Source organism: Daphnia carinata, chromosome 5 (assembly GCF_022539665.2).
Source record: "Daphnia carinata strain CSIRO-1 chromosome 5, CSIRO_AGI_Dcar_HiC_V3, whole genome shotgun sequence".
Lineage (NCBI taxonomy): Eukaryota > Metazoa > Arthropoda > Branchiopoda > Diplostraca > Daphniidae > Daphnia > Daphnia carinata.
This window is the reverse complement of record NC_081335.1, coordinates 6995302-7066028: the sequence shown is the minus strand read 5'-3', so window position 1 is coordinate 7066028 and position 70727 is coordinate 6995302. Positions and strand designations below refer to the sequence as shown.

The following is a 70727-nucleotide window of genomic DNA, read 5'->3' as shown; positions in this document are numbered from 1 at the left end:
TAGGAGTTCCCCTTTCTTGCCCGCCGACCCACTCCCTGTTTCTTCCCGTCCATCACCTCACTTTTCTGCCGGCCAAGAACCCATCTGAAGTTACCCGTCGACCCCCTCTTTGCCCGTCAAACCACTCTTTGCCCGTCGACCCCCTCTCTACCCGTCAACGCACACTCTGCCCGTCAACTCACATTGTGCCCGCAAAAATGCCTGCTGGGGGACATCTACCTTTTTTTTTGCATTTGCCCACCCTTTCGTCACAGTCTCCGCCCGTCAAAACCCCCGCTATAGTGATCCGTTCACCCACTTTTTGCTACTGCCCGCTATGAAGCCCGCTGTTATTGCCCGTCGCCCCCCCCTCTGCCCGTCGCCCCACTCGCTGTCCGACGACCCCCTCCCTGTCCGTCGACCCCCTCCCTACCGGTCGGCCCACTCGCAGCCCGCCAAAACGACCAATATAGTTGCCCATTCACCTTTTCATTTGCTTTTGCCCATCTTTCCCTCACAGTCTCAGCCCAGAAAACGCCCGCTGTAGCTACCCGTCCACCCACTTTTTCCCTCTGCCCGTCAACCCCCTTTGCCCACCAAAAAAAAGCTGTGGTTGCCCGTCTTCCACCGTACAGTCTCTTCTTTAAGCCAAGCCCGTAGACTGAAAAATTGCCTAAATCCGCATTTCCACCCGCAGTTTAGTTTTCCTAATCCCCATCCCACCAATTCACTGTAGCAGACGGCAGTTTTGGCGCCAGCCAATCACATCCCGCAAATTCACTACAGCCGGCGGCGGTTTCCAGCCAATCACAACAAATGCACAGCGTGACAGACACAGGCTCTCCTCTTTTCTTTGTTTTTTTTATAGAGTATAGACTAGTAACGTTGGGCCCGTCCAGGGCCGTGGGATAGGTGGCGCTAGCGTATTTTAACGCTATTTTTAAGAAAATCGATTCATGGCATTTTTTCGCCTGTCTACTTTAAAATCTTTTCGTAATCAAGAGTTCCCCTGTCTTGCCCGCCGACCCACTCATTGTTTTTGTCCGTCAAAATAGGCCAGTTGAAGGCCTTGCTATCACTGCACCATTGCCAGTTGAAGTTGCCCGTCGACCTCCTCTCTGCACGTCAAGCCATTCTTTGCCCGTCAAATCATTTTCTGCCCGTCAACCCACATTCCTTTTGCCCAGTCGCTGCCCGTTAAAACACCCGCCATAATTGCCCGTCCACCCAAATTTTGCCTCTATCCGTCTTCCCTCGCAAAGTTGCTGCCCGTCAACCCACTTTGCTCGCCAAGAAATCGGCTGTTGCTGCCCGTCGTCCCCTTCTCTGCCCGTCGGCACCCTCTTTGACCGTCGGCCCACTCTCTTCCCACCGACCCACTTTGCCCACCAAGAAACCCGTCATTGTTGCCTGTCGACCTCCTGTCTGTCCGCCGGCGCACTCTCTGCCCGTCGGCCCGCCAAACAGCATCGACATTTTGTTCGCATTTGCCCGTCCCTTCAATTCCCCCCCCCGTCATTAATGCCGGCTTCATTTAGCCGCTTATCCACTCTTTGCCCGTCCACCCACTCGTTGCCTCTGCCCGTCTTCCATCCCACAGCTTTTGCCCGTCACGCTACTCCTATTTAACGTACCCGCTATCCCAGGCCGTCAGCTTACCTACTGGAGCGCCCACCCTCCCGTAGACTGGAAAATTACCAAAATTCACATTTCCACCCACATTCTAGTCTTCCAAATCCCCATCCCGCCGATTCACTGCAGCCGGCGGCGGTCTGAACCCTTTTTCAGGTAGTCCCCCCGCCAGCCAATCACAGGAAGAGCACAGTGTGACAGACACAGGCTCCTCCTCTTTTCCTTGTTGTTTTATATAGTATAGATTTTTTTCTAAAACCTAATTACATTTTTTTTTTCCTAGCTCCTTTTATACCGTATAAACCATAACATTCTGTGAAGAGCCATGCTAGGGGCAAATGAGAAATTTTGTAACAATTGCAACTTTAGGCATGCATGTCGCCTTTCCTGCAATCTGGCAACAGTGTTCTAGCCGTTGTAGCGAAACAACCAAATACTGCTTTTTGCTTTAAAAATTTCATATTTCGAGAAATATCGTCTATTTTTACAACGTTGGTTAAACTAGTTAATTAGTAAAATTCAATTATTGTCATTAATACCATTATGATGTATGGTTGAACATGCAAGATATGCTCTTATAAAAATTTAGTCTTCATATTAGCAACCGCATTCCCTTGTTAGCACTGTATTCGAAAGCTAATTTAGAAAATTACCAAATTTCATTAAGTAATATTTAGCTACTACATAAAATTCTACAATATCTTTAAAAACGAAAAAGAAAATTTTTTATATTCTAGTAAAAATTTCTCAAAATATGTATTCAGGTTCTGTGATATCGTCATATTTTTTTCTTCTTAAAAACGAGGCTACCTAACAGGAAAACCCACATTTCAACTATCCGAATGCCCTCATTTAATTGTTCCGAAGGATTGGAAATCATTTGAAGTGCCTCCAGATTTTTACCCATAACAGCTATTCGCGTGTGCCACATCCCCACAAAAAAAAACTATTTTTTTTAGCTTAGATAAGTAGCACAAAGAGATATATATTTCTAGCTTAGTTTGACGACTTTTTTACTCTGGGGGAACAAAAATAATTTTGTGTTCGAACCACCACCTCTCTTGCCTACCGATATTTGGGAAAAACTACTTATTTTAGGCAATATGACATCAAATGGGCAAATGCTATAAAATATAGAGTTGTTCCATTAAAATTGGAAATGAATATCACCTAAAATCAGTAGACATACACTGCCAGTTTTTGTAAGCGGTTTTCGTAACCAAAGTTGTCTAAAAGCGGTGTAAAATGAGACGTGCAATTGTACCGACGAAAAATGACAGAACGTTTTCGAAAGCAAAAATCGTTTTTTTTTTCTACTCGCCATGACGAGTCTCAAACCCGAAACTGCCGAATCACAGTCTGATGCTATACCCATTGGTTATTAAATCAATATAATAAAGAATACTTATTAGCTCGTATGTAGAGAAGGTTGGGCGCAATTGAAACGCTTGGCCATTGAAACAAAAATTCTACCATTCTACCAACTATGGCCGGGATTTAGTTCAAAAAAATTTGAGATGGTAGGAATTAGGGTTATTTATTTTTAGAAAAAATTAGATGCTTTAGATAGTAAAATTTTTTCAGTCATCGCAAAAAATGTTTTTTAACAGTCCATATCTCGTTTTTGCCCAGGGAACTTTTTCATTTTAACCCCTTAAACGATGGAAGAAATTATAGGAAAAATATTAAGTCATTCCTAGCCCATTTGTCTATAAGTTGATCGTATTATTTTTTTTCCCAAGCTTTTTTTATACCTTATAAACAATTAATTTCCGCGAAGACTCATTTCCAATTAGTTAGATTAACTGGGGTTACAAAATAATAAAAAAACTAACTAAAAGCTGCCATAATGGCGAATAAATTTTGAATTTTTACTCAAAAAGCCTCTCGTTCGGCTATTTATCGTAATTAGAAAGCATAACTTTCCGAAATAATGTAGATCTCTTATGTAGCTATGTTTTTATAAAATCGGAATTAATTTATATTAGTATTTTTATATGCAAATTCAAAGCTTAATGGCTAAAGTAGCGTTTCAAATTTACGACCTTGAAGGCGTCCATTACTGCCGCCAGTCGATATTGCCTGGGGCTACTTGACCAAAATTGGCCAATAGGAAAAAAGTGTAGTCACCCCAGCAGACGAAATTTAAATGTCAAAGCCGGTGTGTAAGCGATTTAGCACAAGAAAAAAAAGCGCTTTGGTTAGAAGGGGCTTCGTAAAACCATTGGCTTAAGCCAACTGTTTGGCTCAATGAAAGAGCCAAACGGTTGGCCTAGGAGACGGAGACCAAGTTGAGATAAACTGCCAAATACAGCCCTTAAAAATTCCAACTTTAATAAATTTCGTCTGCTGGTAGGCTTATATTTATCGGTTGCATTTTTAAAAAATTGTTTTACAACGTTGTCAACGTTACGTTGCTTAAACTAATCAATTTTAAAAAATGCAATTAATTTCATTAATAACAATTAGAATTTATGTTTTTACATGCCATATTATAAAAATTTAGTCTTCATATTAGCAACCGTTTTCCTATTTTACTGACTTATTATGAAGCTAATATAGAAAAATGACAAAAATTTATTTAATAATATTTAGTTGCATCAGGAAGTTCTAAAATACCTCAAAAAATGTAAAATATATTTTTTTAAATTCTAGTAAAAATTTCGTTGATTTAGTTTCTTTATAAAAGCGGGAGCTTCCTTATGGGAAAACCCACTTTCCAATTGCCCAGACGTCTCTGTTTCAATTCCCCAGAAGGATTGGCAATTGAAACATTTTGAAGTACTTCCAGTTTTTCACCCATAACAGATGTTCACCTGTGCCGACCCCCCCCCCCTCCGACTAAAGGCCTAGGAAACCTGCCGCCATAGTAAGCTAGGCACATTTTAATATTAAGTGAGCGCCTCTAACAGAACGCTTTGTAAGCAAAATTATATTTAAAAATCAATGAAAATCGTTATCGTCAACTGATTATCACACACAAAAATCCACAAAAACTAAGTTATCGATGATTCCGACGATTTTCGAGGGCTTTTTACGATCTAGAATTGTTAACCAGAGATTACCTTTGCCAATATCACAAACTTCGCTCGATGTTACTTGCCCCTCCCCCCTAACCGACAAAAGCCGTAACGCAAAATTAACAATGTATTTTGAATAGTATATTTTCCAAAGCTTAATTACACTTTTTGAAAAAGACCTAATGGTTATTTTGAAAAAATCTTCAGCTGTAACAATGCTAAAAAGGTATGTACAGTAGGTAACATGATTTGCATTTGTGCATCATATGGGTGAACTTTTTCTTTTAAAAGATGCGGGATTATGATACAACTCATAATTTTTGGATGGCTCCAATTTTTTTGGTATTCCTTGAAAGCGACATTTACCAACATGGCCCCGAGCCAACTATAGTCCGCTCTCCCTTCGTTCTTACCTGTAAATTCACCACCCTAATACCACTATGCGTAACGTAAAAGTGTGTGGGGCAAATGGGAGCATTGAATTGTAATTACAATTGAAACAAAGGATCTAACTCTCAACTAACAAGAAAGAATACTTTTAGAATATTTGGGGTAACAATAATAAACATTTTAAATCAAGAAAATAATTTCAGGTTAGAAATCCCCAAAAACTTCGGAGATTTATCAGAAAAATCAAATCTAAATTAGTAAAAACCCCGAGAGCATTTTTATTTTTTTTAATTTTAAGAGATAAAAGAGTGGTCGAATTTTTATATTAATTGATTCAAATTCTTTACGTTTCTATATATTTGAAAATGGTATTAAACATAAAGATTAGAATTTGCAATACTGCCATGCATTTCTGTGTGTAATGTTATAAATAGAAAAAGTGATTTTAAAAGCTAAGAATCATCAAATGTACTTACCTCTTTATTGGGCAAATTATTACTGCTGTTGAATTTCCTGCGAGCCAACTTTTTCTTTAATCCATAATATTCAACTTGTGGCACTATTTACCTTAGGTTATTCAACCTCTATTTTATGTAGGTTCTCTACGATGCAACCAATGCGCTGTTGAGTTCCATTATCGACAACAAGAAGCAGACCAAAAACGAAAAAAATAATGTTAACCAAAAACCATCCTACAATGAAACAGACAACGTGTACAGCGTGCAATGTTTTCCATTGTATTCTATTTTGGTTGCAATCGGCAAAACTGAAATTGATTATTTCAGTTTAGACGTTGAAGGTTCCGAATTTAAAATTCTAAAGACAATACCTTGGCACAAAGTTGATATTAAGGTAACCCAATAATTATAAATCAATCTGTAGCATATTAAAATTATATGTAAATTATTATTAACATGTTAAACTTTACCTAGTCTATGAGATAAATCTTCATTCTTTCATTCCTACACACAATATGTAACAATATCCAGTGCTAACGCCAAAGAGCGAGTTTTAGAACATTAATAGTCTTAGAACATTTTTAAGTAGTGGTAGTAGTAGTAGGTTTGTAATCTTTTTTTAAATCCGACTTTGATTAAACAATCGAGTGCTAATTAACACTTATTGAACCATTATTTTTTAAACTGTCAATTTGTCTCAGTTGCAAGAAACAGAAAACGCTGTAAAAAAATGTCTCGAAAATAACCAGGAAAACATTTTAAATTTATTCCCGCTGAGTAAGTAGTTACAAATTGTCTAGTTAAATTTCAGGGAATGGCTACCAAAAACTATCGGAGAAGTTTTAGTGGTTCTAGGTCATTACTATTACTAATTTCAGGCTGCTTTTCATTAAAAGAACTCTGCCTGCGATATTTATAGGCGTAACATAATTCAAATTTAGTTACTAAAACATGATTGTGATAGTCTGGAAGTCACGAAGTAGAAATAAGAGAATGAGGGAGTGACAAAATATTTTTAAAAGTAAAACTTAGTTGCAAGGTGAAGTTGCCTGGGGTTTGAGGGAATTTGAGATGAGAGCAGTGTATTGGATTTTGGCAAACGAAATCGCCAAAACTAGTTAAATCCAAATAAAATCCAATTATTTGCGAATTTGGATTGGATTTTTGGATCATTCAAAACAGCACGAGTCCTCGAGTAACCTAACCGAACCTAACCTAACCTAACCTAACCTAACCTAACCTAACCTAATCCAAGCTAACCTCACCAATCGAATCCAAATTCAATCGACATCCGCAAATGATTTGATTTGGATTTGATTTGCGGATTCGATTTGCCCAAATCCAATACACTGGATGAGAGCACGAATGGCTTTTGTTGTTCGTAGGGGAGCAATAACGGTAAATTTGGCGCTGTTATTACTTTAATGCGGTTTTTATGGCAAGTCTCAAAATCGACCTTAAGTTTGTAAACATAGTTTTAACTTCTAGTTGCGATAATAAACAGGTAAGTATTTTATTGCTGAAAAAGAAGAAATCTTTTTTTCGAATTTTCATTTTTTATTTCAAATGCTTCAGCTTATTATAATTTCATTACAGACGTTGACTGTCGAATGGGACCACACACCTGAAGGGGAAGCTGCCATCAGTCGTCTCATGAAGAACAACAAATTTGTCAAGTTTGGTCATATTGAAATGGCTTTTTCACGTGAAGTTGTTTATGTTAAGGATTTCCTGCAGAATCTTCGACTATATGAATAATTATTAATGGTATTCATTACAGAACTGATACCTTTTACGCATTCAATAAAAATATTTGTCTAAATAGAAACTTCATTCAACACCTTTGAGAGTTTGTATTTCGTTTTATGTTGAATGATCTCAGAATCACACTTTAGAAAACTCTACGTTGATAAACTTCTACTTAAACGGAAGAGAAAAACTTACCGTGACTTAGCACTATTAAGGGCCAAAAAGATTCGACCTTATTAATGGATCTGAAATCGTCTATTGCTAAAACCTGGCCCATTCTGAGGCAATTGTGTAAAATGTGATGCAAAGAAATAGACATAATTTGTTGCGCGTTTTCCTTACATATCATGCATAAAATAGCAGAAGATTTGTGGAAAAGAAATAGAAGTTGGTAATTGCACTCGAAGCGGACTCGCTTCGACTCTAACTGTGGTGTTGACCCATGTATTCAGTTCTTCAAAGTAAAAAAACAGTCTGGCACCCAGGCAGCGCCTCTGGCGGGAGACTTGGGTGTCGTACCACATCAGACATTCTTTTCTCGCGAAATGAGAACCTGATGTCGATTGCTCTGGTTGCCTTGCTATGGTAAGCAGCAATAAATTTATTGATAGACGTTTAGTATATGTGGTGTGGCACGAAGAAACAATAGATTCGAAAACGATTGTAAGCTTTAAGTTTGACAGATCGAAAGACGAACGCTGTACTGTTAGCAGGCGATTGGCATTGGTATAACAGAACTTGAGAGCGGTTGGGAATAACATACGGCGCGAATGGTACTCAGGCTGTTGCCAAATTAGGTTTTGACCTATTTTGCCGATCCACATTCTTCAGCTCTTCACCCGACTGGTCACCATCACGGCGCATTCAAATGGAAAACCACGCAACCGTGGCCGTATTTGTTGATAGCGAGACTACCCACGCTCCATGGCCATATCTTTTGATTCTAGAATTTAGGACAATCTTTCCCTAGCTGGTCGAAGCACGCCTACCGGATCGTTCTAAGAAACTCCCCGGATCGGTCGCAGTCGTTCTAACGTATCCCGCAGCCTTTCCAAGGAGATCATCCAACCGTCGCCCATTGGATGTCTAGCAGATACCTCTTCCCGAGTCTAATCTTAAAAAAGTACCCCCGCCCATCTCGGCAGCTACTGATCCGTGGTGACACAACATGAGCCATTAGAAAATGGATGACTAAAGCGTTTTCGGCTTCCGAAGCAAAAACCATACGTGAGATCTTTACCCCTTCGTTCGTGGTCACCTTTTCGCCTGAATGTCCGCTACTTCATGATTCGGTTACCCGCTCGCTACATCGCACTAAAAATACAATGGCTGAAATCCCCGATTTTCAAGAAAATCTGGCAGTCTACGCAATACAAGGTGCTGGACATCACCGGTGTTATGATTTCCTCTGGCTTGCCTTTGGAGCCACATGGCTCTTACCGACTCGGTGGCAAAAGCTGTCAAATCCGCCCTACATATCCGCGTCACGGTTTCCCACGATTTCACCAAGTGTCGGTACCGAAATATTGTACACCAAACAGCTCCTGATTTTATGCCCCTTTTGACCATACCAAGCCTTTTTTTCGAATCGCGAGAAAACTCGGTCCTTCAGCGCTTACTTTTTGAAGGCGCTCACGAAGAGTCGCCGACGAGAAGCGAAAATTAGTCAAAACACGTCGCAGCGGATACTCCAACTTCCGTAGAACGGGTAAAGGGGGAGATCACATCGCTCTTCACAGCAGCAGCTGTGCCATTCGAGAAATCCACACAAGACGCAACCGCATTCACCGTCTTGTGATCACATCATGAGTCGCTGCAACAAGAATAAGCTTACTTTCTTGCCACCAATACACAAACCAAGGAAGTTTAACGACACCCACATTGGAGGTAGACTCTCTTTTTTCTCGGCTTAATGGAGATCAATTGCTGATGACAGTTTCTCTACCAGCATCGTTACCAGGGGGGCGGGCGGCGTGCATCGCAATACTTTTTTACATCGCGTACATATTTTTTCGGCCCTCCTTTTCAATATTTTTATCAAAAGGTATGAAAATGACCACAACATTCCACCAGGCTTTCGCCAGTTATCTTTTGCTAGTCGGGCGCCCAGTAATAAATTCTAAAGCTTTACACGGTTTTGAGCGATATAAGCATTCTAAGATGGAGTTCATTGTTACGGTACTGAATCTGCTCCTGTACGTCAAGGAGATTTCATGGCTAAGATCGACCCCCACATTGCTTATTTTTCATTTCCCATAGCTCCAGAGATTTATCGTTTTCTACGGTTTATATAGAACAGCAAACAGTAGAGAACAGCGGACCCCAACTGGACACGTACCATATTGGACAACCGCAATAACTGGGAAAGGTATTTATGAAATTAAAATAAAAAAAAAAGCTGTGTGACGTGAAATTTCATTCTACATTTAGGCATTAATTAAAAAAAATGTCCTAAAACTATTCGTGTAGTTCGCGTGTTAGCAAAAATTATAAATACAGCTATTTTATCATCTTTTTTATTCAAAATTTTTCTTATCGCTCGAAAACCCCTTACTGAAAACCGCTGTGGTAATAATACAAAAAATTAGTTCTTCCCTTTTCAATTCTCCGGCTTATTTTAATTTTTTAGGATTAGCAGTTTAAGATTTATAAGCGATTTAAAAGATGACCTTCTGTTGGAAAGTATTGGGCATAGTTTTGGGGGTGATATCGCACGCAAATGATATTTTTAGGACGGGGCCTAGGTTGCTAAGTTACGGAAGAGAATCGTAAGCAAAGGCTAAACCTGAGAGTACAAGAGTGTTGTCTGCTGTCTCCTTTTTATAATGGCAATTGATAAGCCAATCCTCATAGACAAGCCCCTCCTATTTTCCTTTTTTTAAGCTACTTTGCCCACTCCATCCCCCAATCAATCGGATTTCAATAAAATTAAATTTAGTTTAGGATTTTTAAACACATACGTAAATAGTTTAATGAAATCTGAACGCCATATTTTTTTCTCGAAGCTTGTATCTTCAATACCTCAAGTTTTAAAGACCATGTCTAATGTAGTACACCCGAGGTTGCGGAGGCCTTTGGGGTCTCCGACAAGCGTGGTAAACTTATGCTTTGCACGCGTCTAGAGGTGTGAGGCTAAGACGAGGCTTCGACTGAAACGTGTAATTTAACTTCTATATTTTTGGGGTGATTACAGAATGCTGCCTGTCATCGTGATATACCAGGTGAGGTCGCTTCTATCACCGGTGAGAATCACTACAGGATAGGGCAAGGAGTATGAGGAGGTCCTTCCTCATCAGGCGTAGTAGACGCATTCGCAACACCAGATCATAGATAAAGACGACTGGTTCGTTATGTCCATAAGAGAAATAACATGGGCTGCTGACGCAAAAATTTAGGGTACCCTTCCTACGATGTTTTGGATCCTTACTCTGATTGTACTGCCATCTAGTGGAGGTTTTGATCACTACTGAAAGTGTAAGTAGCTTTCCACCAACCGCCATTGTTCGTGGCAGTTTGTGGCGTCCTGAAGCTGGATTTGGCTTGAAAATGTCGTTCCCTAAAGAAAATAAGAATAGGATAGGTTTGTACAGTTTGATTTATGGAGTGATCTGTTATAATGTTGAATGACCAAAGTAAATAATATTTGAATTTAAAGCTTACAATATGACAGGCAGCTTTGGTAAATGGAAAAAAAGGGAAACAAGAACTTGAAAGTGTCGTGCGTCTAACAAAATTTGAAGAAAATTGATCCAAAAAATCAAGAGCCTGATAAAAAGCGAGGACCCATTGACATCGTTTCTCATAAAAAGTAACTCTTCTGAAGGTCTTTTCATTTCTAGCTTGCTAACCAATATTCTAACTCTGGGTGTTTCTATAGTTCAAGATCTCAATAGTAACAAAGTTGGTGTGGACCACAATAGTTCTACCCAAAAAATTTATACCAGGGACCATACTTCCAATCCTGAAAGAACTGCAAGTTTGTCTAGCAGCTAAGCTCTCGTAATTCACAGGTATGTGTTAATCTTTATATTTAAGGAAGACCAGCCAGCCAGCTTACATCATCTATTTTCAGGGAGTAAATGAACGTCTAACTTGAACAGAAATTAAATAAATTGAAGGAGAAGAAACTAAAATGGAAAAATAAAAAGAGGACTCAAAATTGCAAAACTTTCACAAACCACCAAGGCAGCATCTGTGTCATCAACACCTGATCATACAGAGTTTGCCAAAACAGAAATTTCTGAGCCAAGAATAACAAGTACACTGCCAAAGCCAATTTTCAACAGTGAAGGCCGCCTGGTTTTCAGCAAATTTGATTTGGAGAACTAATTACTCCATTACCCATTCTGAAAAAGACCTCTTTATATCCAAAAGCAGCAATGATTAAAATTTAAAAAAACGTCAAAGAAAAAGTGAAAATCTTGGAAGGCAAAGGTGAAGTTGAGAAGGCAAGAAGCATTGAAGGGAAACAGGCATGGAGAGGTTCTCTGCAAAGAGCTGAAGGAGTTAAGGTAAAATTTCAATTTGACAAAAAAAATTTAAGATCTTCAAAAATTTTTGCCTTTCTGTATTATAATAGGAAAAAACGATGTGAATTGCTTGCTAAGTCAATTAAAAAACGCGATAAAATCAAATCACAAAGTAAAAAGAAGTGGACGAATGCACCGAAGAACAGAAAAAGAGAAAAGCCAACATTAAGAAAAATTTAAAAAATAGAACCTAAACTAATGAAAAAAGGCCAATTTATCGTATTAATGACCGAAACTGACTCTTGGATGAGTTAACTCGTGTTCTGTGATGTGCAAAACATGTGATAGTTTTGTATGAAAATAAACTGGCATGGTTTCCATGTTCGATGAAAATTTGAAGTAAAAAAATTTCGATTCATTTAAAAAGGTTTAGTGACTTAGTCATTAACATCAACCACAGACACATCACATTAATCACAGACTCATAAAAAAAGGTCTTTCATGGTGGAATATACTTAAAATTGATTTTTTATTATTAGTAACTTTGTTAGCAACAGGACATAACATTATAATATTAGTCCTATAAACATTATTTATCAAATGTTAATAATAATGAACTAGCCTACATATAAACATATACTAGTTTTCAACGCCCGCCAAAAGTCCCTCAACCCTATTTCTATTGGCGTTCATGCATGTAGTTCTTTCCTTTGTCCGCGAGAGGCACTGTAACTAGAGTAAGCATTTGGCTTTTTCTGCGTCAGTAGGGATAGGGCTAAAAGCATAGTACACCACGAACCAGTGGTCTTTATCTATGACCAGATGTCCATTTTTTCGCTATTAATTGGTTTTTCCTTGAATTTTTTCATTTTCAAAAAATGTGTTTACGACTTAACTACTAACCACATTTGAATGGAAAAATTGTGAACATAGATTTAAGTAAACTTTACCATATTATGCCTTTGGACGGTACCGACAAGGGGCTACGGAACGATGTCCATGTGGCGTTATCACCCCTCTGGAGCTTGGGCTATTAAATAAATAAATGGAAGATAGCTGACGGTCCCAAAATTTTTTTAGAATGCCTGGGTATGCTCTTGAACACTAAAGCGATATCCTTTTCTCTACCTACAGATAAGAATAAAAAACTAACAGCCCTTTGCTAAAGCCTTTTAAGATGGAAGTCACCACTGCTAAATGATGTAGCTACTGTACCAGCCCATTTTGCATGGGCCAGTTCAGCGGTCCAGTTTTCGCAAGTCCATTGTAGATGCTTGCAACACATTTTGCATTCACATTTTTTCCTCTGACAGTCTTGAGATTAAGACAATTTTAAACTCCGATGGGTTCGCCGGTTTAAAATGGTGGATGGTCGTCTGACCCGAAATTTACGATCTATTCAAACGAATACCGTTTAGGTTGGGGTTTCCATTGGAAGACAGGTTAGGTACAGGCCCTGAGACGTCAGCCGATATCTAACACCACATCAACCAACTAGAGCTTCTGGTGGTGCTCTACACTGCACAATCCTTCACCAAAAACTGGGGCGCTATCCATTTACCTCGATTTCGATAACACGATTGTCGTCGCTTATACATTAATCGCTGTGGCGGAACACACTCTAAGAGGCTATTCCATATAGCAAAGCTCCTATCCGATTGAAAACAAGGATGCAATATCTTAATTCAAGCCATCCCTTTGCCGCTTGCACAGAGCACAATAGCTGGCAAACAATCCCGAATTATAGTCGATTCAGCGACTGGCGTCTCGTTCGTTCAGCTTTTGATGATAGGCGATAATGAGACTCTGGCCCACAAAGGTTAATCTGTTTTCGACAGCATGGAACGACCAACTAACATGATTGTTTCAAAAATGCCAAAACCTGGAGCAATGGCATGTAACGCAGTCGTTATCTCCTGGGCGTATTTCATCAGGTACGCTTCACAGCCGTTTTGTTTAGTGGCATGCTGCATATCCAAGATGCAGAAGGGGAAAGCGGACTTGGTGCCAACTCTGAAAGAGCCACCAGTGGCTTTCTCTTCTACTGGACCTTGCGATGGATCTACCGAGAATAACTCCAGCACATCCCAGCTTATTAACCTCTCCGCCGGGAGAATCACACCTACTCATGCAATCCGTCTGGGCAGCATATCGTGGCTGGTGTCTCCAACGGGGCTGTGATCCTCTACTTGTACTTCTCGTGCACTTTTTCTTTCTTTTTCGTCAATCCGTTTTTCCAACTTCTCAATTCTAGCATTAATCTCATACAACCCCGCAAAGCGCAACGTACAGGGGCATTACGATCCATGTCCATTCACAGTTTTCCAATCCATTTACTTGTCCAATTACTTGTATAAAAGAGAATACCGATGGCACTGCTTCCTGATCTTGCCCTATTGCAAGATCGACCTCCACTCTTACTTAGCCTGCGTAAACCATACAAACCCATGTGAGCAAGACTCTGGGTAGCTGGAGAAACTCTACTTAAAAAAGGTGAATGTTAATCTGCTGTAGACCTACACTCTCAATTTTTGCCTACTACCTTTTCGCTACCTTACGACTACCATACGTGGTAGAACTGAAAAGGAAGGGGAATGGTAGAAAACTTTTTCTGCTTTCAACAAGTAGAAGATTGGTAAGGTATCTAACAGTCCTCTGCTATATGGTAGAGCACTAGGTGTCTACCACAAGGAAGGATTTGTTAGGCATGAAATCTCAAACGCAATCAGGAAAATGGACGACAATCGAGGAACATTATATCGGGGAGAAACTTGACAACATTAGTAGTGACAGGTACATTTTGGTGATCTGGGATAACTTATTAATGTCAAATTGTTTATGGATAAAATATTGCAAAGTATTCCAATGTAAGTATAATGTAAATTTTTATGAAGATTTACATTGTGTGTTTAGGGACCTAGAACTAGAAAATGCGTGCGGTCAACCTGATTATCAATTTTTTACATGAGGTTTTCCTTAGCCTTCAAGGCTTTTCAAGGACCTAGCGTCGCTCATACCTCAGTTTTGATATATCAGCAAGTGTTAAATTTGTTCTCCATTTTGCATCTACAAGGGGGCTTTTTTTCATTTGTAGGATTGTTGATTGTGGATGGATTGTTGATTCTTTTTCTTGTGTGATTCTTGATGGATTTCTCATTTAGTGTCAAACAACCTACTGTATTTTAAGGGGATGGTGCAAGCTCACGTTTTTTTTTGTGGAGCAAACGGATTTTTCTAACCACTTCAAAGGTAGACATATTCTGTTATTTTATGTAGAGATTTTAATCAATAATCCCATCAACGGTCGAGCTGCTTCCTTTTGTTTTTTTATTGACTTTGGTTCTTTGGCCGTTCTAGATGCCTTTTCTCCTTCTTGTCAACATGGCCTCTATTTATGCAAGTTGTACCCCGTTCCTCATGGATGCTTCACAGCTTAATGCGGTTGATTTATAATCACCTTGCTCACGATCAACTTCGGTTCATATAATGCTGCAAACTTAAAGGTACATTATAAGCCTCCAAACTTGTTGTTTGTGCTAAAAATCCAAATTTTTCGTGTTAAGTTTCCAAAAGAAAAATAAAAAATGATGTTGCCCGGCTAAAAAGGCAAAGTCTAATTGCAGGTCTGACAATGAGCTTAATAGGGATAGAGACCCCGCTTTCGATGGAGATTATGATAAGTTTCGCTTCAGAGATTGTCAAAATTTGGTGCCTACACACTGCATTTATGCCTCTTCTAAATAGAGGAGGTAGGGCGTGGTTGGAACAAAAAACTCATTTTTGTTCCCCCCGATTACAAAAATATAACAATTAAGCTAAAAAATATATAGTTTTGTAGCCAGTTATCTCAGCTACACAAAAATATTTTTTTGGGGGGGTTTCGTCAAAGGTGAACATCTCTTAGGGGTAAAAAACTGGAGGTACCTCAAGATGTTTCAATTGCAAATCCTTCTGGGCAATTGAAACAGGGCGTCTGTGCGATTGAAACATGGGTTTTCCCATAAGGGCTCTCGTATTTATCGGGGAGCTCCCGTTTTTATAAGGAAACTAAAATGACGATAAGTCAGAATCTGGGGCACATGTTTCGATGAAATTTTTACTAGAATATAAAAAACTTTATTCTTCATTTTTTAATGTATTTTAGCATGTTGCCAAATTGCAAGAAATAGGACGCGCATCGGTGTTCCATTTGCCCCTAACATGGGTCTTCTCGGAAAATTAATTGCTTATAGAGCATAAAAATTAGCTAGGAAAAAAAATAATGTAATCAGTATATAGAAAAATGAACTAGATATGATTTACGACCTTTTTTTATAATTTCCTCCATCGTTTAAGGGGTTAAAATGAAAAAGTTGTCCGGGCAAAAACTAGAAATGGACCGTAAAAAAAAAACTTTTGGGATAACTCCAAACTTTTAGAGTCTAAGGCCTCAAATTTCTTCTAAAAATGAACAACCTTAATTTCTATTATTTCAAACTTTTTGAACAAAATCCCTGTCATACTTCGAGTGGTATATTTTTTGTTTCAATTGTCTAGCGTTCCAATTGCGGCCTACCTCCCCTACGTTTTTAATACATTTATAACATCTTAGATTTTCCGTGATTTCTCACTGGCATTCCCGAAAGCAGTGCGCTTTCAAGAAACGATTATTTTGGTGTATGAACAGTTGACAACAAAATTTCGCCTGGGGATCACATGTTCCCATTCCAAACACTGAAGATGATAATGTTTTTTTAAATTTCAATTAAATGCAACAATTTAAAGATATTTTTATTTAGAATGCCGAAAACTATTGGTTCTGGTATTGCGACAGATTCCATCTTAAAAAAGATTCGTGTCGTAAGTCAGGAATCAATCATTGAACGAGTTGTTTATTTCACTAAGGTACACAAAAATTTTCATTATTGCTTCATAACTTCATTCGTTTTACTTAAACAGGCTAACGAAGACGTTTTATCTGTTATCGACGAAAAGCCTCATCTCAAGGGGTCGCCGATGATGTGTTGTATAAATATTTTTTTACACCTCCGTTTTTAGTGTCCGCCCTGGTAGGGTGTGTCCTTCAGTGGCTGATTTTCTTACAAAGTTAAGTGCGGAGAAAGGGGACGGACAACAATTGAAGCAGCCCACACTGGATCTCTTCATTTGCTCAATTTTTCGAAAATAGCTTTTCACCTACTTTACATATTTTTCGAATGAATCTACAGATGTTGAACTTCTTTTAACTAACTTCATTTAAAGCGCATTTATCGAAATGCAGAAGCAAATATTCTCTATGTTCTCAATATCAAGAAATGCATACCTTTGCTCTATGTTACATGTTTCCCATAGCAACCAATTTTGCTTGCTTTTGATTGTATTTTTTCAATATAGAGTAAGCAGTATTGCTTCATTCAAGCTAAATTTTTTTCGAGCGTACATTAAAATTCAAAAAGGTGGTAAAATAATAGGACAAAAAGTAGGCAAAAGGTAGAAAAGTAAAAGGGAAATCGTAGCGTAATGCGAAATTTTTGAATGGTAGACGTATTGGTAAAAAATTTACTTTTCACTACCTTTTCTCTACTGTATAAAAATCAACGACTTTCCTACCAAATGGTAGCAAGTACTGCCATTTTGCAGCACGTTTCATTTCTCTACCAAACGGTAGCCAAAAACAGTGAAAAAGTAGAAATCGCAAACTGAGAGTGTAAGGAATGGCATTCCTGTTATCCTTTCTGTCTCCCCAGCTCTCGAATCCTAGGTTCGTTCCTCTTTCCCCACGGCTCAGGTAGACGAGTGAAGAAAGTCGAGAGAGAGAGTGACGAATGAACACGGTGTCCAAGTGTGTGCCTGAGAGCGCGTGTGTAATCGCGAGTGTAATCGCGTGTACATTCTTATCGGCTTGAATGTGGTAATACAGTTGATTTTCGGCCCAGATTTCTATTACAGCCAGTGACCGTTCTTTCTGCACTGAACCATTTGGTGGCCGCGGTGACATTCGATATGGGTGGGTGACGGTCTGACCATTAAGTTATTATCGGAGCCGTACATAACGCTAAGCTTACCAAAGCCTTGCGTTAGCTTGACTGGCTACCGCTTCAAACCTCCGAAGCTAACGCTTAAATAATTCAATAGGATTATATTTTTAACGATTTAAGCTTGGAAATTCAAGTTAATCTAGGCTCGCGCATCGTCAGTTTACATTTGAAAAGGTGAAAAATAGAGACTGTGGCTAGAAACAACTCGGACCTCTCGCCCCTTAGTCGTATGGGCTTCCACTAGATCATTGTTGGCATATCTCATCTACACAGCAGCGACTGGATACTTAATTAAGGGTCTTTCAGTAGGGAAAAGCTGCTGAAAAAATTAAGTATCTTAAAATGACACTTAATTTTGAAAAAAAAAATACTTAAAATTTGCCTTCGCCTATTGAAAAAATTTTTTTAACCTTTCCCATCTTTTTTAAGTATGAAAAATTTTTTTTAAATACTGCTTGCAGCTTTTTAAGGTTGCAAAAATTGGTTTAAGGGCTCAAAATATTTAAGTATCTTGCAAAGCAGATAATAATACAACGCCATTAGAAACAAAAACTAATTCTTATATTTTTGTTACGTGGCAACGCTTAAAAATTCTAGTGATTGGGGAAAAATTTCGTCAATGTTCAAATGGGATGGAAAAATTTTGTCTATTCCAAAAATCAAGTGAACACATGTGAATTAAAATTGGTTGTCTATTTCAAAGACATCGTCGATCAACAAAAAAAAGTGCTTGATGGTAACCAACATACAACTATGTGTTAAAATCTTTATTCTTAAAATTGTTTCTAATTAGATTTGGAATTTTGAATGTCAAGTTATAGAATACCTAACGGAAATTCCATAGACAGGTTGAATAAGTTTTGACGCAGTAGCACAGGGTAAAATCGACAAATTTTTCTCTGTTATTAAAGTTTTAAACTAATAGACCAATAACTTATCTTTTCTAGGTTACTGAAGTGATGATGGGGACTATTCTTCCAACAACTTTAACGTTCCTACCCTTTCCATCATTGGTAACATTAGTGGTATGTACACTGATGGTTAGCGTAATAATTTTTCTTCTAAAATTTTACAATAGGTTCAAGACTTCAAGCAAGTATATCAATAGCAATTCCATTCCTACTCTAGAACGATAATGCAGATACAAAAGAAATAGATCAAGATAAGTTCTGTCAATGATATTGTTACGAATACCAATTCATTTATTATTGTCATCTGTCAGGATTCTCTGCTGTTACTGAGGACAACCATGGTGTAGTTGTTGTTGCTCAAGAACAGGAGCTGATCTTGGTAAGTTTGGTGAAACTCATTTCACTGTTAGTTTTAGTTAACGGTTTTCGTACGGAAAAATGGTCTGAAAGCGGTGGACAAGGGACGCATGCTTTAATCGACGAAAACCGACGGTACGTTTCCGAAAACGAAAATTGTCGGTTTTTTCCGACGGTTTTCGGTTTTCGTTGCTTTGACGAAAATCGTTAGAAAATACCATCGAAATTGGCCCATATAATAATTTTTATTTGAAATTAAAAATGCACCCATAACCTTCCAGAAACCCTCCTATCCACCCCTTTTATTTCGAAATATTTAAAATAATTATGGTAGCCCTCAATTTAAAATAAACAAAAATAACACAAAGCTTTTCAGCTAATGTTTATTCGCCAAATGTATACATAAATTTATTTAACAATAAATATTCGAAATGAAAAATGATATGAATTGGCAATTGTGGGACCTGGAAACGGGTGACGTTCCAGGAATTCTTCAGACAGACCCAGTTCGCTTCCTAAAGCTCTTACTTCATCTTTATGGAAGTCTATCTAGAAAAATTTTGAAAAGAATAAAAATCTTGTTAGAATGCCATAACGCAGGAAACACTTTAATAATATTACCTTGAAGAAGTTCTAATATAAGGCCGCGAAGGCACAACTGACGAACCATTTCGAAATCGTTATAATGAGTCGTTATGGCATCATCGCGCGAAGAATCCATATGCGAAGCTGACTCAAATTAAATGAGCATCAAAGTACCTGTAATATTTTCATAAATATTGAAATTAAATATTAGGCGATATGATGCACTAAAAAAACAAGGGAAGGTTAATACCTTGTCCCAGAAGTAGATTATCCCAAGTGAGGTTTAAATCATTGCCGTTCTATGTGCCACTTCATGGACTTCCACAATAACAGAGTGAAGATCAATACTTGCTATACTCAGGAGTTCTCAGTATAGCAAGTAGTTTTTTTTTACGTGAACATGCTTCACTCCAGGTAGAATGGCCCATGATGCTAATTTCTCAAGACATCCTGCATCTGACCATCTTGTTTTTGAAAAATGACGTTGCTTACAAACGTGATATAAACTTTAAGAAAAAGCTGTACCTTAACGTTTTCGCTGGATGCAGCTGGACAATCGTTGTACACTTTTCGCAATAAGACCTATAACGTTTGAAAATAAAATATTACATGAGTTTTCTATTTATATAATGTTAACTTACCTCGAGTTTACTGTCACAAAATTAAGTACAACACAGATATTCCTAAAAAAATATCCCGAAAACAAGAGCACAAAAAGATCGTTATCGACTTAACTAAACGACAAGGAAGACCGAGAACAAACAACAAAGGGTGACGCTTTGCTTTAACGTTGCCAATTTGCGAAATTCGCATAATTGCCATTTTTTAAATTTTATCTGCTTTGTAGCAGACCAAAATAAGCTGGAGGTTTTGGGGAAGGAAATAGGGGGATTGGGGATGTCTAATAAAGGGCTTTGAGTTGCTTTGCGGGATATCTATGATTGCATTATTTTTGAATTGTATTGCACAAAATATATATTTCCTGCAAATGTAAAAATTGTGAGATTTCCTATTTGACATCTGTAAATTTCAAAGACGATGGGACGGGGTAAGAGCGTGGTGAGTAGGGTTGGAATTAGCAGACAATACTTATTCATTGTTCTGAATTATATCTAACGATTATATTTTATATCGAGCAGATTTTATAACAAACTAAATTGGTTAGGTAATATGTTAGGTAAATATATATTTAAGAGAAAGGTATTCTACTTTTCTTTTAAGAAACTTAACTTAATTATTTTTAAGGAGGCTTTTTGGATGACATGGCTATTTATGTGGTCTAAATAACCAACAAAACCAAATTTGAAACAAAAGATTTTGGCTTACAATTGATTTTGGTTGAAATATACATGATGTATATTGATATATACCAGATTGGTAAGAGATCAGACTCCAATCACAAAGGTATTGGTTTCAAGTCCAGGAACCGTCATGAAATTTCAATTCTTGATAAAAAAATTTTCAACTTCATTTTCTTTTTGGTACTAGAATTACACGAAATTAACTACAACATTTAAATTGTGAACATCAATAAAAATTCTTCTTCCCTATAACATAAAACTATAATTTGTTGGTAATACGTAATTGGTTCATAAAATCAGCAATGATAAATAAAAATGCTATAATATAAAAATAATTTCTTTGTCCTATTTTCAACTATCTAAAGGACGAAATTCTTTTTTATCTGAAATTTATTTAATACCGCTGTTTACCTGCTTAGTATGAAATACAAATAGAATGAGCGTTTTTGACAAAACGACAAAGGATGCTGTTTAGTCTTCTTTGCCAATGTAGGACTGTAGGGGTATAGTGCGGAAATCGGTTTCATGTGCCGTATATCACACACAAAAACCGACGAAAACCTTTAACCAAATGTACCTTTGCGGAAATCGCTCGCGGTAACGTTTTTCGTTGGTTTTTAACGAACAAAGAGCGTTAACCAGAGATTACCTTTGCGATTATCGCAAACTCCGCTCGATATTAGTTACCCCTAACCGACGAAAGGCGTAAACCCGAAATTAACAGTGTTTGATAAATAATAATGTTGATTGTTTTTTAGTTCTCAGTTTCAGGTCTCAATCTACTACATGGTCAATATGGAACATCCCACTACGTGCACCAAGTGCTGAAAGTGTTATTGAAAAGTTTTATTTGACATCATTAGTTTTTGTTACCCATGTTCTAATTGTTTTCACATTTCTGATTTGTCAAACAATACAAATTTCAAAGGAATACATTATTTTATTTATTCGACCTATATATAATTCCGAAAGTGGATAACAATTTTAAGTATCCACCCGAAGATTAATTAGCCTAGTGGCCTACTGAATTATTCAGTAGGCAGGGAGATATAGTTAGAAATTAAGTATGCTATTTCAATTAAGTATGGTAAAAAAATCTAGTACGCTGGCCTTTTTTAAGTATTAAAAATTGAGTATTCAGTGGCCGCTGTGTATCATTATTGAATAATGGAATAGAAACCATTGAAAAACACTTTTTTTCACACCAAATCACAAACAGGTAAAAAAAAAATAATTAAACCAGTATTCCGTCTAAAGTAAAGAAGCAAATCTGCTAACATTTAAAAAAATTTTAAATTAAATATGATTTCTTATATTTTCCGAAAATATATTAAATACTTTGAAATTAAAATCCTATTATAACTAATCTTTGTTTTTAATTTTGTTAATTCTAAATAAAAATAAAATGTATCTTTTTAATTCTTTTTTTCTAGCTTACGTTAATTTTAATGGCTTGATTCTCACATGTTAAACGGCAAACTGCGGTTTCATAGCTTGCGCAAGTTTAATGTAAGCATTGAGGCTATGTCGCAAAATTCAAGATAACCCAATCGAATTCATAGCTTAATATCTGCAACCTAGCGACGAGGAAGCTTGATGAGGCCAGAACTTAGGCATCACCAAAACTCAAGCTTGCCTTTCCGTAGGTACAACGTGCCTTCCGCAACGCTCCCTCTTTGTATCTGAATTTAGCCAGCCCATCCTAACTGATCCCATGCCCAAACGGCGAAACCGCGAAAGATCTCGTCAACTTAAGAGTGAAATCGAGCCATCGTGTATAAGATTCGAGACGTGCCGCAGCGAATAAGTTTGGGGAATTAGAACCCGCCAGGGTATAGGAGGACAGTGCTATGCTCCGTCACAAGTACCTATAGGTTCGGCAGATCTACTCCCGACAGGGCTCTTCCTTCAGAAAATGGGAAAACATCACCTGTCCAACCTACCCCGACATAGCTACCCATTAACTAAATGTAATAACGCTCCCGTCAAAGCGACCCCATTAAAAATAAATTAAAATTTTAGCCGTCATATGCACCCTCTTATTTAATTAAGGCCGACATACCTACCTCTTCCATTAATACAGCCCGACATATTCGGGAGGTCGGAGAAAAAGGCCCAGACGAAAAAGGCCCAGACGAAAAAGGCCCGCGAAAAAGGCCCAGACGAAAAAGGCCCATACAAAAAAGGCCCACTTTATTCCAAATTTTAAAGTGGGCCTTTTTCTCCATTAAACTGGGCCTTTTTCTCCGCTTAATTTCCATGTTCCTAAATCTTTATTGAGTTTCCAAAAAGTATTTCCCACTTCCTATTCCGTGGAAGTTGGAATATATAAAGGTTGCTGAAACCGTGACCTTCTATAAGGTTTGCCCATATGAAACAATGTTAGCGTATATACGCTAGTTAATCTTTGATTATTTATTATGTAGCTATCGGATTTCGGATTATGTTAGTATTTATCTATTGCTAATATCCCGCTAAATAAAGTTCATTTTTCACAATTTTTGTTTATTGAACTACTTTAGCTTCTTTAAATATAATATAAGAATTATAAGTTTTCCGCACTTAGCCTTGTTCTGTCCACCCTCTTTGATCATTCCCCCCAACTCTAAATCCATCTTCATTATAACTTCTCTTTGTCGATACTTATTCCATAGGTTAAGACCCCTGATTTGTTATGAGTACGGAAACTGAATGAGTTCCGCGGGGCTTTTGTGGTTGCTGGGAACAAAGATATGTACCACGAAGACTAGTTCATTATTATTAACATTTGATTAATAATTTTTTGAGGAAGAACACTACAAGCTTAAACTATCGTTTGCGATAAGGACAAAAAGAAAGAATATTGTAATTCAATATTGATTTTCATACCATTTATTTCCTTATCACATTTTCAATTTTTTTCACGATTACAAAGAGCCCAATAAATATATTAAAATCATAACCTACTGCTATAAATATGCCAGGCCTTTTACTGCTAACTGTTGTCTTGGAGCGCTTTTCAGCAAAACTATAAATAGTTCTAGCATAACTGGAATATTTAATTTGCATAAGAACGTCTATGAGTCAAACTTAAATAGTAATGGCTTTTGGTAAAGAGCAGTCTTTTGTTAAAGAGTAACCTCACCTTTAGTCCGAGAGAACCATATACGTCTCTGGTGAGAACTCGCGTTTTCAAGCAATGATAAATAATTTTTTACGTTCTTCGTGTCTTGTTTTCCCCTTATGCACATATTCCAGCTGCTATTGTTTACCTAATTCACATCACATACTACAATGAACAATAAGGAAGCCTTGCACCTGAAGTTGACAAAGCTATTAACAAGTACAAATCAATTTTAATTATTTTCTACCATGAAAGACTGTTTTTATGAGTCTGCTATAGTGAAGACACTAAACAATTAAAAATGAATCTAAGATTTTTTTCTTCAAATTTTCCAAAATCATGAAAGGCATGCCAGTGTATTTTTCTAAAAGACTGTCGCGCCATGGCTTGCACATGAAAGAACACGAGTTTAGCTCATCTATGAGTCGGTATCATTATTTCATACGATAAATTTTCCTTTTTTTGATTTGGTTTAATCACTGTATGTTCTTTTTTTTCAGTTTCTTTTTCTTAATGTTGGCTTTTCTCTTTTTCTGTTGTCATTCCTTTCTCTTTTTCTGTTGTCATTCCTTTCTCTTTTCCTTTTCTTCGTTGCGATCAGCCCAATTTATTTTATTTTCTGATTTGATTTTACCTCGTTTCTTTATTTATTTGCCAAGGAATTCCACACAGTCTTCTACCTATTGCAATACAGAAACGTTAGAAGTTTTGAACACCTTACAAATATGTTTGTCAAATTGATAGTTTACCTGAAAACCTTCAGCTATGTGTAGAGCACCATTGCAAGCCTGTTTTTCTTCCATGCTTCTGGATTCTCACCTTCAGTTTGGCCTACCAAGATTTTCACTTTTTGTTTAAGTATTTTTTTTTTCATTTTAATCGTTGCCAATTATGGATCTAAAGTGGTCTTTTTCAGAATGGGTGAGGGATTAAATAGTTCTCCAAAATCAAATTTGCTGAAAACTGGGCAGCCTTCACTGTTGAAAATTGGTGTTGGCAATGTACTTGCTAGTCTTGGTTCAGAAATTTCTGTTTAGACAAACTCTGAAAGAACAGAGGTTGGTGACACAGATGCTACCTTGGTTGCTCATGCAAGTTTGGCAATTCAGGACCTCCTCTTCTTCTTTTTGCTTTATAATTTTTTCTTCATTTCATTTAACTTCCGTTTAGTTTGATTTTTGTTTTCTTATCAGATAAATCCAGCTTTTTTCCTGAAAATCAATGGAATAAACTGGCAGGTCTTACTTAAGTGTAAAGATTAACGCATACCTGTGAAAAGCGAGAGCTTAGCTGTTAGCTGTTTTTCCATTTCTTAAGGATTGGAAGCATGGTTTCTGGTGTTTTTTCAGAAACGGCTGGCATATCCAAATCATTGCAATCAGGATCTGTATGAAGCTGTTCAGCAGCATAATCAACAGCAGTCATCCATTCTTCCCTAGAATCCAATAACAAATTTATGCTCTCAGTTTTTGTTATATGATGCACAAGAAAACCACAATGTATGAAAATTTTTAAAATTAGGTTTTGACCCTTCACATACCTTTTATTCAGGCTCAATATGAAAACTCGTTTCAATTACATTCATCCATTTAAGACCTCCAATCTGAAAGGTGCATGGTTTGGGTGATCCCCTGGCATCATGCAAAAACAAAGTAAAGATATTCTAAGACATATTGGTTACTAAAATGTTATACCGCTTTCATAATTTTGCATCCTTTCACAGTAAAATTGTTGAGTGGTTAAGCAAGTCCTAAGTTTGGCTTTGGTTTATGCTTGGATCCTAGTAATAATCAATAATCCCGTATAACAAAACATCCTTGACGCCAATTTTTTTTGTGTTCTCCTAGGAAACAAAATAAACATTGAATGTGAATGAGAATGCATAATATATTCCACATCAACAATTTGATTGCAAGCTGCACGTAAGTCTCTGAAGAAGAGCTTACTCAACTTACCTCTTTAAAGCAGCTAGCCGTCCTTTATGATAAAAGGAGTTTTTCGTAGAATCTATTGCACCAAACATTTTGTTGCAATAACGGCCTTTTCCCTTGTTTCACTGAATTTTTTCGGTATTATCTTCGATGCTAGCAGACAATAACAGCAAAGCTATCAATGGAATTTTCGTACTACACAGATAGATGGAGGCCATGAACAATAACAAAGTAACTAAATTTTATTGAATTTGTAATATAAGACTTAATTTTTTTTTTAATTTCAATAGGCAATCTTAGGGGTTTATTTTACTACGTTTGTTTTTTGAACTACGGTTCATACGATTTTTTGTATACTTTCTCTGCTTAGACTGCCCTAAGGTGGAGGCGTCCTCAAGCTAGATTTGGCTTGAAAGGTAGTACAAAAAACAAATGTAGTAAAATAAATTCTTATGATTGTCTATTGAAATTTTAGGAAAATTTTAATTCTTATATTATACAAATATAATAATATTCTTATATCTTATACAAATTCAACACAATTTAGTTACTTTGTTATTGCTCATGGTTTCCATCTGCTTATACTGCCCTCAGGTGGAGGCGTCCTGAAGCTAGAATTGGCTTGAAAATGTCGACGATCCTAGCCTATTGTTATTTCTGTAGAGAACGACATTTTCAAGACAAATCTACCTTCAGGGGCGCATTTTGGCGTCAACCATTTGTTGAACCTTTTTAGTTCAACTTTTCGTCAAAGTTGACGCCAAAATGGAAGTTCATCGCTACAGTTGAGAAAGGGGAGGAGTTGCAGTTCAGTTGAAGGTCAACGGTGGTCTGGACCACCGTTGAAAAAGCTCAACTGTCTCAGTTGAACCTCCCACTGGAGTTGTCGCCAAAACGGTCGCCTAGTTGAACCATCTACCTGGCAGTTGACGCAAAAATACAAGTTCACTAAAAAAGTTGAACTAAAAGTAGACGCCAAAATGCGCCCCAGGACGCCTCCACCTGAGGGCAGTATAAGCAGAGTAAGTATCCAATAAATCGTATGATGGGTAGTACAAAAAATAAACGTAGTAAAATAAATTCTTAAGATTACCGATTGAATTTTTAAAAAAAAATGTAATTCTTATATTACAAATTCAACAAAATTTAGCTACTTTTTTATTGTTCATGGTTTCCATCTGCTTATACTGCCCTCAAGTGGAGGCGTCCTGAAGCTGGATTTGGCTTGATATGCCGTTCCCTAAAGAAAATAACAATAGACTTGTTTCGTATAGTTTGATCTATGGAGTGATCAGTGATAATGTTGAGAGATCAAATAATTAATAATAAAGTTTAAAGGTTATAAGATGAGAGGCAGTTTTTGTAAATGGAAAAAGAGAAAACAAGTACTTGAAAGTGTCTTCTAAACAAAATTTGTAGGAAATGAGGACCCAAAAAATCAAGAGCCTTATAAAACGCGAGGGTCCATTGACATCGTCGCTCTTAAAAAGTAACTCTCTCCTGAAGATTTTGTCATTTCTAGCTTATTGATCAACATTTCAACTGAAAGTGTATCTACAGTTGAAGATCTCAATAGCAATAAGGTTGGTGTTGAATTGGAAAAATGTCTAGCAGCTAACACCTCACACTTAACAGGTATGTGTTAATCTTTAAGTTTAAGGAAGACGGGCCAGCTTATTCCATCTGTTTTCAGGGAAAAGGCAAACAGAGTTTGTCAAAACAGGTATTCCTGAACCAAGACAAACAAGTACACCGCCAACACCAATTTTCAACAGTGAAGGCTGCCTAGTATTCAGCAAATTTGATTTAGGAGAACTATCTAATCCCTCACCCATTCTGAACAAGACCACTTTAGATTCAAAAGTGGCAACAAAAAAAAAACTCAAAGCCAAAGTTAAAATCTTGGATGGCCAAGCTGAAGTTGAGAATGCGAGAAGTATTGAAGAGAAACGGGCATGAAAAGGTGCCCTGCAAATAGCCAAAGTCTTTCAGGTAACTTTCAATTTGACAAACATATTTGTAAGATCTTCAATAATTTTAACCTTTCTGTATTGCAATAGGTAAAAAAACAATGTGGAATTACTTGCTAAATCTATTAAGAAACAAGATGAAATCAAATCAGATAGTAAAAAGAAGTTGGCTGAACGCATTGAAGAATAGGAAAAGAGAAAGGAATAACAACAGAAAACGAAAAAACCCAACATTAAGAAAAAGAAAACTGAAAAGAAAGAACATAATCCGAATGAACACCTCACACTTTACAGGTACGTTTTAACATTTACATTTAAGGAAGACCGGCCAGTTTATTCCATTGATTTTCAGGGAAAAAGCTGTAATTGTCTGATAAGACAACGAAAATCAAACTTAAACGGAAGCTAGAAGGAATGAAGAAGAAATTAAAAAGGAAAAGTAAGAAGAAGAGGTCCTGCATTGCCAAACATGCTCGAGCAACAAGGCAGTATCTGTGTCATCAACCTCTGGTCTTTCAGAGTTTGTTAAAACAGAAATTCCTGAACCAAGACTAGCCCCACATAGCACATCTCTGCCGTCGGATGTCCGACTGGGATCCGAACATCCGTTAGATATCCTGTGCCATATCGGGTTGTTCCATGGATGTCCGTCGGCTATTAGAATTTGAAGCCCGGTGGAGGTGCCAAAACAAAATCCTGAGGACGTCCCTACAACAGCAAATAGGAGTTCAAATATTTTTTCTTTTTTCTAAATAAACGTTGTTAAAAAAAATTTAAACCATGTTTTAAATCGTTTTCGAAAAGGATTTAATATATAATGTAATAAAAATGTCCGTTATAAAATTGAACTCTCGTAGAAAAAATTTTTTTATTAAAAATTAGACCACGGCAAATGACATGATAAAATGTTAAACACATTACGTAACACATTGTTTTTGATCGGATTGCTGCATACTAGCCTGTTAATTTATTGACAAAATAATAATTGTTAAGTTAGTATTACTACTGTAAGAATTAGTTGTTTTTTTTAGTTTCTTTTTTCAATGCGTTGGGATGCAATGGATTAAACTCATTAAAAAAAATAGAGAATGAAAAAAAGAGTAAATCAAGAGTTGAGCAGGAGAGAGAGCGGCTGACTGGACTAGGGGATCTTCAGTATAGGTGCGTTGATTCACATGCCTTGTGGTAAAGCGACAGACTGCTGCCCATCGGCCACATCCTGGACCAGTCGATTCAATTCGGGAGCTTCTTTCAAAGCTACCAGAGTTGCGGCCAAATCTTCTGGATCCAACAATCCCGGTAGTGTCACGGAATCGCTCAACGCCGACAAAGGGTAGCCATCGCCATTGTCCGAACAACTGAACGAAAGATCGGAATCCATATTGGTTACGGCTGCATTCAAAATAAATTAATTACAATAACACTTCCAATCCAAAGAAGGTCAGATAAACATACCAGAATTAGATCCTTGAAAATTAATTTGGGAAAAATTGGCGGAAGAAGGATCTTGCAAGGCTTCCGCACCCAATCCATCGAGGCACGGAGCCAATTCCTGATGATTGTTGGCGTAGACTTCGCTAATGATCTCGTGGAAGTTTTCCAACTCCTGTTGGGCAGCATCGAGCTGAACGAAGCCCTCCGTTCCTGCATCGCCTTTGGGTACAAGAGGATCAGTTACGTAAAAAAAAAATACAATTCTCTTTTGATTTGAATTCACCATTGTTGGCATTCGAATTGAAATCGTTCCATTCGGCGGGTACGGGCGTGGCCGTGTAGCTGTACGGGCTGCTGGTGGCGGATGCGTTGTACGTGGAATTCCTGCTGCCGCAAGCGAAGGGCGTGCTGGGTTGCGACGCGGTCGCATAGCCTTGTCCAACTACCATACGACCGTACGAGACATGACTTACAGTGGGGTTGCGATCAGTTTCATATCTGGTGATACCTTGAGACTGGAATTGCTGGAACATGCGGTGAGGCGGGACAGACTGTGAGCGATTCATGACCGAGTCATTGACAATGCTCGGAGCTGAATCTAGAAGACCCTCGATCTCTTGGGCGAGTGGGTCGCTACCCCATAGATGTGGCACAGCATTGTTAAGCGTGGTCTGGACTAGGCCGGAAGCGGATATTTGGTGAGGACTCAAACCCAGAACTACGCTGGCCGAAACATGGCGTTGACGCAAATCTTTGCAGATGCGCTCACTTCCTCTTGGTTCCGTCTAATATGTGGGGGAGCAATTTTAGGTATGACGTCATATATGAATAAACGTGTTTTGTTTTTTTTACCTGTTGCGGGAAGGATTGAACGAGAAGCGACAGAGGTGCGGATCGAGGCAATGAAGGTGATCCACAGGAACTGTGACGTGAGCGCACAGAGGCATTAAACAGTCCATCTTGACCGTGATTCATCAGAGAAGGCGTTGCATATGGCGTGTGACGGACTGTAATTGAGGCTCCGGATCAGTGACGAACTCGATTGACCAGCAGATTAGAGGCTGAATTATGGCGCGATCGGTTAACCGATATCGGCGTATTGAGCGGCGATACAAAAGCCGAATCGTTGCTGACGCTACTGGCCTCTGTAACGAAAGAAGTCGGGGTGTCCATGGTCATGGCCAAAAATTCATTTTTTTAACGTTTTTCTTTCTTTTTCCAGCTGAAATCGGATAGCGGATAGCGCCGTAAATAATCAGTAAGTTCTTATGCTGATATTTGCTAAAAGCGTAGACAACCGTTTCCAGAATAAAGCCCAAGTAAGGTACTAATTCTGTGCATGCTTCTTCCTCAAGAGTGGAAAAAGCTGAACAAGCTGCCTGTTTAACTTGCTTGTTGCCATTCAGGATCCGTTTCAGCAACTGTAGAATATTTTAAAAATTTAAAGGATAAAACTAGAGAAATTTTTTATTAATTGTAGCAACCTCAGTCATTAGCGGTTTTACACAGTGATCGTGTGGTTGTTTGAGTTGTTCCAAGAATTGTTTGAGTTGTTTGATGAAAACGAGGAATATTAGGTAACCATTTACCACCAAGAATCCCATCGATACCTTAAAAAAGAACAAGTAAGTATTTACTGAAACGTATATGTTAATGAAACTGTTCGTTGAACTCACCAATTGTGTGGAGTGCAAATTTCTGCTTCATTTTGGGATTATTTTGGCTCGGGGAGCCACAACATCAATAATAGGAATACAAAATATCTTTTGGGCCCTAATTAAACCAAACAGCTTTAAAAGGTATTTTTAAATGATATTAATACAGGCATATTGAATGGAACGTTACCTCCAAATAATGCACAATGTTTAAAAATACTTTTTCAATGGCAATTCTGAAGTGAACTTCTTCATCATTTGGAAGGGAGCAGTTGTAAATAATCCCATTCATCTCTAAGTATATACTGTCGACCTCTGATATCTAAATATAAGAAAAATGTTACGTTAAGCGAAATAAACTACTGTAAATGTTAACTTGCCTGGTATCCTTTTGCTGTTTCACTAGCGCAGACGTATCGTTAACACTCGCCATTCGTCAACTGAATCGAAGTTTAGCATCGACAGGTTACCCAATGTTTGCCATATTTTTTTTGTTGTTTTTTTAAGTAATTCGCAATTATTATTTGAAACAGACTTTACAAACTTACAGTAATATTTAAACTATCTCCGTGTAAAAAACTGTTTCAATAAAGGAAGTTGTTCTATAAAAGGATTTTTGAGAAGAAACTATTCACCAGTGTTTAGGGAAAGACTACTAAAATGGCAAATAATGGTAGTTTCGACTTCCAAATTTTCGCATGCGGATTCAGAATTTCAGCCAGTCATTGTTGAGTTGTTTATGGTGAAGGTTATTGTTCGTGCCGTGCGTGTGCTGTTTCAGGATTTTTTTGTGTAACACTTAGTGAACTTCATCGCGTTAGAAACTTTTCTCGTTAGCGACTGATTTAGTGCTTCTGTTAACTGTGGGCTACTGCCGTCTTACGAATTAGTGTTAACAGTGTCGATCCCGATTGTTTTCTCTGCGTAAGTGCTTCTGTCGGACCTGTCCAGCGGTCCCCCCTGTTCCTGGCCGGCTGCCCGTTTGGTTCCTGCCCAGCGTCCCGCGCTGTTCCTGCCTAGCTGCCCGCGCTGTTCCTGCCTAGCTGCCCGCGCTGTTCCTGCCTAGCTGCCCGCGCTGTTCCTGCCTAGCTGCCCGCGCTGTTCCTGCCTAGCTGCCCGCGCTGTTCCTGCCTAGCTGCCCGCCTCTGTTCCTACTGAGGCCCCTTCACATTTTGGATTATTCATATGGAATCTCAAACCGTAAGTAATTATTCATTTTACTAGTGCTGGGCCGATCCCAGACACAGTGTATCAGGCTCGGGACGGATAGGCAACGGTCCGAGTGCTGACATTGTTACTATAAGTTTAAGGGCATTGAGACTTGTCACCTCAATGGGCACAGGTATCGGGATTGGTTTCACAGTGTCGTCGTGAAACCAATTGTCTGGCCATGGTCAGTGGACCTTCAGTTAGATGAATATCTTAGTCGGGACATAGGCCGACTAGGATTAGAAATAATTGCGGTAGTTATTTAATTATATATGGAAATTATGTATGCTACTTTTTCAAATGCAATGAATTGCCTTCTTTCTTCACACAACTTAATGCTTTTGTTCATTCTTTTTATGGTTTTTCAACTGGACTTAACTTACGTCTTACTAATTAAATTTTTTCTTTTTTTTTTCTTCTTTGTCGATTTTGGCAGGGGGCTTTGCCTGGCAATTTTTTAAATTGTTTCCTCAGGCCGTTCTAATGCTTTAGTTCTTTCTTAATTTTTTCTCCTTATTCTTTACTTAAATTTCTTTTTTTTTTTCGCTGGTGCTGGTAGGGCGCTTTTAACAACGAAGTTTTTAACAGTTTTTCTTATGGCGCTTGAAATGCTTTTCCGTTTTTTATCACTCTTTTGGCAAATGATTTTGCTTTTGCGTGATTAGATAAATTTTTTTGTTTCCTTTTCTTTTCGTTTTTACATTTTTGAAACCTTTTTTTCCGACGGCTTCAATCTTTGCTGTTTATTACTACTTTTTTGGCAATTGATCTTTGCTTATGCAAGATCAGTTAATCATTTTTTTTTCTCTTTTTTTGCGGGTGTTCTCACGGTGCTTTACCAAGCGCCTTTTAATTTTTCTTCAATCCGCTTCAGATTGCTATTCCCTTACAACTCTTTTTGGCAATTGATTTCTGCTTATGCGAAATTAATTTTTTTTTCTTTTCTCGTGGGTGTTGATTGGGGTATTTTTTCAAACCATTCTTTAAACGGCTTCGTCAGGCCGCTTTTACGCTTTGGTTATTTCTTATTCTTTTTCCAATTGATTATTGTTTTTGTCTCCTTTGCCTTTTCACAGTTAGGCTTTTTGTTATTTTTAATACTTCCGTACATTATCGATGCTTTCCTTCAGTACCAAGCTTTTGTTAGAATTATTTTAATATAAAATCGTTTTATATTAAAATGAATTCCCGTTATCGACCATATAGTGCTAGATATAAGAGGAAAAGAGTACGCGAAGATATGGAATACATCCGGGAACTTAATGATGATGCAGATTTTGATGCTGCCTATTCAAGTAGTTCTTCTGATGTCGTTGACTTTAACGATAATAGCGGTGATACAGAGGAAGCTGAAGATTTTGTCAGTTGCGTAGGGGATGAAAATTTAAATGTAAATGAAATTTTTAGTGACGGTTCACCGTTATCGACGGACGCTGAAGACGGTTTCAGTGATGATGACATTGAGATTGTAGGCATATCTAGCGCTGACGAGGTGGAAGAAAGTAGTGAGGAAGAAGGGGTTCCCAACTTTCGCGAATTATTTGCTTTATGGGCAGTTACCTGGGGAATTAATCAAAATGCAGTTGATGCTCTTTTAGCAATTTTTCGTTTGTTTTCATGGGGTATGAACTTTCCGAAATCTTGCCGAACTTTGATAAAGACACCTCGTAAGGTTCCGGTAAAAAATCTTACTCCAGGAAATTATTACCACTTTGGAATACAAAAAGGTATTGAAATGGTTCTACTTTGCGTTAATGCAAGACACATTCCAGAAACAGTTGAAATTTTTGTAAATATAGATGGGCTTCCTATTTCCAAAAGTAGTGGGGATCAATTTTGGCCTATTCTGGGAATGATTAATAACGTAAAATGCAGGCGTGTGTTTTTAATTGGTCTTTACCATGGAAGCGCAAAGCCTCTTTTTTGTAATGAGTATCTTGCTGATTTTGTTGCCGAAACAGGAACGCTTATGGAAAGTGGATTTTCATTAAAGGACCGTCATCATAGCTTTCGCGTGTCATCTTTCATATGCGACACACCTGCGCGTTCATACATATTAAATATTAAAAGTCACACGGCGTATTTTGGGTGTTCAAAGTGTATCCAACAGGGCGATTATGAAGGAAGGGTGGTTTTTTTGGAAAATGACTCGGATCTTCGAACTAATTATTCTTTTCGCAACCGCATTCACGAGGAGCATCACAATGGTGATTCAATTTTAGAAAATATTGAGATTGACATGGTTTTTGATTTCCCGAATGATCCGATGCATTTAATAGATTTAGGTGTAACTCGGAAATTGCTTCTGACTTGGATTCGTGGTCCATTGGAAACTAGGCTGTCTAGAATTTTGCTTGAATCCATTAGCTATAGATTAGAAGCAACAAGAGAATATATACCTAGGGAATTCGCTAGAAAAGCCAGATCTTTAAAATTTATAGATAGATGGAAGGCCACGGAATTCGGACTTTTCAACAGTTATGTCGGCCCTGTTGTCCTTGCTGGTATTTTGCCAATTCGGTCCTTCAACAACTTCCTTGTTTTCCATGTCGCCGTGCGAATTCTTTCTTCAAACAGTCTGTGCGTTTTGCATAATGAATATGCTAGGCAACTTCTACATTTATTCGTTAATGAATGTAAAGAAGTTTATGGGGCGTATTTTCTGTCTTTTAATGTTCACAATTTGGTACACCTGTGCGACGATGTGTTGCGCTTTGGATCGTTACCAAATTTTTCAGCCTATCCATTTGAAAATTTTCTTCAAAAATTAAAAAAACTTTTGCGTAAGTCTAATCAAGCTTTACAGCAAGTAGTAAAGCGCCTACTTGAAATTGTAAATGTAAATTCAACCCCCCAGAAACTGGAATTCGATCTCCGTCACCGTTGTTTTCGAGTACAACACGATAGCGGCCCTGTACCACATAATTTTAAAGTAACCGTAGAATACAAAGAAATGCGGTTAGGCCCCTGGTTTCTTAGCTGCAAGGCACCAGATAATTGTGTCTTTCTTAAAGATTTGTCTCTCGTCCTGATTGACAATATAATAAGAAACCAGGAAGGGGATTTCATTGTGGGAAGAAAATTTCGCCGTAAAATTGATTTGTTTTCGTATCCTTTAGCTTCTTCTTCATATAACATTTTTATCGTCGGAGATCCTTGCCCAAGGTCAAAAGCATTGCCTTTGAATCAAATTAAATTTAAAGCAGTAAGATTGCCGACTTTTAAAGGCAATGGGATAGATATTGAGAATTCTTTTGCAGTTTTTCCACTTGCCATGGAAGAACATGCTTAATCTCGCTTCTTCAGCATGGCATCTTTCAGTTTCCGCAATTTTTTTTTCTTCATTAGTACATTTGCGAGATTTTCTTTTTTACTTGATTAATTCTTAAGTTTGTATTCGATTACAAACGTATGTTCTAAATGTTACAATATAGGTTTACATATGAATCGTAGTATAGTTTTTTTCAGCCAAAATGCAAATGTTTGTTTTTGTAGGGGAAGTTCCTTATTTTGGAAGGCACCGAAGAACCATGGGTTACAACGGTGCCCATATCGTGGTTTGACGGCGAAGTTTGTTGGTGGCCTCCAAAGTGCAAAGACTTAACAAAGTTCATTGAGTTAGGGTATGAACCAGATAGGGAGAAATGGGAAAAGCACCCTGCCCGTGTTAGAAAAGGCTTCGGTATGGGTATTCTGTTCTAGATTACATAGCGATCCTTTTTTTCAATTATTATTGATTTTTAAACGTAACATGTCCTTTAGATACATATCAAGAAGCACGGCGCAATGAGAAAAAGGCCTTAGAAATGGAAGAAATTATAACTACTGATTCGGAGAAGGACAAGCGCAGTAGGAGCGCCAGGAAAGCTAAACAAATTTTTGACAACAGCAGTTTAGCCCGAACAAAACCCCCCTTGAAAAGAACTTCCGTTCCAATATTGAGTGATGAGTCCGAAGACGAGTCCCCACCACCTCCTCCTCCTCCATCTTCTTTTTGTCTTTCATCTTCTATAGGTAATTATTAAATAAAATTCACATAAATAAGAAAACAAATAATCTTTTTAATCAGTTTTCCCCCCAGTTCCGCTTCAGTATTAGACTTACTTTGTTTATTTTTGAATAAGGCACCCCAGTTAGGCGACCTGCATCCTCATTACACGAATTTACACCTTTCGTAGTTGATGATAATGACAGGGATTTCTATAGTAGTCAGGAAAAAGAGTTGAGAAATAATAAAGGTAATATTAACTATCCTAACTTATACATTCTGTTTTTGTTTGGGATTTCAATATTTGTTTTGTTGTTTATTATGTAGGCTGCAGGGGAAATGGTAATTCTTCAGACGTTTCGAACACGTCTGGAAATTACATGTCAACAACTTCAAACAGCCCCTTATTGATGCCCACTGGAAACGGAGCCAACAACCGACGGCACCGAATTGCTAAAACTCATGGTGGTATATGTTTTTTAAATTTTTAATTCCGTCCGTTACTTTAAAGCAACTTTTTTGTAATGTAGAATCTCGCGATGAATTTGTTCATCGCGGGATAGTGTCTCTTTCACATGAAATGCGAGACCAAAGCTCCGTAGGAATGGCCGTTCTAGACCGACTCAACAATATAGAGTCGGCTCTGAAACAAAAGGATATCGAAACTGACCAAAACGAAGAATTTTTGGAAACGCTGCCTCTAACCACAATGGAGGAGTTTAAGAAGTTTAACGAAGAACTCAACAAACCCTGTATTAAAAAATGCTTGGTAAGTTTATTTATAATTATAAGTAATACATACGTTTAATTATGGCAATTTTATTTTTTAGAACATTCATCTTATCGGGATTGGTGGTCACGACGCAAAAACCATCGTTCGGCTTATTACACGGCGCTTATTCACAAAGGATGTTGGGAAGCACTTCAGTTGGTTTGGACAGAGAGGAAATGAATGCCTCTCCGCTACGAATATCGGAAAATCCATTATAAGTATAAAAAATTAAAGTAATTAATTTTAATAGTATGTAATATTTTCAATTATAGTGGCCGCGAAAAGGACTCAACCAATGATTACCGAGCAAGATGCCATCAAGGTGGTCCAAGCTTTGCTGCGCCATTGTAAGGATAAGGAAAAAAATAATAATGTTAGGGGGTTTAACTTAAGATCAGTTTTTTTATTTGTCTTCTAAACTTGACAGTTACGTGTTGTATGTTGTGGCAAATGTGAATACAAAGAAATTTCTCACCATAATTTGTGTTATATTATTTATTATTCATTTTTTTACGGTAGCCAGAAATGCTTAAAAAAAGGTATTAACATAATTCTCACATGTTCAGAGCATGTCCTTTTCCCGCCCAGCAGGACGTCCCTCGGATATCAATCGGCATATTCTCGGGAGGTCTTCCAATATTCAGTCGAGATCCGAAGGACATCCAACTCGGAGGTCAGGCAGTTCCACGGATGTCCGTAAGATGTCGCCGTTATCCAACTAGGATATACCACGGATGTCCGTGGGACCGAATTGTGCTATGTGGGGCAAGTACACTGCCAACAACAATTTTTAACAGTGAAGGCTGTCTAGTTTCCAGCAAATTTGATTTTGGAGAACTTTCTAATTCCTCACCCATTCTGGAAACGACCACTTTAGATCCAAAGTGGCAACGATTAAAATGAAAGAAAATAAAATTTAAACCCAAGATGAAAATCTTAGTAGGCCAAGCTGAAGTTGAGAATGCAAGAAGCATTGAAGAGAAACAGGCATGAAATGGTGCTCTGCAAATAGCTGAAGGTTTTCAGGTAAACTTCCAATTTGACAAAAATATTTGTAAGATCTTCAAAACTTTTAACCTTTCTGTATTGCAATAGGTAAAAGACTATGTGGAATTGCTAGCCAAATCAATTAATGAACGAGATCAAATCAGAAAGTCACATAAATTGCGCCGAACGAATCGAAGAAAAGGAAAAGAGAAAAGAATAACAACAGAAAAAGAGAAAAGCCAGCATGTAGAAAAAGAAAACTGAAAAGAAAGAACATAAAGTGAATAAACTAAAGAAAAGAGGCAAATTTGTCGTATGAAAGACTGAAACTGACTCATGGATGAGCTAAACTCGTGTTCTTTTATGTGCAGCTATGCGTGATAGTTTTTTAGAAAAATACACTGGCATGCCTTCCATGATCGTGGAAAATTTGAAGAAAAAAAATCTTAGATTCATTTAAAAAGGTTTAGTGTCTTCACTAATAACAGACTCCCATTTAAAAAAAAGTCCGTCATGGTAGAAAATTGATTTGGCCTTATTAGTAGCTTTGTTAACGCAAAGTGTAAAGGTTCCTTATATCTCAATGTAGTATGTAATGTGTAATAAGGTAATCAATAGCTGCTTGAAAATGTGCAAAAGGTGAAAACAGGACACGAAGAACGAGCAAAATCATTTATAGCAGTAGGTTTTGATTTTAATATATTTATTGGGCTCTTTGAAATTGTTAAAAGAATTGAAAATGTATAAGGAATAAATGGTATTGGAATCTTGAATTACAATAGTCCTTGTTGCCTCAGATGATAGTTTAAGTTTGTAATATTATTCCTATAAACATTACTTATCAAATGTTAATAATAATAAACTAGTCTTCGTGGTACATATCTTTGTTCCCAGCAACCACAAAAGCCCCGCGGAACTTATTCAGTTTCCGTATTCACAACGAATCAGTGGTCTTTACCTATGGCATAAGCATCGACAAAGGGAAGTGATAAGGGAAATGGACTGGGGGTTGGGAGGAATGATCAAAGAGGGTGGACAGAACAAGGCTAAGTGCGGAAAACTTATAATTCTTATATTATATTTAAAGAAGCTAAAGTAGTTCAATAAACAAAAATTGTGAAAAATGAACTTTATTTAACGGGATATTAGCAATAGATAAATACTAACATAATCCGAAATCCGATAGCTACATAATAAATAATCAAAGATTAACTAGCGTATATACGCTAACATTGTTTCATATGGGCAAACCTAATAGAAGGTCACGGTTTCAGCAACCTTTATATATTCCAACTTCCACGGAATAGGAAGTGGGAAATACTTTTTGGAAACTCAATAAAGATTTAGGAACATGGAAATTAAGCGGAGAAAAAGGCCCAGTTTAATGGAGAAAAAGGCCCACTTTAAAATTTGGAATAAAGTGGGCCTTTTTTGTATGGGCCTTTTTCGTCTGGGCCTTTTTCTCCGCCAATCCATATTCGTATTATCGTTGAAAATTGATCGACAAACCTTCCCCTTCGTTTATTTAAGCCCGACACACCGACCCCTTTGTTTTAAGAAATCAGAATTTCCTACCCTTCATTTAATAGAGCCACACACCTACCCCTTTGCTACAGACCTTTTTTATTGATGTGCTTAGGCTGGTTTCAGTCTACCTGTAAAATGCAGCACCCGTTTTTAATCATCTTTTGGTCCACAAGAAGATAAGGTGATAAAACAACACTCTCAGTTTTTGATTCCTACTTTTTCGCTGCTTTTGGCTATCATTTGGTAGCGAAATGAAACATGCTACCAAATGGTAGTACTTGCTACCATTTGGTAGAAAAGTCGTCGATTTTTATATAGTAGAGAAAAAGTGGAGAAAAGTAGATCCTTTACCAATGCGTCTACCATTAAAAAATTCCGCATTGGTAGATCATACTACCATGGAACATACACTACCATATTCCTTCTATTTTTCTACTTTTCTTCCACTTTTTCTCCTACTATTTTACCACTTTTTTCAATTTTCAGTATACGCGCGAAAAAGGTTTGATTTGAAAAATACTCTTTATTGCAAAATACAAAAAACAACAGAAATTTCCGGGTTGCTCTGGGAACCATGTAAAATAGAGAAACTTCTTGGTATTTAGAATACTAAACATATAGTTTTGAATTTACATAAATGCGCTTTGAACGTTAGTTACATAAACATATCTAGATAAGTCAAAACATTTAACATATAGGGAAACATGCTTTTTCAGAAAAATTATCATATAATGAGATCAAGTGTAGGCTATTTCAATTTCTGTATGCCCACTTTCTATGCATTTAACTGTGTAAAAAAATCTGCGACTGAAGGACGAATTCTACCAGGGTGGACATTGAAAACGTAAGAATAAAAAAAATAATAAAATGTGCTTAGGAGTGTAGGGTATTTAATACGAAACATATGAAACGACGCGAAGAGGTTCTTGAACGCCTTAATTGAGCTGGTACCGCTTGATATGAATTCCCCTTCACAGACAATGCTAAAACAGATTGGGTTTCTCAGCGAACCTACACAACACATAAAAGGTTACTCCTTGAGATGGGGCTTTTTCTCGATAATTGATAAAATGTCTTCATTAGCCTATTTGAAAACAATGAGTGAAATTATGAAGCAATAACAAAAATACTAGGTGTATACCTTGATGAAATAAACCACTCGTTCAATGATTGAATCCTGGCTAACAACGCGAATCTTCTTTAAAGATGGAATCAGTCGCATTACTAGAACCAATAGTTTAAGGCATTCTAAATTCAATTTCATTAAATATTTGACCTTCATTGAAATTAAAAAAAAACATTACCATCTTCCGTGTCTGGAACGGGAACATTTGATCTCAAGGCATATTTTATTACCAATGGTCCTTGCGCCAAAATAAAAGTCTCCTCAAAGTGTCCCGCCTTCGGGAATGCCAGTAGGAAATCACGGAAAATCTAGGATGTTATGGATGTATTAAGAAGCGTATTAGAAAAGGCATAAATGCATAAATCTATGTATACCAAATTTTGGCAATCACGGAAGCGAGGATACTCCGCAAGTATCTGCGTAGTGGTCCATTGACCTACAGAGATTTGATGTTGTCTGTAGTTATATGTAGACGCCATATGCTCTTGAATTGTGTTTTCATTAGAACCCTGTTCAGGTAAATGTGTCTTCATCCATCCAATCTAAGAAAGAAAACCAGATAATTTTGAATGATGAATGAAATCTTGAATGTATTAACAAACCAATTACCTTGAATATATCTTCATCTCCATTGAAAGCGGGGTCTCTATCACCATTAAGCTCGTTGTCAGGCCTGCGATTGGACTTCGTCCTTTTAGCCGGGCAGCAGCAGTCTTTGGTTTCCAGACTTTTTAATTTTCCTTGACACTTCGGACTTCGACCGCATAGTTTTCAGACGAGTATCGATGAAACCGTTAGTTAATTTTGGATTAAAATAGTGAGTATAGTTCGTCAGGCTAGAACCGTCAGAACAAGGGACAGCCAAACATGGAAAAGCTTTAACAATTGCCTTTGCAAGTTCTTCTTTGAGGCTGCTCGGTGGATATAAATCTTCTTTCCCAGAAAGCATGCACATATGGCTCACAAGTATTCGTACCAACGTTTTCCGTTCATCTACTTCTAAATACGCTTCGTTGCGATCCATAAATGATTTAACAATTTTTCTACCTTCTGACGACTCCTTCAAAATTGAAATAACTGGAAATGTATCCTGAAACCAAACAAGAAAAAAATTTATTACTTCTTATGCTTGCTAATAAATATGTTTGACTATGTATACATCAGACTTGCTGATAGGATCTGCATGTGCGTCGGTAATGCTTTTATTTACGTGAGTTACGTCGTCAATTCCTTGAAGTTCGATTACCGTGCCATTGTCACATAATTCAGGAATGATTTCATTGTTCCTCATTGAGGCAGAAGCATTTTCGGCGACAAGATTTTTCACAAGTTTTTGCAATTTGATTTTGTGGCCGAGGGACAAACTTAAGCCATCGATTTGTTTTTCAGTCAATGAAAGAAGGCATTCTCCATCAATATCTTCCCCTAAAAAAAAACATCATTAGAAAATCTAGAAACAGAGTTTTGGCTCCAGTTAGTACAGTTAGTGCAGGGACAGTTTAAAAAAACAAAATAGAGGAAGACGAAAAATTTTGAAATTCTTTGTTTTTAAATTTAATTGAACTAAAGCAAAATTCAAACCCAGTGCCTCGGTGAAACAAAATTTGTTGTATCGCATTGTTTGAAATTTTGGAGTATCCATAGTGGCTCGCAATCAGGCAGGGTTTCAAATTCTACAATAGCAAGGCCTTCAAGATGTGATAATTTTTCAACTCTAAATGAATAGAAATGATCGTCAAAACAAACTGTTTTGCATGGAATTACAGCAAAGTATGCGCTGTCTTTGATTGCCATTTTATGGACAAGTCCAAATTCAGGATACCCGTTGTCAGTTTTGTAACTAGGGTGAAGCAAAATGACGGACCCTGTGCGATACTCCCTCCCTTTAGATTTAACCCATTTGGGAACTTTAAAATCGCATTGAAATCTTTCAGGGTTTAAGTTTAGAAAAACGAATTTTGCTCCACTACTTTTATCACAAGGACCCAAAACAAAGTCCTCAGAATGAAAAATGTTAGTATTCAAAATTGCAGCACAAGACACGGTCTGGAGATGGTTGGCAACACTTTTTACAATGTTGACAAAATTGAATTATAATGCGCCGCTCGTTTGCATATGTTGTGATACGCTTCAAAACGCATACACCAATATCGCACCGGTGGACCATTCTCCCTTATGACGGTTGGATAATGAACTAAATGATGAAATTTATTAATAGGGTTGATGTCCTTAAATAGTTTGTTAAAACAGAAAAATATTTGATTAATCAAGTCCTCTAGTATCACAGTGTGTTCCAATGCGATACTTGGGGCAAAAACAATATCCATTATTCTGTTTAACATTAAAATAAGCTCAAAGTAGGGATCACCAGTTTCAATTAAATCTCCAATGATCAATGGAAGCATTCGGATCAAGCACCAATTTTGTGACGCGCGCTGTTTTGTACTATAATTTCCCCTTTTTCGAATTAAAACATCTGTAAATTTTGGCGAAGGCTTGTTCTTCTTATCATAATAGCTGTAAATAAAGCGCTTTAAACGATTATTCAATTCCTCTGCTACGAAAAAGTTTTCAGTATTTTTCGAAAACTCACGAAACACAAGCATAATAATAAATGGAACTATTCCTTCCAAAAAATCATGCATACAATCAAGAATTAAATTGTTGGTTACGTGAAAATAACCACTTTTGTTCAAGTGGCAATTAAATTTAATTCCAGTAAGTGGAGTGGATTGACCGTTTGTCAACTTTGCCTCTCTTGCAGTAACGTCATAATTCTCTTTAGTTCGCATTTCTAAACCATGCGTATTTGAGTTACGTTTTATTTGGTCTCTGCTCAAAAGGCAAAGTCGACAAAATTTCGTAGCAGATGGCGATGAAAACCCAAACAATTCATGAATGCCCTTTGTATCGCCGCAAACAGAAGAAATTGTACCGTGGATACGAAATCCAGGTAAATCAGAAACATCTAATAACATCCCTTGGTCAGATTCAAGAATTTCCATTTCTTTTAGTAATTCATCAATGATAAATTTGAATTCGCTGTTTTTCAAATCTTTACTAAAGCAAACCGCAAAAGGGTGAATGTTTACAAGACGCGAATTTTCTAATGGAGCCAAATTTTCTATTCGAAAGCAAAACATACCCAACTCATGTTTTTTTGTCTTGCTGCCAAGCGGATTTGTGACTTCAGTTTCATCAAAAAAAATTTGGAAGCGAACTGCAAAGGGAAAACGTTTCAAAAAAGAACTATTTTTAAAATTGTTGCTGTCCCGATGGCTTCTAATGAAACCATCCTCGCTTGTTACTTCTCCAAAATATTTCGAGCGGAAGTTGTTGTCTGAAAATAATATGCTCAAAGTTTCTCGTAAAGAAATATATTGGAAAGTTTTTTTTGTTCTTTTTGGAAATGATTCCTCCTTAGAATTAATTCGAACAGGAGCATTACTTTCGTTTGATAGAAACACCGTCCTTGGCTCAACATAAGCGAAATGTGCTTTGAAATAGTTTAATCGCTTTTTTTGAGAATTGAAGTTTCTTAGAATCGACGTAAGAGATCCGGTTTTTTCACGCTGTTCATCATCTCGTTCTAAAATGGCGCCCAAATTATTTGCAATGTAATCTAATGCGGTGTTTGAAACTAAATGTTCTGATCTTAAATTTAACATAAACTTTGCTAAATCTCTTACAACTTGTTTTGATGCTTTATTATCTTCAGTAACAACAATAGTTGCAATTGACATTGCAATGTCATTTTCCATGGTTGTTACATGAATAACATGAACATCTTCGTCGGTATTTGGAAAGCTGATATTTTGTCTAACCTCTGAACTAATTTTACGCCGAGTTTTACTACACCGCATTAAATGATTTCTGAAATTAGAAAAAGAATTAAAAGTCTCCGGACACCCGTTCTGAGCGCATACCAGTAGAGTTCCTCTTGCATCACCGGAAGTATGCATGGCATGAATAGCTGGTAAGTGAGAAGTAAAATTTCTAAATTCACCTTTGATAAAAGTACGGGTGAAATTTCTTGAAATGCACTGAAAACAAAAAAACCCCTCAATGTCTGACACCGCAGAATTAAAAGCCATAGTTGGAAAAACTTATGTTTTTAGCAGAAAAAAAAAGTTGGAGACTTATAGTATACCTTTAAGTTTTGCCGCAATACTTGAATCGAAGTTGATGGTTAGCAAAAATGATTTAAATCAATTGCATTAAGCTCTGAAACATCAATGAGGCACGGAGCACAAGTTGGATAATTAGACGCCATGCGGAGAAGGAGAAAACGCCCCTACAACGGACAAAAGAACCAAAGTTAATTAAAATAAAGAAAGCAATTAGATTCTCAATGTGAATTTGCTAAAATATCTCAATAACATAGAAAAATATATGTACCTTGAAAAATTCCGTTTCCCTCACCAACAAACGTGAACTTGCACGAACCACAACCAATAAACACAAGGTTATTGGTCACTAAATGGTAAATCACATAACATAAAATATCTCCATAAAATAAAAAAATGTATGTACCTTTGAATAGTAGAAAAAATCCGTTTCCCTCACAAAGAACTCACGTGAACTTGCACGACTCCCCAAAAACAGTAGGTTGTTCGTCACAAAATTGTAAATTACTATTAATAATTACGGTACGAAAAAAAACCACAATCGATACCACTATCAATAACACTGCTAATAAAAAAACGCACAAGCTGTAATGCAAAATGCAGAACACATCAAACAATGACTATTACAAATAATGAGTCACGAGCGACACTAGTTCCTTCGAAAAACTTTAAATACTAATGAAAACCTTATGAAAAAAAACAGTAATCAGGGTGACCACACACATCTTCTAGTTGTACGTCCCTAAACACACAATATAAATCTTCATAATATTTTATATAATAATAACATTGTAATATTTTAAAGTAACTTAAGCCAAGAACAATTTGATATAAGTAATAGATCGCTGAACATAACTAAGAAAACAATTTTGTATATTACTTTTTAAATTAAGTGGGTTAACAATTGTTGAACTGGTACAAGCTCGTAGCTGTCAGGGTTTCCATGGTAACGAGTGTCAAAACAGCAGCTTCTCAGGAAAAAATTTAAGTTTACTGCGTTCAATTTTATTATTTTTCTTTTTTCAGAACATTGTATAGCCTTTTTTGGTAACTGTTTGGATATGTTGCATGAATTTTTAAAAACCCTAACGAAATCTCATTCTGGATAAATTTGCTTTGGTGGCGGACAATAGTCATACTAGGGTTTTATGTTATTCCCAGATTTCGATTTGTCATTCCAGGTATTATTTACTTATTGTATTTTACTTACTATTTAACTACGTTAAGAAACTGTGAAAGATAGATAAATTTGTTACCTAACTACATTCTTCGTTAACCTAGGAGTAAATAAAAGCAGTGAAAGACAAAAAAGTTCACGAGTCCCACAACAACTTATTTTATTTTGCATTATATTTAGTATTGGTGGTTTACAAAGGTATGGTTAACTGAATACACTTGTTGCCAAATATTATTCTTGTTTACAGCATATAGTACATCAAAATCAATGGGAATATTGCATCCACAGGTCTCTTATACCAAACTTGTGGTTTTATTTTTGCGAACAGCATTTCAAACACACTTCAACGATCTAATTGTGTGTACATTTGAATAAGTACTATGATTAACTAAATTATGAGTCCCTTAAACTGAAAGAAAATTTACCACATCTGAAAATGTATTTCAGCAGAAAAATAATTGATACAACTTTGTTGGACGAGGATGTAGCCTACACAAATGTCTTCGCCAACGCCAACACAACAATACTTTTCTTCAACATCGCTGTAATTTTCCCACATCACCAAAGCGTACATCTCACGACCATTGTCGTCAAGTTATTACTCCCCCATATAATGTTCGGCCGTCGTCCATTTTCGTGAGGTCGTTTCACATTTCATGCCTACCAATTCTTTCCTTGTGGTAGACACCTAGTGCTCTACCAAATAGCAGAGGACTGGTAGATACCTTACCAATCTCCTACCTTCTGAAAGCAGACAATTTTTTCTACCATTCCTCTACCTTTTCAGTTCTACCACGTATGGTAGTCGAAAGGTAGAAAAATGGTAGAAGGCAAAAACTGAGAGTGAAGGTGATACAATTTCCCTATTGTTTGTATTACTTCATCAAATTTAATAATTTTATAATAGAATGAAGAGGGTTACAAAGGCAGCCTGGAAGGCATTCAATGAAGAATTTTTCTGTCAAGTGTCTATTCAGGTTACCGTTAGCCTTTTTGTTCGTTTTGGGGATTGCGGTCAGTAGAAATGATAGTATGGTTCACGCTGCTCTGGCTGTTGGTTATGGAATTCGGAAAGGTGACTCATATTTGCCGACTTATTGGGGAAACGCTGGATATGTTTTTATGTTGCAGAAAAACAATAATCGGGGTGCCGCGACTCGGCTACGAGCAGTACCACAGAAATAAATCACAATTCTAACTCATGATGTGGGAAAATTACAGCGATGTTGAAGAAAAGTACTGTTGTGTTGGCGTTGACGAAAATATTTTTGTAGGCTACATCCTCGTCCAACCAAGTTGTATCAATTATTTTTCTGCTGAAATAGATTTTCATATGTGGTAAATTTTCTTTCAGTTTAAGGGGCTCTTAATTTAGTTAATCATAGTATTAATAAAATGTTTTTCTCACAAAATAATTTGATCGTTGAAGTGTGTTTGAAATGCTGTTCGACAAAATAAAACCACAAGTTTGGTATAAGAGACCTGTGGATGCAATATTCCAGTTGATTTTGATGTACTATATGCGATATACAAGAATAATAATTGGCAACAAGTGTATTCACTTAAACATACCTTTGTAAACCACCAATACTAAATATAATGCAAAATAAAATAAGTTGTTGTGGGACTCGTGAAGTTTTTTGTCTTTCACTGCTTTTATTTACTCCTAGGTTAACAACGAATGTAGTTAGGTAACAAATTTATCTATCTTTCACAGTTTCTTAACGTAGTTAAATAGTAAGTAAAATACAATAAGTAAATAATACCTGGAATGACAAATCGAAATCTGGGAATAACATAAAACCCTAGTGTGACTATTGTCCGCCACCAAAGCAAATTTATCCAGAATGAGATTTCGTTAGGGTTTTAAAAAATTGATGCAACATATCCAAACACTTACCAAAAAAGGCTATATACAATGTTCTTAAAAAAGAAAAAAATTGAAATTGAACGCAGCAAATGTAAAACTTTTTTCTGGGAAGCTGCTGTTTTGACACGCGTTACCATGGAAACCCTGATAGCTACGAGCTTGTACCAGTTCAATAATTGTTACCCAACTTAATTTTAAAAGTAGTACAAAAAATTGTTTTCCCAGTTATGTTATTTTCAACGATATATTACTTATAGCAAATTGTTCTTTGCTTAAGTTACTTTAAAATATTACAATGTTATTATTATGTAAAATATTATGAAGACTTACATTGTGTGTTTAGGGACCTGGAACTAGAAGATGTGTGTGGTCAACCTGATTACTGGTTTTTTACATGTGGTTTTCAATACAGTGCCGGTCCACTGATAGAACCGCTTAGCTATAGAACCAGCTCGGTTATCGAACCGATTTTTCCTTGCCGTGTTTCAGCGCCGCCATTGGCTGTATTTTGAACTAAATCCATATTTTTGGGTTCGAACGTACGGATTACGCATTTTAAAACGTACAAGCACATGTTATTGAAATTGGTTTTAGCAATTTTAGACAATAGTACAAATTGGCTTAATGACTTTACGTAAAATAATAGCCTTCCAAACGAATTCAGGCGGAAAACAATAAAACAAATGACTTATCGTGCTGCTTTTCTCTTTGCCTTTTAATGTTATCAGAATTTTTAAATAACTGTATTACAAAATGACACTTTTCGTGTCGTTTTGTTTTTTTCCATTTATTAATTATGGGCGCTGAAACAGGGGAAATAAAAATCGGTTCGATAACCGAGCCGGTTCCATAGCTAAGGGTTTCTAGAAGTGGACCGGCACTGTATCTAATATAATGACCAATCGTTGATGGGGCATTCTCTTTGTGGTAGAACCTTATTGTTGGTAAAATAATGCAGGAATGGTTGAGGTATTAAATTCTAATATGAGAACCCCCTTCCCCCTATTCTGGGTAGTTGCATAGAGATCAGCACTATCCCTGTGCTATTCGCTTTTACATTCACATACTGTCAAAATCTGTGTGATGAAAGAATCGACGATAGGTGGCTCTGAGATCGGCTGCTCGGTTATAGAACCATTCAGTTATAGAACCGCGCACAGGCCGGTTCTATAACTGGACCGGCACTGTAGTCTTTAAGTTTTTCGAAGGTCGAATGTCGTTCGTGACTCAGTATTTGTACCTTAGCAATTGTTCGATGTGTTCAACATTTTGGAACTACAAGCGTGTGCGTTTTTTTATTTGCATGGTTGTTGATTGTGGTATCGATTGTGGGTTCTTTTCGTTCCGTGATTATTTAATGTGATTTACCATTTAGTGACCAACAACCTACTGGTTTTTTGGGGTGATCGTGCAAGTTCACGTTTTTTTGTGAGGGAAACGGATTTTTTCTCACAATTCAAAGGTAGATACATTTTTCTATTTTATTGAGATATTTTCATCAATAGTCACATTAAAGGTAGAGTTGTTTCTTTTTGTTTTTTTAAATTAACTTTGGTTCTTTGGCCGTTGTAGGTGCGTTTTCTTCTTCTTTTCTGCATGGCGTCTAATTATGGGACTTGTGCTCCGTGCCCCATTGATGTTTCGGTGCTTAATGCAATTGATTTAGAATCATGTTTGCTAACCATCAATTCGATTCAAGTATTGCTGCAAATGACACCGTAAACGAACTTCAAGGAATTGACGACGTAACTCACGTAAATGAAAGCATTGTCACCAAGTCTGATGTATACATAGCCAAACACACTTCTTAGCAAAAATAAGATGTAATGCATTTTTTTTTCTTGTTTGGTTTCAGGATACATTTCCAGTTATTTCAATTTTGAAGGAGTCGTCAGAAGGTAAAAAAACTGTTAAATCATTTATGGATCGCGACGAAGCGTATTTAGAAGTAGATGAACGAAAAACGTTGGTACGAATACTGGTGAGCCATATGTGCATGCTTTCTGGGAAAAAAGATTTATATCCACCGAGTAGCCTCAAAGAAGAACTTGCAAAGGCAATTGTTAAAGCTTTTCCATGTTTGGCTGTTCCTTGTTCTGACGGCTCTAGCCTGACTAACTATACTCACTAATTTTAATCTTCACTCTCTTTCTTTTAATCCAAAATTAACTAACGGTTTCATCGACATTCGTCTGAAAACTATGCGGTCAAAGTCCGACGTGGCAAGGGAAAAAACATTAAGGAAAACCAAGACTGCTGCTTCCCGGCTAAAAAGACCAATCGCAGGCCTGTCAATGAGTTTAATGGTGACAGAGACCCCGCTTTCGATGAACATAAATTCAAGGTAATTTTTTTGTTGTAACATTCACTATTTCATTCATCATTCAAACTTATTTGGTTCTCCTTTTTAGATTGCATGGATGTAGATACATTTGCCCGAACAGAGTTCTAATGAAACCACAGTTCAAGAGCATTTGGCATCTACATATAACTACAGACAGCATCAAATTTCAGTAGGACAATGGACCACTACTACAGATACCTGAGTTTGCAAAAATTTGGTACCTACACACTGCATTTATGCCTTTTCTAATACCCTTTTTAATACATACATAGCATCTTAGATTTTCCGTGATTAACCACTGGCATTCCCGAAAGCAGGGCGCTTTCAAGAGACGATTATTTTGAAGTATGGACCGAAATTCGGAATCATATTTTCTCAATATTGTCAATATCAATAAATGCATACCTTTCGCTATGTTACATGTTTCCCAGTGCAAGCGGGAAATTTTGCTTGCTTTTGTTTGTATTTTTTCAATAAACAGTAAGCAGTATTGCTTCATTCCAACGAAAATTGTTTTCGCGCGTATATTAAAATTTAAAAAGGTAGTAAAATAGTAGGGCAAAAAGTAGGGAAAAGGTAGTAAAATAGAAGGGAAATAGTAGTGTATTTTCCTTGGTAGTATGGTCTACCAATCCGAAATTTTTGAATGGTAGACGTATTGGTAAAGGATTTACTTTTCTCTACCTTTTCTCTATTGTATAAAAATCGACGACTTTCCTACCAAATGGTAGCAAGTACTACCATTTGGTAGCATGTTTCATTTCGCTACCAAATGGTACCATACTACCATTTGGTAGCATGTTTCATTTCGCTACCAAATGGTAGCCAAAAGCAGTGAAAAAGTAGAAATCACAAATTGAGAGTGTAAGCACCACAATACCTAGCTGTTCCAAAGTATTATTCCAGGATTTACATCTATATTCTTGTAAGTTAATTTTATTTATTGTCAATTGCCATGTCGTGTAACTCTTATCTTAACTACAGCTCCCACTAAGAGGAACACTTGGGTACGAGAGGCTGCTGAAGAACAGGTTATGATAGGTGAGAAATGGAAAATTTATTAACTCACAAAAAATATTTTCATTTTTAAATTAGACAGCCAATCTTTGCTTCGCTGGATTTGCTGTGTTTATTCCAGGCAGAAAAAAATCAGCAGAGTACAACGATCCATATTTGATGGGCAAGAGGTATTGCTTTGAACAAAATAATCCTATAACATATCTCACTTGAATAATCTAACATAATTTACAGGATTGTTTGCATATGAGCTCATTTCTCAGAAAACTACCGGTTTCCAGACTAACTCCTGTTATCCTAAATATTGGAAAATGTTATACTATTGTGGTAGACAAACAGGCCTTCACCCAAACATCAAATTCGAGTATAGAGGTATTTGTTCTCTTTCTATGTGTTTATTACATCATGTATTTAAGTTGGTGTAAAGCACCCCCCCCCCATTCATTGCCCATTCATTCAAACTGAATTGCTTGGTTTGCCTTTACGCGAAAAAGATTAACTTTTTGATTCCCCCACCAAGTTGCGTTGTGCTTCACTGGTCGTGATTTTGGTCGTTTTTGATTGATTGTCATCGCATAATAAACACAGCTGTATCCGTATAAATTTTCTCGTCTTTTATTTTTTTCTATACTAATTGAGGATAAGAAAACATTTTTTGCGCAAATAAAAATTATGTTCAATTTTTCGACGGTACTTTACAATGATTTTCGGCAAAGAAACCAAAAATCGTCGGAAAAAAACGGCGATTTCCGTTTCCTAAACGTACCGTCTGTTTTCGTCTGTTAAATCATGCATCCCTTGTCCACCGCTTTCAGACTATTTTTCTGTACGAAAACCGCTAACTAAAACTAACAGAGGATTTAATATTAGAACGTACCTAGCTTACCATTGTGGCATATTTCCTTTGATTTTAGTCTTTGAGTTCATACTTTTTAGATATGCTATACCTGGCATTCTTCTATTCCATGAAACGCGTAACAAAATTCCCGAAATAGGCCAGTGTAGTGTATTATTATAAAACTGATCAGTTCATATAAATGTTTCGCAAAAATAGCGCAAAACAATTAATTTTCTGGAAATTTGAATTATTGAATACCCGGCTAGGCCTAACGATACCACAGGCCTTCTTTCCACAACAGTTAATGAACTGATGAATAACTAATGAACTGTGTCAGTTCTATAATCCAACCCCCATTTTTATACTAATTTAACGCATAAGAACAAAGATTTTGAAAAAGGCGCGTATGCCATGATTCATTAAATTAGTTACCATGGAGACGAGACTTCCCATCCCGAAGTCTGTCTCCCGTAGCCTAGTGCAAATACAATTTGTAGTAGAATAGTAAAAATTTTTGGTTTTGCCTAACGGCAATTTGTGTAACCCCTTAGCGATGTAAGGACACGAGCTAATTCATGTCTCGTATCCATGGTAACGTCTACCGCATTTTTTCCGCATTTTCCCATATTCTAACATAACCCCCCTAAACTACTAAGTAACTTAGCTATACGTTGATAGGGGGCATTTTTTTTACGGGGGGTAGTCGGATTTTTTTGGAACGTAATGTACATTGTGCGAAGTTTGCTTATTCACAAAGGTAATCTCTGGTTAAAAGTGTTTTTTTGTAAAAAAAAAAAAATCTCGAAAATCGTCGGAATTGACAAAAATAAGTTTTCGTATTTTTTTTTGTGTCCGAAAATCAGTTGTGTTACCGAGTTGCTATGGCAACCCGGATCGGGCTTCGCGCGTCCGCAATTTTCCCGTCCTGTTCTCGAGTTGCCATGGCAACCAAGATCGGGCTTCGCGCGCCAACCCTTTACCCTTCCCTTTCTTTAATTTAGCGGCCTATTGTGTCGCAATTCATAATTCATTTGTTTTTCGGATACACGCTATAATTAATGACGTGTAAGGACGCTCAGTTCTTTTTCGACCGTGCTACTTGTCGGGTCGCCATTTTTCCCACGCTGTCTCATTTTTTGCTAAGTTTAATACAGTCATTTTTGTGACTAGTTCGCCATTCGTTTTCGTTTTCACTTTCGTCACTTCGTTTATACGATACAGACTTGTTTAGTTTGTAACAAAGTGGTGCCGAAACCCGGGAATAATCGACCCTGGTAACCTTTAGTAGCATTCGTTTCGTCGCTTTTTCGTTTTGTGCTCGCATGTGCTTTTGTCTCTAGACATCCCGACTCTGAATCAACCGCCAGCCCAGGAGGGGTAACGGTCGGAGTTCCCGGATTTGAGAAAAGGTTTCATTGCGTGCAATCGTGTCCCCCGTTTTTCTTTTTTTTTAAATCTTCGTCGAGTTTCTCGAAGCTTCCCACCACGTGTTGGAGACAACATGGCGACTAGAAAGGGCATTGATGGGGAAGCTGACCTCATTGCCGGCGTCCCAGAAGAGGCTGTTCGTGCTACCTCGCCGACTCGTTCGTGTGCCTCTAATTCTACCGGTCGTTTGGATCCCTCCGCTTTGGTCAACAAACGTTCCCATCATCGAAGAAACTTCACTCGCAACTTGAATCTGGTGAAGAAGGTGATTGGGGAGACTGGAGCCAGCAGTTACACCGCTGATCTCATCAAGAAGGCTGACACCCACTACGAACAGTCCATGTATTATCATCATCGCTACTGCGCCAAATTGGGTATCACTGACGATGCCTGGCTGGAAAATCTACGCCATGATTTTCTAGCTGCACATGAGGAGTTCGAAGTACTACGTCGTACTGGGCAACCTGATGGACCGTCATCGCATGCAGCAAAAACACTCGAGAGTCCATGTCCGCCGTGATATGACTGATCCGACACGTCCACCTCAATCTACTCCGATGGATGTCCCTTCCGGATCCTTGCTGAAGCCTCGTGAAGAAACTATTTCCCGGCCCGGGGAACTTTTCGTCCAAGAACATCCTACTCGCCGTCAAGCCGAGGGTAATCGATCGCCCTCGGTAAACTCAAGACCTTCCCTTGCTGGTAGCATTTCATCTTATTTGTCAGGGAATTCCCCTCTTTCGACCCTGACGCGAGAACGGCGTGCCGCCGAACTCGAGCTCGAGTTGATCCGGAAGAGGAGAGAAGAGGAGAAGGGCGAAGATCGACGCCTCAGCGAGCTGGCTCGCAAACTTCAGGAGGAGAAAGAGCTCGTCTCAGCCAGACGACAGGAACGAAAAATCGAGGAAGAAATTGCCCGGCTTCGTATGAGTGAGGAGTTGTCGAAAAGATCCATTCGTTCGTCTTCGCCGATCTGTTTGAGCTCCCTCAGCGAATCCGACGAGGAATTTTGCCCTATGCCGTCGTCGAAGCTAAAGACTCGCTCCAAGAAGGTCCCTGAATCGCGGTCGGCCGTCCTAAAAGTGGACAGCTGGATCGATAACCTGGAGAAGGAACCAGCGGCTGTACCAGCAAACACCATTGTTCCATGGATGTTTGGAGGATCGGCTCCGTTTATGTGTAAAACCCCTTTCGACGGAGATCCGCGTGACTGGCTTCTCTTTTCCTCGCGCTTCCAGGCTCTCGTCCATGATGTCATTCCAAATGACGCCCAGCGCTTAGCCATTCTAACCGAGTGGGTAGGCCCTAATGTTCTGCGCCGCATCTCTCCGCTTTTGAGAGCGCCTCGAGGTTACCCGGCTGTTCTTTCCTACCTGAAGAAACACTACGGTTCGAGTGAGCAGATGGCCCGCTGCCAAATTCACGATCTTTTGAGCCTCCCTATCGTCAAACCAGGTGATCGTCAGGCGCTGGAGCTGTTTTCCGATCAGCTACATGGAGCAGTCGTAATATTGGAGCAGGGAGGGCTGAAGCATGATTTAAAGAGTGCTGCCAACTTAGAACAAGCAGTTCAAAAGCTGCCACCTCTTTTTCGCCATCGCTGGGCCCGCTATGTGCGAAAACGTTTGCCAAGAGTTGTAGATCTTGGCGATCTCGATCGGTTTCTGGAGGAGGTTGTCGAAGAAGAGAGGATCACCTTTGCGTCTGTCGAACTAGCGCCCAGGATCGAGATCCGTGGAAAGCGTGCCAACTTTGACCATCCTAAACTCGAGAGATACCCTTCTCCCAAGCTTTCATTTCCAAAGCCACCACCCGTCCGTCCATCTCCGACCGTTTTGTCTACCCAGGCAACTAGAGAAACTGACATCGAGTGTCCGAGCTGCGGTGAGGCTCATCGCTTAAGCAGCTGTGCGGAATTTCGACGGAAGTCGCCGAACGATCGAGCGTTGTTGGCGAAGGAAAAAGGTGTATGTTTCAACTGCCTCGGAGGAAAACATCGAAGTGCCGACTGTCGTTCGAAGCCGGCCTGTGAATCGTCCGGATGCCGTGCTCGCCATCACTCGTTGCTGCATGGTGCGGAAAGAGTTTTCCCTGAGAGGAGTGGACACCACCGTTTTCCACCTCCGAACGAAGATTCGAGCGTCGTTCCAGGTCCGCAGACTTTCGCCATTGCCACCCGTTCAGCTTCAAACGTCCGTTTGGCCGTTGTTCCAGTCCGTCTTCGTGCTGGTGATAGAACCCTCGACGTCTTCGCTCTACTGGACACCGGTAGCCAAGCTACTTTATTGCGTGAAGACGCGGCTCAGGCACTCGGTCTAACGGGCCGGCCGCGCAAAATTCGTTTTGGGACTTTCCACGGGAAAGATCCAATCGTCGACACTCGTTTAGTGGATTTTACAGTCTCATCGCTGGATGGAGAAGAAAGCTGTCCGGTTTCCGACGCCTTCGTGGTACCCCATCTTAACGTTGGGCATCGAAGAATGGAAAACGCGGCTGCTTCGTTCGAGTATCTCCAAGGCCTTGCTTTTCCCGCTCATGATGCCACAGAAGTTAAAGTCCTGATTGGCATGGACGTCCAGGACGCCCACCGGAATATCGAAGTCCGTCGCCCGCCAGCTGGAGTCCAAGGACCTAATGCAGTTCGCACCCCGTTCGGTTGGTGCATCGTAGGTAAAACCTTTTCGGCGCCCGCTGCTGAAGCAGCGAGCGTAAATTACGTCAAATTGGATTCGATCGAGCTGCTGGAGGAGTCCGTTGAGCGATTTAGAAGGACCCAATCGCTGCCCGTTCGTGAGGACCCCGAAACCTTTATGTCCGCGCTTGACCACTGCGCCATGGACCAACTGGAATCGACCACTCGCCATACTGGAGTTCGTTACGAAGTCGGTTTACCCGTTCGCCCCGACTGCCCTAAGCTGCCGGACAACAAGGAGTTTGCCCGACGGAAGTTTTTCGCTTCGGAGAGAAGACTGCGTTCGAACAGCGATCTGCGCCAGGCAGTCTTAGAACAAATACAGGAAGTCTTCCGCAACGGCCACGCTACAAAAGTTATCTCCACCGGTCCCGATTCCAAGATTTGGTACCTCCCGTTTCCCCCGGTTCAGCATCCCAGTAAGCCCAACAAGGTCCGACTTATCGACGACGCCGCTGCCCGCCTTAAAGGAATGATAATACTTCGCTGGATCCACGCCAATCATCGCCGCTACAACATTTTTGTCGCCTGGATTGGGAGATTTATCGCCAACAGGTGTATCCTCGTTAATCGAAGACAGGCCGAGCGAGAGATAAATCCAGACGGCAGCCGTGCAGACCCTCCATCCAAACCGATCGGGCAGCTGAAAACGGGCCGGCAGCAAAGTCCGGACGAATTTAAGTCCGATCGTCTCTTGTTGAGCCGCATCTCGCAACGCGTTCCCTTTTCCGAAGGCTTACATCGGCTGAAGAAGGGGAAAACGACCCATCTTGAATCCCGATTACCGAAGCTTGCCGTTTACCAGGACAGTGGCGGAATTATTCGTGTCAGTGGCCGCCTCAAACATGTCCCGATCAGCGCTGAAGTTATTCCTTATCATCTTATTACTTATTTTCTTATCATCTGAAGTTCGGCAAAACCTACATTCGCCCGGTCACGATGCTGTGCCGCGTCGAAGCCTTCAATGCTGCTTAAGATTTGCCGCAGCAGGGCCGGCTGTGTTACCGAGTTGCTATGGCAACCCGGATCGGGCTTCGCGCGTCCGCAATTTTCCCGTCCTGTTCTCGAGTTGCCATGGCAACCAAGATCGGGCTTCGCGCGCCAACCCTTTACCCTTCCCTTTCTTTAATTTAGCGGCCTATTGTGTCGCAATTCATAATTCATTTGTTTTTCGGATACACGCTATAATTAATGACGTGTAAGGACGCTCAGTTCTTTTTCGACCGTGCTACTTGTCGGGTCGCCATTTTTCCCACGCTGTCTCATTTTTTGCTAAGTTTAATACAGTCATTTTTGTGACTAGTTCGCCATTCGTTTTCGTTTTCACTTTCGTCACTTCGTTTATACGATACAGACTTGTTTAGTTTGTAACAAGTTGACAATAATGATTTTCATTGGTTTTGTAAATGTTTTTTTAGTTAGAAAGCGTTCCGGTAGAGCCGCTCACTTAATATAAAAATTTATCTAGCTTACTGACTTGGCATGTTTTCTGTTTCTGCAGCCTTTGAGTTTATACTTTTTGGATACATCATTTTTTACCTTCTTCTATCCTTTGAAACGAATAAAAAAATTATCGAAGGTGGCAAGTGTAGTGTAATGTTGGTGATTTCCCACAAATGGGGAAGGTAAGAACGAAAAATACTATTGTCAATGTCACTGAAGATCAATACTAACATAAATGAATATTATTATTTAGTGAACTAACAATTATACGTTAAGGGACAGGAATGATTGAGTGGGTAAAAAAAAATATATTGTCACTAAAGTAGCCAATAAATAACCCTAAACGCATAGAGAATAACTATTCATGATTGTGTCGAATGAATGGATGATAGATGTAGCACCCAACAGCGACTTGGGAGTCTCTGTTTTGTGCGAAAATAGAGAAATAGAGCTAATAGAATAGAGCTAACGTTGCTTTTGTATTGTGCAAAAGTTGCAGTGTAAGAGTTCTCGGATGGCACAACTATTGGAAGGTACCCAAATACATTTTAAATAACAAGGTATGAATGAAAATAGAGAAATAGAGCGCGAAAATAGAGCTAACGTTGCTTTTGTATTGTGCAAAAGTTGCAGTGTAAGAGTTCTCGGATGGCACAACTATTGGAAGGTACCCAAATACATTTTAAACAACAAGGTATGAATTTATTAGAGGATGCTCTTATCAAATTTAATGCTACTCTAATGTGTGGAACGAAGCCAAAAGTTCTTTGTTTTGATGGATCTCCAGTTAAAAATGCTAAGTTTTTATTATTATTAAATGTTTCCCAACATTGAAACCCAGCTATAGCTTCATGTGTTACCACTCTTGTTTTTCTACAGTATCGACCTTTCCAATTAGCCCTACATAAACCATTTCAACTTGTGCGTTAGCAAATGAGTGTATTACGAGCTTATACTCTATTTGACGCATTGATCACTCAACCAAATCTATAGGTAAAAGGATAGCTACTTTTTGAATTGCCCTACTGAAACTAAATTGCGTACCTTTCTCGCCTATTTAAAGTATGGAAAAGTTTCTTTAAGTACAACATACTGCTTTTTAAGGCGACAAAAATTGGCTTATATGCTTAAAGTATTTAATTATCCTGCAAAGCAGATAATAATACACGTCAGGAACAATATCATATTTCAATATAATAGCAACAGTTAATATGTCATTCCCGATTATTACCATATGCTGTAAAAATTTTATGTAAGATAAAGACGTACAAATACAAGATGAAAAAAGGGAAAAAAAAACTATTCTTGTATTCATTGTAACGTGGTAACGCTTAAAAATTTTGGTGCTTGGGGAAAAATTCCATTAATGTTCACAAGGCATGGAAAAATGTCGTATATGCCGAAAATCAGGCGAACACATGTGAATTAAAATTGGTTGTCTATTTCAAAGACATCGCGATCAAACAACAAACAAGTGCTTGTATTTCCGCCGCTTAACGACACAAGCAGGGAGGAAGACAATATGTTACTTGAAAAAAATGGCCTTCAAATGGCTGGGAGAGAGTGAAATTTACCTAAATTTTGTTGATAATAACTAACATACAACTGTGCGCGACGTTAAAATTTTTTAAAAAAGGGATTCCTAATTAGATTTTGAATTTGCAAACTGTCAAGTAATGGAACACCTAATGAAAATCTTATAGCCAGGTTAAATAAGTCTGACGCAGTAACTCAGGGTAAAATAAACAAAGTTTTCTCTGTTACTATAGTTTTAAACTAATGGACCAATAATTTATCTTTTCTAGGAAACTCAAGTGATGACGGCGATCATTTTTCCAACAGCTTCAAGGTTACTATCCTTTCCATAATCGGTGATATTAGCGGCATGTACACTAGTTAGTGTAATACATTTTTTTCAAAAATTTTACAATAGATTCAAGCAGGTATATTAGTAGCAATGCAATCACTTTTCTAGGGGAAAATGATAATGCTGATGCAAGTGAAATAGATCAAGGTAAGTTGTATAAATGACATCGTTACGAAAACCAATTCATATTTTATTGTCATCTAGTATGATTCTCTGCCGTTACAAAGGACAACCATGGCGTAGGTGTTGTTGCTCAAGAACAGGCATTTGATACTGGTAAGTTTGGTGAAACTCATTTTGGCAAATAATAATGTTGATTGTTTTTTGGTTTTCTCAGTTTCAGGTCTCAGCCTGCTACATCATCAACATGGGATATCCCTCTACGTACACCAAGTGCTGTAAGTGTTATTGAGATGTTTTGTTTGACATTAGTTTTGTAACCCTCACTGTTAGAAAAAAGCCTCGAATTTCGGTGAAATTTGCACCTAAGTCGGACTCTGCCAGATAGGTGGAAATATCACCTAAAAAATTTAAGGGAGGCTCCCTGAAATTGGTAAAAGTCCTCCGAAAAGTGGTTAAAATGACACCAAGCCAAGTTAAAACACATATTTAACGAAAAAATGAAACCAAATGGTCCGTTCGTGTACTAATTATTTATATGAATAATTGAAATAATAGCAGTAAATCCAAATGAAAATGACATTTATTGTTAATGTATCTTAGTTAACATATTAAGATGAACACAAAAGTATAAATTTGGAACGCAGTGCAATTACAAACACAATGAAGAAGTCTTCATTTTATCCACCATTGCGGAAAAGGAATGGACAGATGCACAAGTATCAGTTGCTTCGTCCTCTACGCCTAAAACGTAGGACTGAAGAAACAACAATGCGTTTTGAACCTTGTCGCTGTATTTAAAGTGATAGACGTAGTAGTTCGCCATTAATCCAATAACAGCCGCCACAGTCGTGTGAAATCTCATAAATGGTTTAGGGGAGGTAGGGCGCAATTGGAACGCGCGGCAATTGAAACAAAAATTCTACCACTTCAAGTATGTAAGAGATTTAGTTTTAAAAACTTGAGCTTACGCGAATTAGGGTTGTACATTTTTAGAAAAAATTGGAGGCTTTGGACTCTAAAAAATTTTGAGTTATCCCAGAAAGTTGTTTTTTGACTGTCCATTTGTAGTTTTTGTCCAGACAATTTTTTCGTTTTCCCACATAAAACGATGGAGGAAATCATTAAAAAAAGGTCTTGAATCATTCATCGTTCATTAAGCTATAAATTGATAACAGTAATTTTTTTCTAGCTAAATTTTATCCCCTATAAACATTAAAACTCCGTGAAGACCCATGCTAGAGGCAATTGGAACACCAATGCAATTGTTCCAATTGCGACCCTTCCGTATGCACGTCTCCCTTACTGTAGTCTGGCAACGGTGCTATAGCATAGCCCGTGCTATAGCATAGCCCGTGCTATAGCAAAGTAAATAATGCACATCAACACATATCGTCTGCTGGGTAGCTGACACTTATCGTCTACCACAATGTTTGTGTTTTTATTTACAGCGTTGATTAAAGAAATTAAATTTTAAAAATTAAATTACCGACATTAACAATAATTATGATATATGGCTGGACATGCCATATTCGATTATAAAAATTTGATCTTCATACTATTAACCGTTCTTTGGATTACTAACGGTGATCTGAACCTAACTGAGAAAACTACCAAAATTCATTAAATAATATTTAGTTGCTACAGAAAGTTATAAAATATCTTAAAAAATAAAGATCAAAATTTTTTTTGTATTACTGTAAAAAAATCATCAAAATACGTGTACCAGATTCTGAGATATCGTCATTTTAGTTTCTTCATAAAACCGGGAGCTCTCTTATAGGAAAACCCACGTTTCAATTGCCCAGAACGCCCTGTTTCAATTGCCGAGCAGAATTGGCAATTGAAACAACTTGAGGTACCTCCAGTATTTTACACATAGCAGAGGTTCATCTTTGCCGAATCCACAAAAAAAAAATACTGTTATGTAGCTGAGATAACTGGCTACAAATCTATATATTTTTTAGTCTAGTTGAACGCTTTTGTAAGCGTACGGAACAAAAATGAGTTTTTTGTTCCAACCACGCCCTACCTCCCCTACTCTCCAAAATGAGGTGGATTGTCGATCCAATGTATAGGATAAACGGCGATCCCATTGTTTCCTGTTCGATGCAACTTGCCAGGTTAGCTGATTCCTATAAATTAAAACAATAGTCAGATAAACTTTGATTGGTAAGAGGTAATTCCATTACCATTCTGGAATTGACCAAATGTCGAGCTGCTTTATCACCTATTCCTTTTCCAGGATCCAAGAATGGTAATAATTCAAGGGCAGCTCTCGAACACATTTCTTGGGCAAAATAAAAAATAAAACAGTTAGTCATTATTCCGTTTGCGATTCTTTAGTGAAATTTTTTACCAGGCGACATATTCTGAAAAGGTTTGGACAATAATAGAGATGCTACTTGTTTCTTATTTGTAGTTTTTACTGCTTCAATGATGAATTTGGCCGATTGGGTCCACATTTCTCGAAAAATTTCGCATGGGTTCTTCATGATTAATTTAAACTCGAAGAAAAGCTATAATCAAAATATTTCAATTGATAATCAATAGATATTTTGCGCTATAACAATTGCCTTGAATTTATTTTAATACTTACAAAAGTTTGATGTTTAAGAAATGGGCAGTGGCTGTCTATGAATGTCTCAATTCTGCCTGATTCAGGTATCCATTTCATAACTCGAATTCTTCTGATCGCGAAAGTAAGTTTGACGAGATTGTCCACTACAGTACTATAAGAGGCCTTTCCGTTTTTATAAATCTCCAACATCTTGGCTACATTTTGACCATAAGATATGGCATCGCTGTCATCTAAAACCAATTCGTACACAATTTTTAAAAGTGAAATATGTTTAAGAAATGGGCAGTGGCTGTCTATGAATGTCTCAATTCTGCCTGATTCAGGTATCCATTTCATAACTCGAATTCTTCTGATCGCGAAAGTAAGTTTGACGAGATTGTCCACTACAGTACTATAAGAGGCCTTTCCGTTTTTATAAATCTCCAACATCTTGGCTACATTTTGACCATAAGATATGGCATCGCTGTCATCTAAAACCAATTCGTACACAATTTTTAAAAGTGAAATATGTTTAAAAACCTAGAGTACGTACCCATTGCCATTGAGGGTATTTGGTAGTACCGAAGTCATTACCATTTAACTTCATGCTCTTATGTTTAGCTGATACATCACTGCTGCGAACTTCTGTCCGTCTTCTTTCCATGATCCTTTTCAGTTTATAAATCAATTCTCTCTGCAGAAATGAAAAAAAGACGATTAATGAGACAATACAATTATACACTGGTATACTTACGTGTTTTGCTTCAGCAGTTGGAAGTGTAGATGAACGTGGATAGTTCATCAAGATTTCTGCCACGATGTTATTCATTTCAAATTCTGATGGCTTTGAAGTGTAAAGTTGGATAGAATTCGCCACTTCAAGAAGTAAAGCTGACTGGTCTTTGGCCATGAACACAGCACTTCGATCATCCAACTTTTGTTGGATGTCTGGCCTAAAGCGATTTGGTAATTTAAACGAGGCTGGCAGTGGCACTGAAGATGGAACTCATTTTTTTTAAACAGAGGTTTTACACATTGTTTCTTTGCTGGTGGATCCTGCTGCGATTGCGAGAGCAGTTTTTTCTTTTTAAGGTCTCTCGCCACACTTTTAATGTTTTGAGCATTGTCATCACAGCTACTGTCAACTAGGTCAGTGCTGGTTTCATCCGAATTGTAAGAAACAAAGTTTTCGTTTAAGGAATCAGCCAAAATAACATTAAATGAAATTAAATTGATATCGTAGACTTATTTTCAGAAAACTTATGTACCTCGTGAAGTATGAAGACTGTAAGGATTTCCAACAACGAATCCTTGTGAAAGAAGAGAAAAATTATTTGAAAAATTAACATTCATTTAAAACAATTGGTACATCAACCCATTTCCAAAGTTTCAATACCGTGTGAAATATCGAAAGTAGACACATGTTCATCAACATATTCTTCTAAAAGAACAGAGTTATCTAGGAAATATAATAGGCTATAGAAATTGTCACCGTAAACTTTTTTTCAAAATATAAATACCATGTTCAACAACAGGAGTAGAAGCACTTGTAACTATAGTTAAAACTTAAGTATCCTATTTCAGTTAGGTCCGAAAATAAAATCCAGTACGCTGGCCCTTTTAAAATATTGAAAATTAAGTACTCAGCCGCCGCTGTGTTCAGGTATTTGTATTATTAATGTTAACATACTATAGTAATCGTTACAAATCTTATTTAAAAAAAAAATCGTCAAAATTACGGCCTTATTTTGAGCGTGAACATGTAAGCAGACAAAAGCCATTGGAGTTTAAAATTCAAGAGGACGACCGAAATCTAAAATAAATTATTTCAAACAGGTCATTCTGGTCTTCGTAGGTCTATGCACATGGCCGTAATGTTCAAAGTTAGCAGAATCAATTACGTTGTTTTTAATTATGGAAACTTATAATATTCCACATGATATAGTATTTATTATTAAGAAAATAGAGTAGGGGAGGGTGGGCGCAATTGGAACACGCGGCAATTGAAACAAAAATTCTACCACTTAAAGTATGTAAGAGATTTTGTTTAAAAAATTTGAACTAACGGGAATTAGGGTTCTACATTTTTAGAAAAAATTTGAGGCTTTAGAATTTAAAAGTTTTCGAATTATCCCAGAAAATTGTTTTTTGACTGTCCATTTGTTGTTTTTTTGCAGACAATTTTTTCGTTTTCACACTGAAAACGATGGAAAAAATCATTAAAAAAGGTCTCCAATCATTCGTCATTCATTAAGCTATAAGTTGATCACATTAATTTTTTTCTAGCTTAACTTTATCACCTATAAAAATTAAAACTCCGAGAAGACCCATGGTCGGAGCAATTGGAACACCTTGTTCCAATGAATGAGTATCCCTGATTCTGAGATATCGTCATTTTAGTTTTTTCGTAAAACGCGGGAGCTCTCTTATGGAAAACCCACGTTTCAATTGCCCAGACGCCCTGTTTCAATTGCCGAGTAGAATTGGCAATTGAAACAACTTGGGGTACCTCCGGTTTTTTACTCATAGCACATATTAAACTTTGCCGAACCCACCCAAAAAAAATACTGTTATGTAGCTGAGATAACTGGCTACAAATCTATATATTTTTTACTTTACTTGGACGATTTTTGTAATCGTACGGAACAAAAATAAGTTTTGTGTTCCAACCACGCCCACCCTCCCCTACAGGTAGTCAACAGCGGTAGTCAACAGCTCAACGCGTTTGATAATCGTTGGCGTCATTTTCCGATTTTCAGACACTTAACTTGGTATTTTGCAGGCAATATTTCACCAGGCAAATTTCAGACTTACGTGATAACACTCCGTTTTGAAAGTATACATAGGGCAGCTGACGGTCATATTACTTGCATTGCTCTTTACAACTCTACCCACTGGGCTGCATAGTTTTTCAGTGTGAGAAGAAAGTAACATATAGAGCTACTGCTTAAGAAAAATTGGTTGTTATTTTATGCGTTATCCTTTTATCCATTAGTATATAAAGCACTGGAACATCTAGAGCTTATGGATAAGATAAGTGAACTCAATCTCCATATTCGAACGTTTTATTCCAGTCAATTTACAAAGACACACAAGGTATTTCATTTCTCAGAATTTTCAGTGATTTGGAATAAAAAGAACGCATTCTAAAAACATTATTAGGCCCATTAGTGGTTCAAGAAGTAAAAGTTCAGATCTAACCGTTTAATTGTTTCTGTTTTACGTTTTCCATTTCTCAACACCATTCATGAATACGAAATATTCATGTACATGAAATATATATTGGATTATAGCTTTCTAAGAAGCTTAAATTTATGATCTCTTTTAACTTTCATATATCTTTACCACGAGCTACTTAGAGTACTATTATTAAAAAAACTTGCGTGAAATTTCTGCAATAATATTCTGTTGTCGCAAAGAATTGCAAACCATAAACCAAAATGAAAAAGATATTTAGAGCAGTTTTGATATTGGCTGCATTGTTGTTATGTTCAAATATTATTTCACTCGATTGGTTGCAAGTTTGTTATGCAACTACGTCTAATTATTCAACTCCCAAATCCAAACTAGTCGCTGGTGTTACCAAGAATGGTTTGGGAGTTTCAAACGTAGATTTTTTAGCTAAACCCACCAACAGCAAGGTTCATTTCAAGCCCACTCCAAGCATGTGCAAGTTTCATGCAAAACGTTTGTCTTCTATTGTTACGACAAATATAACAAGCTTGAAAAACATGACTATGAAAACGCAAATGGTTTCACATATTGTTGATTACTTTTCATGGACCAATCAGTCGTCCTGCCAAATTTCTCATTATTTCGGAGGGTTTATGGTTTCTTCTGCAGCCGGCATGGTATCTATGGACGGACAGAAAGCAATTTGTCTTGACCAAATGGTTGCTCCAAGACCAGATAGATGTATTGTGTACTCGTTTGGAATCAACTATGATTGGAGTTTTGACGACGCGATGGATCTTTATGGATGCAAAGTTTTTTCGTTTGATCCATCGATGAACGTTTCAAACCACCGTCGAAGTGAGAACGTAATTTTTTATCAAATGGCCCTAAATGACATAGATAAAAATGAATGGAAGAAAAACTTTGGAATACCATCGCGGACTCTTTCTTCGATATACAACATGCTTGAGCCTATTCACGGGGCAAATGTTACTATCGACTACCTCAAAATTGACATTGAAACCACAGAATGGATCGTGCTGCCACAAATAATGAAATCCGGGATGCTGGACAGGGTAAGGCAGCTATCAGTGGAAATACACATGGACTTTAATAAAACTGTCGATATGTGTTGTGAACAAGCCAACATTATACATTTACTTGAAGATTATGGGATGATCCGCTTTGATTCAAAACCCAACGTATATTCTGTAATCAATGTACCCCAGAGAAAATCTTTAGGTTTTGCAGCTTATGAAATAGCTTGGTATAACAATAGGGCTTTGCATCTTAATTCTTGAAGTAAAGTTTATGTTCGAAAAATACAAAGGAAAACTAATGGCACAATGCAGTATACGGTCATTGCTACAGCTTTCTTTACGTTTAGCTCAAAAACCCGCCTTTTTGCACTCTCAGTTTTTGCCTTCTACCATTTTCCTACCTTTCGACTACCATACGTGGTAGAACTGAAAAGGTAGAGGAATGGTAGAAAAAATTGTCTGCTTTCAGAAGGTAGGAGATTGGTAAGGTATCTACCAGTCCTCTGCTATTTGGTAGAGCACTAGGTGTCTACCACAAGGAAAGAATTGGTAGGCATGAAATGTGAAACGACCTCGCGAAAATGGACGACGGCCGAACATTATATCGGGGAGTAACTTGACGACAATGGTCGTGAGATGTACGCTTTGGTGATGTGGGAAAATTACAGCGATGTTGAAGAAAAGTATTGTTGTGTTGGCGTTGGCGAAGACATTTGTGTAGGCTACATCCTCGTCCAACAAAGTTGTATCAATTATTTTTCTGCTGAAATACATTTTCAGATGTGGTAAATTTTCTTTCAGTTTAAGGGACTCATAATTTAGTTAATCATAGTACTATTCAAATGTTTTTCTGACAATATAATTAGATCGTTGAAGTGTGTTTGAAATGCTGTTCGCAACAATAAAACCACAAGTTTGGTATAAGAGACCTGTGGATGCAATATTCCCATTGATTTTGATGTACTATATGCTGTATGCAAGAATAATATTTGGCAACAAGTGTATTCAGTTAACCATACCTTTGTAAACCACCAATACTAAATATAACGCAAAATAAAATAAGTTGTTGTGGGACTCGTGAACTTTTTTGTCTTTCACTGGTTTTATTTACTCCTAGGTTAACGAAGAATGTAGTTAGGTAACAAATTTATCTATCTTTCACAGTTTCTTAACGTAGTTAAATAGTAAGTAAAATACAATAAGTAAATAATACCTGGAATGACAAATCGAAATCTGGGAATAACATAAAACCCTAGTATGACTACTGTCCGCCACCAAAGCAAATTTATCCAGAATGAGATGTCGTTTGGGTTTTTAAAAATTCATACAACATATCCAAACACTTACCAAAAAAGGCTATACAATGTTCTGAAAAAAGAAAAATAATAAAATTGAACGCAGTAAACTTAAATTTTTTTCTGAGAAGCTGCTGTTTTGACACGCGTTACCATGGAAACCCTGACAGCTACGAGCATGTACCAGTTCAACAATTGTTACCCCACTTAATTTAAAGAGTAATATACAAAATTGTTTTCTTAGTTATGTTCAGCGATCTATTACTTATATCAAATTGTTCTTGGCTTAAGTTACTTTAAAATATTACAATGTTATTATTATATAAAATATTATGAAGATTTACATTGTGTGTTTAGGGACGTACAATAGAAGATGTGTGAGGTCACCCTGATTACTGTTTTTTTTCATGAGGTTTTCATTAGTCTTTAAAGATTTTCGAAGGAACTAGTGTCGCTCGTGACTCATTATTTGTAAGTCATTGTTTGATGTGTTCTGCATTTTGCATTACAGCTTGTGCGTTTTTTTATTAGCAGTGTTATTGATAGTGGTATCGATTGTGGATTTTTTTCGTACCGTGATTATTAATAGTGATCTACAATTTTGTGACGAACAACCTACTGTTTTTGGGGAGTCGTGCAAGTTCACGTTTCTTTGTGAGGGAAACGGATTTTTTCTACTATTCAAAGGTACATACATTTTTTTATTTTATGGAGATATTTTATGTGATGTGATTTACCATTTAGTGACCAATAACCTTCTGTTTATTGGGTGGGGTTCGTGCAAGTTCACGTTTTTTGGTGAGGGAAACGGAATTTTTCAAGGTACATATATTTTTCTATGTTATTGAGATATTTTAGCAAATTCACATTGAGAATCTAATTGCTTTCTTTATTTTAATTAACTTTGGTTCTTTTGTCCGTTGTAGGGGCGTTTTCTCCTTCTCCGCATGGCGTCTAATTATCCAACTTGTGCTCCGTGCCTCATTGATGTTTCAGAGCTTAATGCAATTGATTTAAATCATTTTTGCTAACCATCAACTTCGATTCAAGTATTGCGGCAAAACTTAAAGGTATACTATAAGTCTCCAACTTTTTTTTTCTGCTAAAAACATAAGTTTTTCCAACTATGGCTTTTAATTCTGCGGTGTCGGACATTGAGGGTTTTTTTTTGTTTTCAGTGCATATCAAAAAATTTCACCCGTACTTTTATCAAAGGTGAATTTAGAAATTTTACTTCTCACTTACAAGCTATTCATGCCATGCATACTTCCGGTGATGCAAGAGGAACTCTACTGGTATGCGCTCAGAACGGGTGTCCGGAGACTTTTAATTCTTTTTCTAATTTCAGAAATCATTTAATGCGGTGTAGTAAAACTCGGCGTAAAATTAGTTCAGAGGTTAGACAAAATATCAGCTTTCCAAATACCGACGAAGATGTTCATGTTATTCATGTAACAACCATGGAAAATGACATTGCAATGTCAATTGCTATGTAGTAGTAACAACTATTGTTGTTACTGAAGATAATAAAGCATCAAAACAAGTTGTAAGAGATTTAGCAAAGTTTATGTTAAATTTAAGATCAGAACATTTAGTTTCAAACACCGCATTAGATTACATTGCAAATAATTTGGGCGCCATTTTAGAACGAGATGATGAACAGCGTGAAAAACTGGATCTCTTACGTCGATTCTAAGAAACTTCAATTCTCAAAAAAAGCGATTAAACTATTTCAAAGCACATTTCGCTTATGTTGAGCCAAGGACGGCGTTTCTATCAAACGAAAGTAATCCTCCTGTTCGAATTAATTCTAAGGGGGAATCATTTCCAAAAAGAACAAAAAAAACTTTCCAATATATTTCTTTACGAGAAACTTTGAGCATATTATTTTCAGACAACAACTTCCGCTCGAAATATTTTGGAGAAGTAACAAGTGAGGACGGTTTCATTAGAAGCCATAGGGACAGCAACAATTTTAAAAATAGTTCTTTTTTTAAACGTTTTCCCTTTGCAGTTCGCTTCCAAATTTTTTTTGATGAAACTGAAGTCACAAATCCGCTTGGCAGCAAGACAAAAAAACATGAGTTTGGTATGTTTTGCTTTCGAATAGAAAATTTGGCTCCATTAGAAAATTCGCGTCTTGTAAACATTCATCCTTTTGCGGTTTGCTTTAGTAAAGATTTGAAAAACAGCGGATTCAAATTTATCATTGATGAATTACTAAAAGAAATGGAAATTCTTGAATCTGACAAAGGGATGTTATTAGATGTTTCTGATTTACCAGGATTTCGTATCCACGGTACAATTTCTTCTGTTTGCGGCGATACAAAGGGCATTCATGAATTGTTTGGGTTTTCATCGCCATCTGCTACGAAATTTTGTCGACTTTGCCTTTTGAGCAGAGACCAAATAAAACGTAACTCAAATACGCATGGTTTAGAAATGCGAACTAAAGAGAATTATGACGTTGCTGCAAGAGAGGCAAAGTTGACAAACGGTCAATCCACTCCACTTACTGGAATTAAATTTAATTGCCACTTGAACAAAAGTGGTTATTTTCACGTAACCAACAATTTAATTCTTGATTGTATACATGAATTTTTGGAAGGAATAGTTCCATTTATTATTATGCTTGTGTTTCGTGAATTTTCGAAAAATATGGAAAACTTTTTCGTAGCAGAGGAATTGAATAATCGTTTAAAGCGCTTTAGTTACAGCTATTATGATAAGAAGAACAAGCCTTCGCCAAAATTTACAGATGTTTTAATTCGAAAAAGGGGAAATTATAGTACAAGACAGCGCGCGTCACAAAACTGGTGCTTGATCCGAATGCTTCCATTGATCATTGGAGATTTAATTGAAACTGATGATCCCTACTTTGAGCTTATTTTAATGTTAAACAGAATAATGGATATTGTTTTTGCCTCAAGTATCGCATTGGAACATACTGTGATACTACAGGACTTGATTAATCAAATATTTTTCTGTTTTAACAAACTATTTAAAGACATTAACCCTATTAATAAATTTCATCATTTAGTTCATTATCCAACCGTCAGAAGGGAGAATGGTCCACCGGTGCGATATTGGTGTATGCGTTTTGAAGCGTATCACAACATATGCAAACGTTTGGCGCATTATAATTGCAATTTTGTCAACATTGTA

At 37.5% G+C, this 70727-nt stretch overlaps 4 protein-coding genes and 8 long non-coding RNA genes across 14 annotated transcripts in view; 8 read left to right on the top strand and 4 right to left on the bottom strand.

The window, feature by feature from the left end:
- LOC130703006 (uncharacterized) overlaps positions 1-7428 on the top strand; it is a 20415-nt gene extending 12987 nt beyond the window's left edge. The window contains exons 5-6 of the mRNA XM_057524627.2: positions 5619-5873; positions 7076-7428. Coding sequence (XP_057380610.1) covers positions 5619-5873; positions 7076-7237 — 417 coding nt within the window. The 3' untranslated portion in view covers positions 7238-7428. The remainder of the gene's footprint in view (positions 1-5618; positions 5874-7075) is intronic.
- Positions 7429-10718: 3290 nt separating this feature from the next.
- On the top strand, positions 10719-12090 carry LOC130703114 (uncharacterized). Of its 2 annotated transcripts, XR_009004551.2 has the most exons (5): positions 10719-10808; positions 10884-11036; positions 11106-11238; positions 11301-11739; positions 11808-12090. It is a non-coding gene; the product is annotated as an uncharacterized LOC130703114 (long non-coding RNA). The 2 variants fall into 2 exon arrangements; XR_009004550.2 differs by having other exon boundaries at positions 10728-11036.
- Positions 12091-14825: 2735 nt separating this feature from the next.
- On the top strand, positions 14826-16955 carry LOC130703120 (uncharacterized). Its single transcript, XR_009004558.1, has 4 exons — positions 14826-14946; positions 15055-15200; positions 16289-16581; positions 16636-16955. It is a non-coding gene; the product is annotated as an uncharacterized LOC130703120 (long non-coding RNA).
- Positions 16956-18506: 1551 nt separating this feature from the next.
- Positions 18507-21744, top strand: LOC130703119 (uncharacterized). Its single transcript, XR_009004557.1, has 4 exons — positions 18507-18592; positions 18662-18727; positions 18793-19004; positions 21627-21744. It is a non-coding gene; the product is annotated as an uncharacterized LOC130703119 (long non-coding RNA).
- On the bottom strand, positions 19458-19982 carry LOC132088000 (uncharacterized). The gene is made up of 3 exons (XR_009421051.1): positions 19818-19982; positions 19604-19741; positions 19458-19527 (listed from the first exon to the last, which is right to left on the bottom strand). It is a non-coding gene; the product is annotated as an uncharacterized LOC132088000 (long non-coding RNA).
- A 2567-nt stretch (positions 21745-24311) lies between the features above and the next one.
- LOC130703118 (uncharacterized) lies at positions 24312-25177 on the bottom strand. Its single transcript, XR_009004556.2, has 2 exons — positions 24721-25177; positions 24312-24651 (listed from the first exon to the last, which is right to left on the bottom strand). It is a non-coding gene; the product is annotated as an uncharacterized LOC130703118 (long non-coding RNA).
- A 2224-nt stretch (positions 25178-27401) lies between these two features.
- Positions 27402-28422, top strand: LOC130703115 (uncharacterized). Its single transcript, XR_009004552.1, has 4 exons — positions 27402-27537; positions 27596-27894; positions 27963-28166; positions 28225-28422. It is a non-coding gene; the product is annotated as an uncharacterized LOC130703115 (long non-coding RNA).
- Positions 28423-28947: 525 nt separating this feature from the next.
- LOC130703112 (uncharacterized) lies at positions 28948-30469 on the bottom strand. The gene is made up of 5 exons (XM_057524720.2): positions 30159-30469; positions 29815-30091; positions 29590-29748; positions 29328-29525; positions 28948-29264 (listed from the first exon to the last, which is right to left on the bottom strand). The coding sequence occupies exons 1-5, from the start codon at positions 30279-30281 to the stop codon at positions 29044-29046; spliced, it is 978 nt and encodes a 325-aa protein (XP_057380703.1). The 5' UTR covers positions 30282-30469; the 3' UTR covers positions 28948-29043.
- Positions 30470-37705: 7236 nt separating this feature from the next.
- LOC132087966 (uncharacterized) lies at positions 37706-38346 on the top strand. Its single transcript, XR_009420976.1, has 2 exons — positions 37706-37956; positions 38026-38346. It is a non-coding gene; the product is annotated as an uncharacterized LOC132087966 (long non-coding RNA).
- A 1667-nt stretch (positions 38347-40013) lies between these two features.
- LOC130703113 (uncharacterized) lies at positions 40014-42440 on the bottom strand. Of its 2 annotated transcripts, none has more exons than XM_057524721.1 (6): positions 41730-42440; positions 41180-41660; positions 40945-41112; positions 40749-40878; positions 40586-40692; positions 40014-40528 (listed from the first exon to the last, which is right to left on the bottom strand). In XM_057524721.1, exons 3-6 carry the CDS (start codon positions 41101-41103, stop codon positions 40475-40477), a joined length of 450 nt encoding a protein of 149 aa, XP_057380704.1. In that variant the 5' UTR covers positions 41104-41112; positions 41180-41660; positions 41730-42440; the 3' UTR covers positions 40014-40474. The 2 variants fall into 2 exon arrangements, with proteins under 2 accessions (XP_057380704.1, XP_057380705.1); XM_057524722.1 differs by having other exon boundaries at positions 40586-40668.
- Positions 42441-48788: 6348 nt separating this feature from the next.
- Positions 48789-50498, top strand: LOC130703116 (uncharacterized). Its single transcript, XR_009004553.2, has 5 exons — positions 48789-49206; positions 49317-49528; positions 49600-50088; positions 50156-50305; positions 50361-50498. It is a non-coding gene; the product is annotated as an uncharacterized LOC130703116 (long non-coding RNA).
- Positions 50499-65446: 14948 nt separating this feature from the next.
- LOC130703005 (uncharacterized) lies at positions 65447-66553 on the top strand. Its single transcript, XM_057524626.2, has one exon. It carries the CDS (start codon positions 65494-65496, stop codon positions 66526-66528), a length of 1035 nt encoding a protein of 344 aa, XP_057380609.1. The 5' UTR covers positions 65447-65493; the 3' UTR covers positions 66529-66553.
- Positions 66554-70727: the final 4174 nt, after the last annotated feature.

Bases quoted from the DNA above. Each gene is read 5' to 3' on its own strand.
- LOC130703113 (XM_057524721.1), bottom strand. From the start codon at position 41,103: ATGAAGACACATTTACCTGAACAGGGTTCTAATGAAAACACAATTCAA. The intron at 40,879-40,944 runs GTATACATAGAT...ATAACATCCTAG, and splicing joins TCCGTGATTGCCAAAATTTG to ATTTTCCGTGATTTCCTACT. The intron at 40,693-40,748 runs GTAATGTTTTTT...AATTGAATTTAG, and splicing joins CGTTCCAGACACGGAAGATG to AATGCCTTAAACTATTGGTT.
- LOC130703112 (XM_057524720.2), bottom strand. From the start codon at position 30,281: ATGAATCACGGTCAAGATGGACTGTTTAATGCCTCTGTGCGCTCACGT. The intron at 30,092-30,158 runs GTAAAAAAAACA...CCCACATATTAG, and splicing joins TTCAATCCTTCCCGCAACAG to ACGGAACCAAGAGGAAGTGA. The intron at 29,526-29,589 runs GTGAATTCAAAT...TTGTACCCAAAG, and splicing joins CAATTCGAATGCCAACAATG to GCGATGCAGGAACGGAGGGC.
- LOC130703005 (XM_057524626.2), top strand. From the start codon at position 65,494: ATGAAAAAGATATTTAGAGCAGTTTTGATATTGGCTGCATTGTTGTTA.